The sequence below is a fragment of the Emys orbicularis genome, chromosome 16 (genome assembly GCF_028017835.1).
Source record: "Emys orbicularis isolate rEmyOrb1 chromosome 16, rEmyOrb1.hap1, whole genome shotgun sequence".
In the NCBI taxonomy this organism is placed as follows: Eukaryota; Metazoa; Chordata; order Testudines; family Emydidae; genus Emys; species Emys orbicularis.
In genome coordinates this window covers 6,153,781-6,224,663 of record NC_088698.1, presented here as the reverse complement: position 1 = coordinate 6,224,663, position 70,883 = coordinate 6,153,781, and the positions used below count along the sequence as shown (strand labels likewise).

Below are 70,883 nucleotides of genomic sequence, written 5' to 3'. Positions count from 1 at the left end.
AGTGGGGGTAGGAAGAGGCGGGATGGAGCTGGGGAAGGGGTGGGGTTGGGGCCGGAGTGGGGGTGGGAAGAGGCGGGCTGGGGCTGGGGAAGAGGTGGAGCTGAGGGCAGAGTGGGGGTGGGAAGAGGTGGGGCGGGGGTGGGAAGAGGCAAGGTGGAGCCTGGGGGAAGGAGTAGGGGTGGGAAGACGCGGGGCGGGGTGGAGACTTGGGGGAAGGGGTGGGGTGGGGGTGGGGCTGGGGCCGGAGTGGGGGTGGGAAGAGGTGGGATGGAGCTGGGGAAGGGGTGGGCGTGGGGCTAGGAAGATGTGGGATGGAGCTGGGGAAGGGGTGGAGGCTTGGGGAAGGGGTGGAGTGGGGGTTGGGCTGGGGCTGGGGCCGGAGTGGGGGTGGGAAGAGGCGGGATGGAGCTGGGGAAGGGGTGGGGGTGGGGCCAGTGTGGGGGTAGGAAGAGGCGGGATGGGGCTGGGGAAGGGGTGGGGCTGAGGGCAGAGTGGGGGTGGGGGGAAGGGGTGGAGTGGGGGTGGGGTTTGGGGTGGACGGGGTGTCAAGCACTCCCCGGGTAGAGAGGAAGTCGGTGCCTATGGCTCTGGGCCCCAGCGAGTCTAATGCTAGCCTTGCTTGGCAGACCCCCTGAAACCTGCTCGCGGCTGCCCCAGACCCCTGAGAGGTTGAGAACCACTGCTTTAGAGGGGTGTAAATTTTAATTTGCACTAGTGTGTTGCACACTTACTGGCCTGTACGAACTCTGCTGGTGTGTATGAAAAGCTCCCAGTGCAGATTAATGTAGGATTGTTTGAAATGGGACTACATTGATGTGCATGTTAGCAGGGGCCACATGGATTCAAATGTACAACCCTCGGGTGTGGACTAAAGCACCATGTTGACAAACCATTGGTCATGCTCTGTACGTACCTATAAGGGAACAAAGATTTGATAATGGGCTCTTCAATCAGACAAAGGTAGAACAAGATCCAATGGCTGGAAGTTGAAAGTAGACAAATTCAGGTTGAAAATATGGCACACATTTTTAACAGTGAGGTGATTAACCATTGGAACAGTTTACCCAGGGTTGTGGTGGATGACTGGCCATTTTAAAAGCAAGATTGGATGTTTTTCTAATGGATACATTGTAGTTCGAGGAGGAGTTATTTCCGGGTGGTTCTCTGGCCTGTTATGCAGGTCAGACTAGATGATCACAATGGTCCCTTCTGGCCTTTGAATCTCTGAATAGATTTGTTTGTGTGCTGTTCATCTTTGGGACCATGATATCCCAAGCCCTTGTTGCCAATTTCAACAAACCCCCTGATAAACCTCAGGCAGGATTCCGTCATTCTGAGCAGCATCACTCTCTAAGACATGACTGTCATCTGTGACCACTAAACAAGGCACCACAGCATTCAAGAGAAATGATTCCCAGATCGGATCAGACCCAACGTCCATCTAGCCCAGTCTCCTGTTCAGCACCATCTGCTTCAGAGGAAGGTGCAAGAGCCTGCAGTTATGGGCTAACCTGTCCACAGGGAAAGTTTCTCCCTAACTCCTGTCAGTGAGAAGCTGTTTCCTGCATGGAAGCTTGATGGCATCTATCCCTTCCCAAACTCTTGTTTATAAAAAATGTTTATCAGTAGCAATGCCCAATACTTTTTTGAATCCTGCTGAACTTTTTCACTCAGTGATATCATGTGGCAATGAGTTCCACAGGTTAATTGTGCACTGCATGAAACAGGGCCATTTTAAATGTGCTGACTTTCAATTTAATTTAGTGCCCCATTGTTCTTAGGTAGATGACAGGGTGAATAGAAACACCCAATCTACTTTCTCTGTACCCAGTCACAAACCTGCTGCTGCTTAATGCTGATGGCTCCATTAGCTTCAACACATTTGCAGAGATTTCCCCTTAATTTTTATACCTTATATCACAGCAGGCATTAAGGTGTCCAGACAGAGCTCTCAGGGTCAGTGCTGTGTTTGCTGCATTCCGGGCCTGTGCTACATCCCAAATGCTCCAGGATTTTACATGAGCAATGGACTGTGGGTAAGTAAATTTAGGCCTGATCATGCCAATTCTTGACTGGCTTCCTGGTGGTCCAACCTTGTCTGTATTCCAAAGCTAGATTTTAGAAGGCGGTTTAGTTTTGTAGCTGCTTTTATAACATCCATGTTGTGTCCTCCCTGAAGATCATGAAATCCCTTCTTATTCCCTGTTCTTTCGGGGGCTGTAATGCAGGAGTCACCAGGGGGTGCTGTTACATATAATGTTACACATTCTTTTTCCCAGCATGTGAGTGCTGGTCAGTTGTTGAAGAAATGCTGTGTTAACGTTAGTTGTGTGTTTGGGGAGCTGTGGCAGGCAGCAAGGGAGTGTGCTCTTTGCCTTAATCCTTCTAGCTAGAGTCACTTTTGGAGGCAGATTAGCTCCCTGTGGATTGGGCACTGATGTTGGGCTGAGATTCATGAAAGAAGGAAGTAGATGCGAGTCATTTGTGACCATCTCTGTTCCAGTACTGATGTCTATAGCATTAAATAAACAAGTTGTCCTAAGAATATACCCAGGCGCTGCGTCCCTGATTTCTGCTCCAATGGGAAGCTGCCCTGCAGGGCCCTGACCCTTGCTTCTGCTCAGCAAGAGGGAATGAACTTATATCCCTGACAGCCTGGCTCTATATCTGGCTGCCTTTCTGCCGTCCTGTTTCCAGGACAGAGTTTTCCTTATTGCCCGTTCTTTGAGCAGCCCCTTTTGAAGTCCCACTGGCTGCTTCCTCCCCACTGCATTCTTGTCATGCAGAGGGCTTACTTCTAGAGTCCTTTTCAGGGGACTTCTTGCATTCCCTGCCTTCCTTCTATTACTCCGGGCATGCAGGGCTGGAGGCTCCTGCTGCCATTAAAATCATTGGGGCTTTTCACTGACTTTTGGGGCAGCAGAATCACGCGCCTCTCTCATTCCTGGTTCCACACTTGCTTTTTGTCTCCTTGCCAGCCTGCGGCCCCATCCCTTCCAGTGCCAGTGGCTGGGAGCACCGGTGCTGTGATTCTCAGGCAGTGTCTTGCTGTCAGCAAAAGGCAGCTGCTCGGCTGTTTCCTCTCTGGCTGGGAAGTTTTATTTTTTGGATCATTTTATTTTCTGCTCTGGAAGGCAAACTCCCTTGGGCCATGGCTGGCCGTATTTGTGACCCAGCGTTTACTGGGTCCTTAGTCCCCTATGAATATGGGATCCAGGGAGTCTCAACTCCAGGAACGTTAGCCTAGAAATGGCCTGTCTCGCTGTCCTCTGTACCTGGGCTCTGTGGCAAGCAGCCACTGGAGTTTGCCTTTCTTTTCTCATTGTGATTCTCCCCGAAGGTGACCAGACAGCAAGTGTGAAAAATTGGGATGGGGGTGGGGGTGGGGGGTAATAGGAGCCTATATAAGAAAAAGCCCCAAATGTTGGGACTGTCCCTATAAAATCAGGACATCTGGTCACCCTATTCTCCCCTGATCCCTTCATTGTCATAGAACCATAGAATATCAGGGTTGGAAGGGACCTCAGGAGGTCATCTAGTCCAACCCCCTGCTCAAAGCAGGACCAATCCCCAACAAGCTGGATCTCCCTGGTTTTCAGTCTTTTCAGATTTAGCACCAGGCCTCCACTTCCCCATCAGGAGAACGGGACCCGGGCAAGATTTACATCCAGTTATAATCCGCCACCGGCTTTCACTGCACCCACAGAGTGCGCTTACCGCAGACAGCACCAAGAGGCAGCACCAGCACCTCCTGGGAGTATTTCTGTCTTAAAGAGTTTGAAAAGAAGCTGCGATTTGCTAGGTTCCTCACCACACCCTAGTCACCAATCACCCCAGCTCAGGGCCATGAATACAGCAACCCTGTGTTCATTGCTCAGTAGATATTTCCACGAAGAGGCAGGTTCATTTCTACGTTGGTTACTGAGGGCTCAGGCTAAGCTTGCCATGGTGCATCTCTCCCCCACAGGCTCCGGAGTACATTGGGGCTGCGTGGAGTCGGTACGTTACCCGATTCCTGCAGAGCGGAGGTTCCTACAGGGCTTCAGCCTCTCGCAGGACTGTGCAGCTGTGTGAACGGACCTTAGCCAGAGAGAGAGTGGCCCCTCTGGCTAGTCCTCAGTACGGCCCACTGGCTAGACCACCAGCTAGTCCCTGGCAGACACTGGCCAATTGCTGAGGGTTTGGAGAAGCCACTGGGGATGCTGTGTTGAGGAGGAGGAGGGGGATTTATGGTGCCTGGGATGAAGGCTTGGATTCATGCCTGAGTGAGTCCGGATGGGTTCACCCAGCTGAGACCCACCCTCATACCTAGTCTGTTCCCCTCAGGCGACATGCCAAACCCTGCTGCAGGTCTCCACTCCCAGGCCAGAAACACAGACACTTAACCACCCTCCCGACTCCCCCCGGCCAGGCCAGAGTCCAGGAGCTTGGGCGGGAGAACTGGCAGAGGGTGGGCAGGGGCGATGTGCCAGTGCTGCCAGCAGGCCTGTGTTGAGGGAGGAAGGCAGGGCTGAGGGCAGGTTCCCAGTACAGAAGGCCTGGGCCCGGCAGGCAGCTCTGGGGCTAGTGCAGCCCCCACAGGATACCTAGCCCCAGCTCGCCGCTAGCAGGCGTGAAGGATGCCCGAGGTCTGTAACAGGAATGTAGCACTGCCTCCCCCTGGTGGCCATGCTGCTGAGCTGCAGGATGAGGCAAAGCTGATGGTCCTGTGTCAGCCTGCACACAAACCTCCTGAGCCAGGAAGAGTCACTCAAAGGCTCCATGGTGTCTGTAGATAATCCACATTCACGTACTAGACCCGACATACAAATGGATCAGGGCTTTAAGCCCTCCTGCTTCCGGGCACGAGCCGGACATTAGCTGGAGCAGGGCCCAGGCACCTCTTAGTGCCACCTGGCAAGGGGCACCGAGGGGCTCTTAGGGGTTACAGGGATATCCTGGGGCTGGTAGGTACATTCTGGTTCACCAAAGAGTGTGATGGGAGGGCTCACATAAAAGCCGGGGGGGAGGGGTGTTTCACACTATCATAGTGAAAGGCATACAAGCCTGATTTGCGAGGAGTGATCTATATACACTGAAAATTGTGGTCATAAGGTCTGTTTTAGCTGAGGTGAAAAACAGGTTTTCAGTCAACCAACATAAGAACGGCCAGACTGGGTCAGACCAAAGGTCCATCTAGCCCAGTATCCTGTCTTCCGACACTGGCCAATGCCAGGTGCCTCAGAGGGAATGAACAGAACAGGGAATCATCAAGTGATCCATCCTGTTGCCCATTCCCAGCATCTGGCAAACAGACATATAGAACTTGCTTGTTATAGAAACTTCTCTTACCTTTTGAAACTTAAGACTGTAACTCATTTGTGTGTGTGTATGTTTGCCTGCTTTAATCTTGTACATAACTCTTGTTTCCTTTCCCTAGTTAATAAATCTTCAGATAATTTATTGTAGGATTAGCGACAAGCATTGTTTTTGGTGTGAGATCTAAGGTGTGATTGACCTGTGTTAAGTGACTGATCCTTTAGGACTGAGAATAACCTGAATATTTCTGTGATTCTTGGTGTAAGGGACCGTCTATCACAAAGGTAGGCTCACCTGGGTAGCCAGATAGACCGGAGTACCCAAGGAGGACTGTCTGTGACTCCATGTTTAGCTGTTATAGTGCCTGAGGAGTTTACACTTGATAACTGGTGGGTGAAATCCACATATAGAATTCACAACCAATTTGGTGTTTGTGCCCTGGTTCCTAACAGTCTGCCCTGAGGTTGGTTCCCACGTTCTTGAGTCACTGCAGGCAGTTTGACAGTGTATTGCCGCGATAGGTGACCACATATTGGTCCAAGAGGTCCCAGAACACGTCGTTAACAAAGTGCTAGAAGGTTGCAGGGGCGTTCATAAAATCAGACGGCATCACTAAGTTCTCTAAATGATCATAATGGATTTGGAAGGTGGTCTTCCATTCATCCCCTGCCCAGATGTGCACCAAGTTACAACCCCCCTCCCCCCCGCCAAAGGTCCATTTTCGTAGATAGCCAAGAAGACCTTACGTGGTCTAGCAGTTCAGAGGTCAGAGCTAAGGAGTACATATGTAGGGTGGTTGGCTCTGTTTCAGACATTGTGTAGATTCGACCCTAAAGGGCCTGTGCTCCAGACTGCAAATCTATGGGGCAGTTGTAGTCCCAGTGCGGGGGTAGGGTAGCTGCATTATTTTTCTCAAAAACATCCCCATAGTCTTGTTACTGACAGGTAGGTTGAGGGTCAGTCCTGAGTATGGCCCCATCTGACTCCTCACCAGTGCCCGGGATTCCCTTGAGATGAGCACTGCCTCATGCTAGAAGGGTTTACCCAGGTCCAAAGACCCACGGCCGGCTGTGGGCAGACAGACTTGCTGGCAACATTTGTAGGGGAAGCTGATGTTTTGTTACCACCAGAAGACCTGGGGTTGTAGAGAGCCAGAAATGAGACACTGCGTATCAGCGGGAAATGCAGGTAACGGATTGCACTGAATCCCAGTGCCACTTGGTGTCCGTGGAAGGTGACTTCCAGGGATGCAGTCTCTTTCTCCATTAGACCTGGGGACAGGAGTGACCAGACTATCATCTCTAGGAGGTCCAGGGTAGATTTCAGCCATTCGGGGATTTCCACAACTTGAGCTGTACTGGTGTCTATAAAGTTATCAGCAGCATCAGAATCAACAAGGGCCCAGTGTGGAGGTATCTGTCGGGACTCACCCAGAATGCATAACTGTATCCATACTTGAAAATGCGCTGGGGACCTATGTGGCCCAGGGCACGTTCCAGTCAGGTCTCTCTGGGCTAGTGTTTGCAAAGGGCAGGCAGCCAGAGCGGGGCTGGGCTCACTGCCATAAAAACATAGGTTATTACGCCAGCATCACTCCGCTCCTTGGTGGTCAGATGCCAGTGAGCCAGACTGACCCGCCTGGGCTCGGGGGTCTGGTCTGTAGATGATGGGGCCGGGGTATCGATAGGACAGCTGCAACACCCTTTTTTCTCCTCCCTTCACTCACACAACTGGTTGTCAATACAGAGAGCTAAGTTGATGAAGGCATCCAGAATTGTAGGTGTTTCTGCCTGGACCTGCTCGTCCTTGGTCTCTTTCTGGAGCCCGCCTTGAAACGGAGAAAGCCGAGCTGTCCCATTCCATTCTGCGTCAGCAGTGAGCCATTGGAGAGGTGAGGTGTACGAGGTAGCCCGGCCCGGTCAGATCCTCCGCAGGGTGGCTTTGGCTGAATAGCACGGAAGAGTTGAGAATGCTTGCAGGGAAGTGTTCCAGCCCTCCATCACTGGGGTGGTTTGTTCCAAGAGGGGAAGGCCAGTCTAACACTTCCACTTTTGCCTGCTCTGTGGAACAGGTCTGGGGTGGAGCAGGAAAAATAGGTGGCATTGATTGAGGAACCCTCTGAGTTTTTGGCTGCTTCTATCAAAATGCTCAAGCAGAGGTACCTGGGACCTTGTTTGGGAAGCAGGGCCATGACCCATGCCTGGCTGCGGTGTTTTCTTTGGGCCAGCGGGCCACTTGTTCCCGAAGGGGCTGATTCTCAGCCAAAAATTGCATCACCTGAGCTCACCGTGCATGATTTTCTGCCTGGAGATGGTCAACCTGCTCCTGTGGTCCTGGTGTCCGTTGGGGTGTGCTGGGGGGCGGTAAGCCTGCTGCTTCCAGTCCCTCACCGAGGCCATTTCCACAGAGGGAGTTAGGGGTGTAGCCCCTGCAAACTTTCACAACTGGGGCTTGGGTGGTCAGGCACAGTGGCTAGAGCAGTGACGGTCAGAGGCCAAGAACAGCATCAAAAAGCAGAGCCCAAGTCAGGAACCAGGGGTCAGAGCCAAGGCTCAGAGCTGGGGTCAGTTGTCCAAGAGCGAACTGGCAGGCAGATCTGTAGCTACAGCTGGCGGAGGAGTCTATCTTGTTGCACAGACACTTCTGGGAATCCCTCCTGGGCTTAAATAGGGAGCCTGGACCAATAAGGGGCCATGAGAGAAGCTGTCAGTTCGGCCATCTGGGATGGTACTTTCTGTGGTAGGTACGTCCATAGGGTCTATGTGCTAACGCTGCTGGGTAACGACATGGAGGAACTGGCCATCCCGCACCCTGTTCATCTGGGTTGGGGTCTCTGCAGCACCTCACACCCTGGCATCCTTCACCTAGGAGATAAACGGACAGCAAGAAAGAGGGCTGTTGGCCAGGCCTGGCTGAAACCATTGGAGAGAACTTTGGGTGAGAAAAGCTTCTTTAGACAGGAGGGTCAAACCTGGTAGTTACGTTTAGGCTCCAGAAAGCGTGTTATTGATTGTGTTTTATACGTAACCATCTGTTTCCAATGTTCTGACTCACTAGCTCTAGACTGTTCTTTGCTAATATTCTTGTTTTCGCTCGTGTGTGTTTAGCAGAGCTGGGTTCTGAGGCCTAGTTAAGAAGCTGGTCTGTTGGGAACAGCAGTCCTGGTAACTCAGTGTTCAGGGGAGCAGGGGCTGGATACTACAGGGAACATTTGGAGGACTTGGGAACTTTCTAGCGCTCACTGTGCAGAGAGAGCGAGGCCTGGGAGGCAGTTCTTGTGCTACCAGAGGCTGGTGGTTTCAGGGAGCTGATGCACAGCAGGGCCAGACAAGACGTCCTCACAGGAAGGGCAGGGGCCTCACAACCCTGGGTACTCCTGGGAGTGTCACCGATGGGTACAGTGAGTAACTTCCCTGGGGCAGGTTAGTCCACCATTATCCACTGCAGGGCTCTGGCCACTGTTGGAAACAGGCCCTGGGCAAGATGGACCATGGGTCTCTGGCAGTTCTTGGGCTCCTCCAAGGGGCAGTGCTGTATTTCCTACATGCCATGTTATATTTATTACGGACGATAGTCCAGTCTTTGCTTTAAGGCAGGAGCACTGGTGCCCCAGAGGCATGTCGTCTGGAGTATGTCTGCACTGCCACGCGTGGGGATGGCACAGGGCTATGCCAGTGTGGACAGAAAATAGGGGATCCTGGACTTACCCTAGTTTCATGTCACAAAGGAAGAAAAGGCCTCTTGCCTGCACTTCTAGAATTTACTATATTGGACAAGCTTCACATCGCCCAGGGATACATCACTCAGCACACCGGGTGGGCAGTGCTCAAGGCAGGGCTCCTGCCTGAGGATAAAAATAAACGTAATTCAGCTGCGTCATCCACTCAGTTTCCAGTCCATCCTGTGCACTGAACAGGCCGGGGTTCGGCAGGAACAACATCTGTGAGCATAGAATTAAGGACGGTATCACAATGCATACACACCAGAAGGCGGAATTACGGCTGCATGGACATAACTGACATTTCCTGCCTCTTCAGCACTTCATTGTTCAGCCTTAATGTGCTTTGAACAATTTTTACATGGAATTATTGGAGCATTAATTAACACTATCAAGCCTAATGACCGGTGGTTGAGATACAGAGTATCCTTTAGAAAGAGACGGCCAGTCCTGATGTAAAAAGACTCCAGGTGATGAAGAATCCACTACATCATTTGGTAAGTTGCTGCAATGGCTAATTATTCTCAGTTAAAAATTTGTGACTTAGTTCTAGGCTTGGCAGAATTTGATTGTTTAAACATGTCATTGGACAATGTTGATATTTATTTTTAAGCATTTTTATGAACAATTTAATTTTTTACAGTTGTGGGGAATTATTGGAGGGGTTGGACCATTGTTTCATGACAGAAGTGCTTTTGAATTTCAAAAAAGTAAAGCTTTATAAACCATTGAAACACCAATTGTCAGCATCATGTCAAAGTATACAAAGTAAATACCCTTAAGTCAAATCATAACTGTTGTCAATATTCATTCACTAGCCCATTTGCAACAAGCCTGACCCAGAAGTCTAAATTACTGGGTTTTGATTCTGATGAGTTCTCAAGCAGAGAACTCCCCCACCCCCCTTTTGCTTATCTGTGAATTCTTATTATTGATGGAAATATTTTTTTTCACCCATTTGTGTGTGTACAGTGAAATTGACATTTACCGATCTCAAATCCTTCCAAACCTATTTCCAGTTTGAATGTTTTATCTTTAAATTCCAGCCCTTGAACCTTGGCCTGCCTTGGTTTGTTAACTTAAATATCTCTGTTATCAGAGACCTTCTCCCCACATAGGTACTTACAGCCTGCGATCCAGTCATATCTTAAATTTCTCTTGAATAAACTAAATAGTTTGAGCTTTAGTTTCCCTGGGGAAGGTAGGTTTTCCCGACTTCAAGTCATTTGTGTGGCTCTTATCTGAACACTTTCCAATTTGTCAACCTCCTTTTTTGAAACGTGGACACCAGAACTGGATGTATGATCCTAAAACTGTCTCACTCGTGCCATATACAGAAGTTATCCCATCTCCTTACTCCTGCTTGATGGTCCTCTGCTTAACGTCCAAGAGCCACAGTAGGCCTCCTACACACTGCAATGCACTTGGGAGCATGTTTAGTTGGTTTCCACCAGAACATTGACGTCCTTCTCAATGTCCCTGCTTTCCAGGAGACAGCTCTGTATCCTGTCATTGTGACCTATATTCTTGGTTCCTAGACGTATGACTTTGCATTGGGCTGCATTAAACCACATTTGTTTGTGCCCAGGTTACTGAGTGATCCAGGGTTTAAACAGTGAAATCCTGGATTGGTCTGTTTCCTTCTGCAAACCCTGTGGACGTCAGTCACTCAGGGGAGGAAGGTGGGTCGAAGTGGTTTGTTTCCACTCGAGGGTTAATAAAGGCGACTCCCTGTCCGAGGTGGAGCTGTCCTGTTTTTCTGTGTTCTGAGCTGCATGTGAGTAGTAGCATAAAGAGTGTCTACCCCACAAAGAAGCCCCATGGCAGTGAGTCTGAGAACCTGGGTTCTATCAATGGTTCATTGTCAAACTGGGAGGGTGTACCTAGTGGGGTCCCCCCGGAGCCAGTCCTGGGTCCGGTACTATTCACTATTTTCATTAATGATTAGGATAAGGGAGTGAAGAGTATGTTTATAAAATGTGCAGATGACACAAAGCTGGGAGGGGTTGGAGACAGCTTGGAGGACACAATTAGAATTCAAAATGACCATGACCAGTTGGAGAATTGGTCTGAAATCAGCAAGGTGAAATTCAATAAAGACAAGTACAAAGATCTTGACTTAAGATGGAAAAATCAAATGCACAGCTACAAAATGGGGAATAACTGGCATGGTATAGTACTGCTGAAAATAATCCGGGGGTTATAGTGGATCATGAATTGAATATGAGTCAATAGTGTGACGCAGCTGCAAAGTAGACTAATACTGTGGGGTGTATTAACAGGAGCATTGTATGGGAATTGGGGGGGGGGTAATTGTCCCACTCTACTTGGCCTCAGCTGGAGTACTGTGTCTAATTCTGGACACCACACTTTAGAGAAGATGTGGGCAAATTGGAGAGTGTCCAGAGGAGGGCAACAAAAATGATAAAAGGTTTTGAAACCTCACCTATGAGGGAAGGTTAAAAAATCCCCAATAACAACTGGATATGTTTAGTCAAAAGAAATGAAGACGGGGTGGGGGGTGGGGGGTGGGGGAAGACCTGATAATAGTCTTCAATTATGTTAAGGGCTGTTATAAAGACGACTGTGATCAATTGTTCTCCATGTTCACTGAAGGTAGGACAAGAAGTAATGGGCTTAATCTGCAGCAAGGGAGATTTTAGATTAGATAGCAGAAAAAACTTTAACCACAAGGGTAGTTAAGCTCTGGTGTAGGCTTCCAAAAGAGGCTGTGGAATCCCAATCATTGGAGATTTTTAAAAACAGATTGGACAAACACCTGTTAGACCCTCCTTATGTTTACTTGAGCCTGCCTCAGTGTAGGGGGCTGGACCTGATGACCTCTTGAGGTCCCTTCCACCCCTACATTTCTATGATTCTATAAGGGGAGACATGATTACAATCTAGAAGTACCTACATAGAGAACAAATATTTAATAATGGGCTCTTCTGTCTAGCAGAAGATACAACCTGATCCAATGGCTGGAAGTTGAAGGTAGACAAATTCAGGCAGGAAATGAGGTGTGAATTGTTAAGGGTTGAGTATAATTAACAATTGGAACACAGTTTACCAAGGGTTGTGGTGGAGTCTCCATCACTGGCCATTTTAAAAATCAATATTGGATGTTTTTTTGAAAAGATCTGCTCCAGGAATTATTGTGGGGCAGGGCTCTGGCCTGTGTAAGGCAGGAGGTCAGACTAGATGATGACAAAGATCCCCGCTGATCTTAAAATCTATGAACAACACAGGCCAGACATGGCATTGCTCCTTCCACCAGTTCAGGGAGCTCTTCACGTGCAAGGGGACCATGACCCGTCTGTCCAAGGTGTCCCTAGTCAGAGAATAGGCAGTTCTCAACCAACCTTGGAAGAAGTAGAGGTGTAACCTTGCACGGCGTCGATTGGTCCCAAAGGTACATGCTAGCGTATTGCCAAGGAGTTGAAGACAGCGCCTTAGTGATGTCTGAGGGCTTCCCTGAATCATCCCTACCAGTCCCGACAGTCACAAATCTGTTTGAAAGAAGGTACACGCCGGCTGTCCCCGAGTCCATGTATGCCCCTATAAATGGTATTCCTTGCACTGGTACTAATGTGGGTTTCTTTACATTCAGCTATAGGCCCAACTCTCAGAACAGAGCCTTCTGCCTGGATGACAACATCACCTGGAAAGAGCAGCCTTTGAGAAGCCCGTCGCTGAGGTACAAGTAAGCCACCACTACCGCTCGAACCTTCAAGAACACTCTTGGGGCTGAAGACGGACCAACAGAAAAATCACTTGTTATTGGAAATGATCTTTGCCGACAGTGAATCGTAGCTATTTCCCGTGTGATGGGTATTTGGCTATATAGAGAGTTTTTTTCTAGGTAAAGGGATGAAAACCAATCACCTTCCTCTAGAGCAGGAATTATGATTAAGAGTCACCCATCCTGGTCTTTTTAGGTTTCACAAATTTGTTCTTAGATCTAAGAGTGGCCTCCAATCTCCATCCTTTTTCAATACTAGGAAATATTCTGAATAGAACCCCCTACCCCTGTGAGGGGAAGGGACTGGCTCTATCGCTCCCAGCTGGAGGAGTGTCCAGCTCTTGCCTTAGAAGACCATGAGAGGGTCCAGGAATGGGTGTGAAAGGGAGTGGCAAAAACTGGATGGCATAGCCCGATGTTATGACCACCAAGATCCATTGGTCTACGGTGATCCGCTCCCAGGCCTGGTGAAAATGGATAAGGCGGTCCCCACAGGGAGTGAGGTTGGAGATGTTGGAGGGCAGATGAGGAAGTCACCCCTGAAACTCCCATTGTGTTGTCGCTGCTGGATGAGGCACTCATGCTTCCCCCTCTTTCCATCGCTGACAATTTCAGGGCCTCATTGGAAGGGTAGCGAGTGCTCTACAGCTCCCTCTGGAGGATGTCAAAGACTAGCAGCACAGACTGCTTGGTGTTTTGCACTCAGCAACACCCTCCAGAGTGGCACCACCTGTTAATGAGGCTCTCCTGGATCCAGCTCAGACAGCATGGCAGAGGCTGTGCCACCACCATCCAAAGACGTTCCAGGTGAAACTATTGGCTGAATCTGACCCAGATTAGTGAGTAGGTGCAGTGCCCCCCCCTGAACTTTTTGGGGGCACATTTACTACTCACCAAATTTTTGTTTGCCTCTCTACTCCAGCAGGAACTTTGTGCAACACCTGCTGATTCATGATTGGAACCCTTAGGGTTTGCAATAGTGGAAATCACAAATCAGGCCTTTCAAAATCCTGAGATTTTAGAAGTGTCAGGCTCTGTACATTGACCTTCTGATGTTTCCATCCCAGCCTCTAGGAGCCACTCCAGCTTTTCTCCCCACACAGGAGGGCTAGAAACTGACCCTTGTTTTAAAGGCCAGCTGAGATTCTCCCATATTCATAGGAGTCCAGGAGCTGGGGTTTCATTGAATTCATCACAGATCATGAGACTCTCACTAACACCCTGAGACACAAGCTTTCACTCATCTCTCTCACCAACAAAAGTTGGTTCAATGAAAGGTATTAACCCCCCCAGCCCGCCTCTCTGATGTCCTGGGACTGACATGGCTACAACACGTATAACATCCTGAGTCAGCCACACAGCAATTATAGATGAGGCCTTGACAGTGGGGAACACCATGGTAGTAATGTAAGTGGGGCCCTCATCTTCAGGGTGAGAACTACTTGCAGGCAGGGGTGGTTTTGTGTGAGCACCAGGGGGAGCAAGCCCTCTTCCAGGGACTTTGCTTGAAGACTTGTGTGCCAAGGGGAGGAGGAGCAGGAGATGCAGTAGGAGCAAGGAGTCTGTCATGGGCAGGGAGAGAATCGCCGGCTGGAGGGAGGCTAGCCCCCAGCCCCACCCCTTCCACACCAGAGCCCACAGCCCCACACCATGGCCACGGGCCCCCGCCCCAGGCTACTGCCCACAGCCCCGGGAGGGTGGGTAGCATGGCTACAGCCTCCCCAGCCCCAGAAGGCATGGCCCAAGCCTGAGCTGGGGCCACCACACAGGAGCTGCAGAGCATGGGCAGGGGTCTGGGGCAGAGCATGGGCAGGGCCACGCCTGGCTGTTTGGGGAGGTACAGCCGCCCCATGTCTATGATACCCACCGCCCATAGAGCCTCGGGTAACCCCAGAGGGGGAAGGACTGAGGGTAGCATTCCTAGGGGCTGCAGCAGGGCTAATCCTCCGAACACCTTTTGCAGGAGACTCAAGAATGAGGACTAAGGGCCAGGGCCGCTTTCTCCCGTCCCTTATGCCCCGACAAAGGCAGCTGTGCACATTCCGGGGCTTTTAATGAAAGCAAGCTGCGTTCGCCTCCTCCCTCTCATGCAGGGGAAGCTTTATGAGCCAGGAAACCGTTTCCACGTTGCTTTGGTTCATACCCTGCTTGGCAGCACTTCAGCTAGTTGATTTACAAGGGGGAGAACTGCAAGCGGGAGGCAGATACCTCTACGGGTTCACAGGCCCGCCTTAGACCCCCGGCCTGCAGCAGGGACAGCGGGACGCCCCTTCTGCATTTGTGGGATCTGTTTGATGCCCCGCGAGCAGGTGCCAGCAGTGGCAAGGGGCCCAGCGGGTACCAAGTCATTGTCAAGGTTGCTCTGTGCTAGTTCTTCCAGAGGATGCAGGACAGCCCTTTGAATACTTAGTGCCCACCCCCCTTTCAGTTGCACAGGACCCTGGACCCCCAATTTTCCCCCCTCCAAAAGCAGCCTGCATTTTAGTGCCTGCCCTCTGTGCTACTCCCTTGGGGGCCAAGGGCGAAGGCTCAGAGCAGATTGCTAAGAGGTACTCAACACTCAGTTAATGGACCGTGCGAGCCCCAGCCAGGACTACTCTAAGCCAGCCCTGAGCGTGCTGAGAGGCAGGTCCTTCTCCCCTGCAGCCCAGGCTCACCGGCCTAACAAACAGCATCGATGCTAGTCTAGGTACGGTGGTAGGTTTAATACAATCTCAGTTCTTTTTTTCAAACCCAGGGGGCCCAAAACAACCCAGCAGTGCAGACAGCTGGGCCACATATAAAAACCACAGTTCTAACAGCAGCACATTTCCCCCTCCCCGAACCACCCTCCGCCAATGTACCTCATTCCCAGGCACAGGTGCTTCCCTTTGTGCTGCAGTCCGCACGCCACCCTTCCTCCTTCAGCTGCAGGACAAGGGAAGCGCTGGCCCAGGCTGGCTGGGTGCAGTCTGTGCACAGAGACCAGCCGCGCTGCCCCCCCGACTCTGTTCACAGCTAGGTTGAGCAGCAGCTTGGAGAGGCATTACCCCACTGGCATGCTCTGCTACTGGTTCTCACCAATCCCCTCCCACCCTACATACAATCCATCAGCTAGGCAGGCCCCGGCCTCTAGTGACCAGGTTACAGGCTTTGGCTGGTGAGGGCAGGGGGTGCTTTGGAAGTGTCATGTACTGGAGTTCCATCCCTTGAAGGCCCTGCACAGCCTGGGAACAGCCCAGCTAGCAGAGGGAAATCCAGCGCAAGCTCTTCAATAAAGAATCTACAACCCCTCTCATACCCCTCACAGAGCAAAGTCCACCCTCAGCTTAATCCCCAACCCACCTTAGACAGCTAGGCTGGCCCAGCCTGGGGAGGAAGGGGTGGTGGTGATGATAAAGGCACTAGCCTGAGAACCAGTCTTGGCTCTACCAGACTTCCTTCCTGTGTGACCTCAGACCAGTCACTTAACCATTGTGTGCCTCAGTTTCCCTATCTGTAAACCAGGGACACTCCCCCTGGTGAGGACACAATTCAAGACGTAAGTAACCCCTAGCAACGTGCAGGCCACAGAGCTGCCTGGATGGAACCTCCCCCTACATTGTGAACACCCAGCTCTCATCATCCTCACCCCACCCTGGGGAGGGAACCAAGCTACAACTGCTTTCTGATGACTTAACCTCTGACCCCTGGGGCATGCCATCCATCCTCCTAGGAGCCAGCAACAGGATCTTGCCAGCACCAGGAAGATGGATGGAGTCACAAGCCGGTGGCTATGGCTTGCAGTGACACGATTGAGAGTCCCACTGTTTTACCCTGTTGCTGCTCTTCCACAAAGCCCTGCCTTTAACTGGGGGCCATTCTGCAGTCGTATTAAATCCCAGAGAGGCAACGGTGTCCTAGGACAACATTTAATTTCACGGGCGTAAGGATGTCCTTAAGGAAACGGCTGCTCCTGAACCATCCCACAGCAGGGACAGTGACGTGGGCCCGCTGCGGAGATGTTTACTGGAGGGTCACTGGTGCAGGTCAGATATTAATGCACTAGAGAATGTCTTCGCCACAGGAGAAGGCCTCTGCGGGGAGGACTGAGATTGGTGGAAAAGGGTAGTTGGAGAAAAACAGCAGCAGTTCTATTAAAAAGCCGCTAGGTCTGCCTGTCTGGGACATTTGCTGCAGCATATCCCAGCCCAAGGCAGGGCAGGTTAGTGGCTTGGATTACAGAAGAGGCTGCCAGTGATCAGTCTTCTCTTGAACTCACTCCAGAGGAGGTCCCTCTCGCGTTTGGCTCTCTTCATGAAGCCCCTGTTTTCCAGGGCCCTTCTGGACAGGTACGGCAGCACTTCGTTCACAGGGCCGTAGGGAACGTATTTGTAGACTGGATAACCTGCTTGCCCTGAGGAGAGAAATCAAGGTAACTTACAGGATACAGTGGGCATGAATCTCTGCTAGTGCAAATCAACCCCACTCCATTGACGGCTGAGACACCAGTTCACACCAGCTCAGGATCTGGCCTCCCAGAGCAAGACTTCAGAATTGCACCTGGGAAATGCTCCTAGTGCAGCTAGACCAGAGGTGGGCAAACTATGGCCCGCTGGCCACATCCAGCCCACAGGACCGTTCTGCCCAGCCCCCGGCCCTCTCCCCCACTGTTCCCCCCCCGCAGCCACACAGGCCGCGCTCTGGGCAGCGGGGTTGCGTGCTCCTGCCGAGCAGAGCCGCAGCGTGTCTAGCTCCGGCCAGGCAGTGCGGCTGCCAGACATGCTGCTCTGAGTGGCATGGTAAGTAGGTTGGGGGGTTGGATAAGGGGCGGGGGGTCGTGGGGGCCAGTCAGGGGACAGGGGGCGGTGGTTCTGCGGGGGAGGGGGTAAGGGGACTGGGGGGTTGGATAGGCGTGGGGTCCTGGGGGGCCTGTCCAGGGCAGGGGTGTGGATAGGGGGTGGGATCCCAGGGGGGCAGTTAGGGGACAAGTAGCAGGGGGGGTTGGATGGGTCAGGGGTTCTGAGGGGAGCAGTCAGGGGGTGGGAAGTGGGAGGGGTCAGATATGAGGCAGGGGTCAGGCTGTTTGGGGAAGCACAGCCTTCCCTACCTGGCCCTCCATACAACCCCAATGTGGCCCTCGGGCCAAAAAGTTTGCCCACCCCTGAGCTAGACCACCTCCGCGGCCTCTGGAAAGTTACTCACTGCAGAGAGCACTCTTGTTTTAACGTCCCAAGCAAAGGAATTTGCACCCTGGCCTCGAGGCAGCCCAACAGGAAAGAGCCACCCTACATCATCTGCTAACACCATTTCTTCTCATTCCTTTGTTACACCTCACCACGTTCACTACAGTCTGACTGCAGCGCGTTGAACCCTTTCACGCTTCATGTAGAAATCTGCAGAGACCGCAAGACGGGATGCAGGGAGGAGCGAGAGCAGCCCCAAGGTGCTACAAGGCGGAGGGACAATTCTGGAAATGCTCTGAAGGTACCAAAGGGACTCGAGAGAAAGGTTCAGACTGGAGTGACTCCCATGAAGCAGAGCAGAGGAAGATGAGCCATAGAGAACATGTCTGAAAGTAGTCCTGAGAGGCAGATAACATCCAAGTTATGACAAACTTGGTCTTTGCCAGCCAGCGCCAGCAGGCCAGTGACTTGGCTGAAGGAGACTGGAGGGGCCAAGCCACCCTCAGCTCGCCAAGGAAACTGCTGCGGCTCCAGCGGGGTGAAGAGTAACAGCTCAGCACCGCCGCTGCGTTAGTGACAGGCACGTGAACTGTTACCGAGGGACTCGGCGCTCCTCACCCGCGCCAGCCCAGGCAGCTAGAGCAGCGCTGTCCTACGAGGGACTAAAGCAAGGGTGGAGCAGCGCTGGGCAGCTCTGCACAGTGCCACAGGCAGACCACACCACAACGCCACGCGCACGACATTCCCAGGTAGATTTAGTGCCACAGTAGCCACGGCATCGGGCACATTTCCTCCTCTTCCCTGTAGGCATAGCAGAGGAATGCTGGCGAGTGCGAACGAGCCTGTGTCAGCAGAGCATGCGGGGAGACTGCTGCAGAGGATGGGATTTGATGCCGTGGCTACTTACACAGGCCAAGGGGGGAAGAAACCACTTGATCAGCTCTTCCAATTGTCCCACAAACTTTAGTGATTAAGAGCAGCCAGGAGTTCCACCATGAAGGCGCATCAGAGCTCCTGAAGCCAGGCCGGTGTGGACACAGGTATTGCCAGACTGGGTCAGCGCTATGGCCCACTAGGCCAGTATCCTGCTTCAGGGCAAGGTGTAAGACACTTCACAATAGGTAGTGATGGGATAGTCACCTGCCCCAGGGGAGTCCCCTCCTGACCTCCAGTAGTTAGTGAGCTCCAGCCCAGGAGCAGGAGGGTTGATGTCTTTTCTTGAGCTTTTTAAATTTAATTCAACTCCTCTGGCTATTTGTTACCCATAGAAGTGTCCAATAGCCTTTGAATGTGGCTAAGTTCTCTGCCTTAATACACTGTGGCAGCGAGTTCCACAGTCTCGTTACACCTAGAATGAAAACACTTTTTTCCTATTCTTTGAATTTGTCACCTTCCAATGTCATTGGATGTTCCTTGCTCTAGTGCTAAGACAGAGGACAAGCACACAATCTCCCTTCTCTAGATCAGTCATTTTATACACTTCTATCCTATCCCTTATGTATGTATCTCCTTTCAAAGGAGACCAGTGCCCGTCTTTTCCATCTCTTCATCCAAAGCTTTTCCTGCCTCTGGTCATTGTCACTTGGCTCTGTGCCCCTCTAACGGTGCAATATCCTTTGAGATCGGGTGAGAAAGGTACAGTACACAGGATCCAGATGCGCGCCAACCACGGATTTGTATAATGAACGTACGACTATATTCTCCGTCCTGTTTCTTATGCACCTTAACAACTGGTTGGACTTGACCACAGCCATGCATTGAGCAGATCTTCAGTGAGCTGGCCACACACACTGGCCCGTCCTGAGTTCACACAGTTCGTTACAACGTGGCAAGGTGCACAAGCTATTGTGTCCTCTCCTGCATTGCTCAGCACTGGGCTGCCCTCTTTCCTGGCCTAGCCAGGCCCCTCGGAAGCTCTGCCATGCCCACATTGGACTTGACTAACCTAAGTTACAGCCTCTGCAAATTGCATCACTTCACTGCTCGGCCCCTTTCCCAGACCATTAAACCCTGCCCCGCACGCGCAGCCTTCTGGCACCTGCTCTTAACTTTTTGCCATGACAAAAGCGACGTATGCCTCCTGTTTTTTCCTCTCAGCCAGTTTCTGATCCATGGTAACACCTAGCCTCCTACCTCATGACTCGTCTCTTTAGTAATCACGCACGAGAGATCTTGTTCAAGGCCTTTTAAAAAAAATATCAGTCAGATGGCTCTCTACTCACTGACTGAAAACAGCACAGCAAACCCCAGCCCTTCCCCCTCTTGGGCGCCCAGAGGAACACACCACTTACCCAGAGGGAAGGTGATCTGGTCACACATGCCCAGCAGCTGCCCGAAGTACACCTTTTTCTCAGAGGGATGAATGCCAAGCTCTGCCATTCTGTAATGGAAGCACCACAGAGTCACATCAGGAGATGCCCAGCAGGAAGGGGGGAGGGATAGCTCAGTGGCCTGCTAAACCCAGGGTTGTGAGTTCAATCCTTGAGGGGGCCATTTAGGGATCTGGGACAAAAATCTGTCAGGGACGGTACTTGGTCCTGCTGTGAAGGCAGGAGACTGGCCTCAATGACCTTTCAAGGTCCCTTCCAGCTCTAGGAGCTAGACCTAGCTCCATAGAACAATAAAGAAAGGAAATGCTACACTAGAAGGACAGAGTGAGCTGGAGGGACAGTGAAGCAGCCTCTGGGTCAGGGAATCCTGCTCCTTTTCCAGAGGTCTATTACCCACAGGCCTGGATTAACAACTTCCCCAAGGGTAAAAAAGGAGCAGACTGCAAGAGAAGCACGGCAGAGTTGGGTACCTAGTGCCCATCCCCTCAGAGTGCCTGGCACAGCTCTTCCCTGGAACCGCTGCATGCCCTCACCCACGCATCTGCCCAGCACACAGTGCTGCATGGAACAGTTTACAGCCCCAGCACATCTTCGTCCAGCCGCTGTGCAACATCTGCAGTCACTGGCCTTCATACTCCCACTGATACAAAAACCCAGGAGTCTGGCATTCAGCACCGGTCTGAGCTACCAGATTTACATCCACAGGCCAGAAAGGTCACTGCAGAGCAAGCAAAGTCCTTTCCTGAAAGCTGCTTCTGCCAGGGTCTGATCTCCTGTTTGCCAGACATCCCAGGGCCCCAATTCAATTTCTCCTAACTGCACAAGGAGGTACATGAATTCAATTCCATTTCATGCACAGGCCCCCTCCCTTCCAGCCCCTTTAGAATCATAGAATCTCAGGTTGGAAGGGACCTCAGGAGGTCATCTAGTCCAACCCCCTGCTCAAAGCAGGACCAATCCCCAACTAAATCATCCCAGCCAGGGCTTTGTCAAGCCAGGCCTTAAAAACCTCTAAGGAAGGAGATCCCACCACCTCCCTAGGTAACCCATTCCAGTGCTTCACCACCCTCCTAGTGAAAGTTTTTCCTAATATCCAACCCAAATCTCCCCCACTGCAACTTGAGACCATTACTCACTGTTCTGTCATCTGCTACCACTGAGAACAGTCTAGATCCATCCTCTTTGAACCCCCCTTTCAGGTAGTTGAAAGCAGCTATCAAATCCCCCCTCATTCTTCTCTTCTGGAGACTAAACAATCCCAGCTCCCTCAGCCTCTTCTCATAAGTCATGTGCTCCAGCCCCCTAATCATTTTTGTTGCCCTCCGCTGGACTCTTCTCAATTTTTCCACATCCTTCTTGTAGTGTGGGGCCCAAAACTGGACACAGTACTCCAGATGAGGCCTCACCAATGCTGAATAGAGGGGAATGATCACGTCCCTCCATCTGCTGGCAATGCCCCTACTTATACAGCCCCAAATGCCGTTAGCCTTCTTGGCAACAAGGGCACACTGCTGACTCATATCCAGCTTCTCGTCCACTGTAACCCCTAGGTCCTTTTCTGCAGAACTGCTGCCTAGCCACTGGCATTTCCCTAGCTCTGGCCAGCCACTGTTCCTAGCGCTGTCAGATGCTGTGCAAACGTCACCCACACACTTCTGCTGCCACCCCTCAATGCCTTCTTGCAATAGCAGCCCCTGCTGCCCCCATCCTAGGCTCCCACACAGCTGCTCTGCTGCAGCCCCACTGATACCAGACACCTCTGTGTTCTTGGGGAACCAGGGTGCAGTCTCCAGCCTGACTCATAAAAGACACCTCCCCCCCCACCAGCCTCTGCTTAAACCAAAACCCAGGAGGAAAAAACTTGCAGAGAGCAGTGAAGGGCATTGGGACACACCTAGACCCCTCCCGACAAGGGTGACAAGATTAAAGCATCTCAATTTACATACAGAATGGAGAGCAGAAAACCAAACTAAATTCTGGGACCAGAAAAAGCAGGGAAGCACTGCATCATGGGAATCTCTGCTCCAGATGCTAATGAACCTATGTCTGCACACACCCAGCTCAGCAATTATCAGACCAATTCTAGTAATAAATCCTTAATTAATATCCAAATACTGAAGCAGCCTAGTTGCATTGTGAGCTCCCTGGAAGAAAACACCACCCATAGCCAAGAGTGATCAGCTCCTATTGTCTAGTCTAAAGAAAACCCTTGAGTCATCAGCTTACCTATAAACAAATCTATTGTTCTCCCTTGAACAATTGTATTTTCTCTACAAAAATCCCTACTCACCCTCTAGTCAGGGTTCTGATGCTTAGATCCAAACTAGGCATCAGTTCCACTGGAACTCCATCATCTCCTGACTGATCGTGCTGGGGACTCTGCCTGCCTCTTGCCCTCAGGACCCTCAGCTACCATCATCACCTGGGAACCCCGACCAGTTCAAGCTCCACGGAGCGGTAAGACCTCCTTCTATTTCTCTCTCTCTCTTCATTTTCCTGTCTACCTTAGGTATTAGCCTTTAATCATGTATGTTATGTTGGTTTAGCTCTCCTTGTATAGTTATCACTATTATTCAATAAATAACTTTTATGGTTAAGTTAGTTGCTTCTCTCTCTCTTGCTGAACTTTACTCGTTTGTGTTTCAGCTTCCCCCATTTACTCTACAGCAAAGCTTATTTTACCTAAGCTAAAGATCCCTGCAGCGCCCAAAATACTGTGGGGTTTGCTCATCAAGTAGGTTACTGCCAGTACAATTGTGTTGGGGGAGTGGAGATAGGGACGTGCTGAATCTGGGACGCATAAGGGTAACAGCTTGAAAGTGCTGCTTGACCCAGTCCATGGAGCCCAGGGGCATATAAGGAGAGACAGCTTGAAAGTGCTGCTTCCTCCAGCCCAGTGAGTCCAGAGACATATAAGGGGTCAGCTTGACAGTGCTGATTGACCCGGTCCGCTCACACTTGCTCTGTTAATGTATGTGTGTGTGTGGGTGTGTTCATCCGGTTCTGGGGCTGGAGTAACCCAGCCCTAGGGAACCTAGGTCCTGCAGGATAGCTCCATTGGGAGGGGACTTGCAGAAGGGAGAAGTAGAGCTCCATATGAAAACACAAGTGACACAAGCAGTACATTGATAGGATTACAAAATCCCCTTCCCCAGCAGAGTAACCCGAATAAATAAGCATACCCCAAAGTAATGGGCCAATCTGGTAACACCACCTCCCACCGCTATTTGAGGCCTGGCACCCACTGCTCTTGCCACGCTGCCACCTACCTGCGAATGGTGAACGTCACCGTGTCCTCATTGTGCGATGCCACCATCACTTTGATTTTCTGGCTGTACTTGATCTCCTCAAGAACGTAGTCCAGGCACCTGCAGGACAGATCACATGTGGGCACCGGGAAGTGCCCAGGGCACCACCTCCTCACCCCGGCGTCCCAGCTCTGGCACTCCTACCTCTGGTACATCTCGTTGGTCTCTTCGTACGTAGGGTTGAGGGGATCCTCGTAGCCGACTTGGGCAGCTCGGGCCTGCTCTTGCTCCATATACGCGCCTCTGACCAGCTTGGCCCCGAAGTGCCAGCCCTCGCGGCGAGAGAGCTCCACATCCATCGTCACGTTGTCGTACGCCTCCTGCAGCGGAAAGGCGGAGCGGTGCCATCCCCAGCCAGGAGCAGTCGCTCCTTGCACTGACATATGCTGTCCGGGGGGAGAAGGGGAGCAAGGCTCCAAGCCTGCTCCTGGAGTTCTGCCCTGAGACTGAGCTGCCACTGGAGCCCCGCCTCCTCCTACAGCATGAACCATCTCCACCCCACTACCTGCCACCACTGCTTGGCGCGCTGCCACCACTGCATCTGGGGCCCTTCAGGCAGGCAGGTTGCACCCCACACACCATTGGCCCTAGCTCCCCTGCCCGCAGCTGGCACCGGCCAGACCCTCACCTTCAGGTAGCACTGGAAGGTGTTAAATACGACAGCCTTCTCCATGTTGAACTTGCGCTGCATCTCCAGGGTGAGCCGGCTGATGGCTGGCTGGAAGTAGGTCTGCTCAGCGTCCACCATCAGCCTCACTCCCAGCTCCAGGGCTCTCTGCAAGGGGAAGGACACTCCTCAGGTCAGGCCACAAGCAGTGAACAGGTTCTGCCCAGGTGGAGTCTGCAGGGCCAACCCCGAACCCATTGCTGTGTGTAGTACTACACGGGTCCTGCAGATGGCAGCACTCTCTCACCTGCAGGCCAATGCCTCCAGGGAACACCTGCTAGAAGAGCCCTGCGACCCTAGGGCCACTGAGAGCAGCCCAAACACTTCTGGCACCGAGGCCATGCTGGGGTATGGGTGAGCAGGTCCATCTCCCTCACCGTGGGGTCAGGGCCCACTCTACCCCTCCCCGGCTGGGAGAACTTCCCACCAAGACCCCCATGATGGTACAGGCAGGGCAGCTCCTAACCGTGGCCAGGACGTCCATCCTCTGCAGCATTCGCTTCATCTGCAGGTCCTCCTCTTCGGTGAAGTGCGAGAGCAGAGGCTCCAACTGGCCGGTCTGAAAGGAGAAGCACCGGACAGCCTCAGTGCTATCCCCCCGTGGCCACAGCCTGGGCATTACAGACCATAAGCCTTCCCTCCCTCACCCAGGTGCAGAGCAGGACATGGCACAAGGCATCAGGACAAGCGCCAACCCCAAGAGCCCATGCAGCTATCCACTCCCTCCCCATTTACACACGTTGGGTGCAGGCACATGGGACAAGTATCGTGTGCTTAACTGTGTGCATCAAAGTGCAGTGGGAGGGGGCCCAGCTGGGATCAGGTTCCTAGGAGGACCAGCATGCTCCAGACTCTAAGGGGCAGCCACCCAGCCCCATTCACCAACCCTGTGCACCTGCCACCTTCGACTGGGAGCCGGAGCCAGAGCTGGTGGTCCCCAGATGTTACAGAAAGGGTGTAGAGGGTGAGGTGCCTGGGGTCATGGCAGCTGCTGGCTCAGCAGGGCTGGGGAAGCTGGTACAGGGCAGGGCCTGGGAAGCAGGATGGAGCCCCACAAGAAGCTGTTTGAGAGAGGAGAACCCTTGCGCCCCTAGCCCCGAACTTGCCCTGGTTCCATGCCAGGGGAACGGCTCCACTGGCAGGCCTGGCCGAGACAGCCTGGTGAGTGTCCAACCCATTTCTCTGCTCAGGCCAGGCCGGCAGCACTGGGCTGTGCAGAGGTGAAGCCTGAGCATCCGCCTCAGCCCTGTCTCCCCGCCCCACCTTCTCGTCTGGGAAGAGCAGATTAGAGCACAGCTCGGCTGCTGACACCCGCAGGGCCCAGCTCCCTTGCTCTAGCGGGGACATAAGTGCAGCGCTGCTACAGCTCTCAGCTGCTGGATCTGGAGCCCCAAGAGGCAGCAATCATCGAATCCTAGAATCTCAGGGTTGGAAGGGACCTCAGGAGGTCATCTAGTCCAACCCCCTGCTCAAAGGAGGACCAATCCCCAACTAAATCATCCCAGCCAGGGCTTTGTCAAGCCGGGCCTTAAAAACCTCTAAGGAAGGAGATTCCACCACCTCCCTAGGGAACCCATTCCAGTGCTTCACCACCCTCCTAGTGAAAAAGTTTTTCCTAATATCCAACCTAAACCTCCCCCACTGCAACTTGAGACCATTACTCCCTGTTCTGTCATCTGCCACCACTGAGAACAATCTAGATCCATCCTCTTTGGAACCCCCCTTCAGGTAGTTGAAAGCAGCTATCAAATTCCCCCTCATTCTTCTCTTCTGCAGACTAAACAATCCCAGTTCCCTCAGCCTCTCCTCATAAGTCATGTACTCCAGCCCCCTAATCATTTTTGTTGCCCTCCGCTGGACTCTTTCCAATTTTTCCACATCCTTCTTGTAGTGTGGGGCCCAAAACTGGACAGTACTCCAGATGAGGCCTCACCAATGTCGAATAGAGGGGAATGATCACGTCCCTCAATCTGCTGGCAATGCCCCTACTTATACAGCCCAAAATGCCGTTAGCCTTCTTGGCAACAAGGGCACACTGTCAACTCATATCCAGCTTCTCGTCCACTGTAACCCCAGGTCCTTTCCTGCGGAACTGCTGCCTAGTCACTCGGTCCCTAGTCTGTAGCGGTGCATGGGATTCTTCCGTCCTAAGTGCAGGACTCTGCACTTGTCCTTGTTGAACTTCATCAGATTTCCTTTGGCCCAATCCTCTAATTTGTCTAGGTCCCTCTATATCCTATCCCTACCCTCCAGCATATCTACCACTCCTCCCCATTTAGTGTCATCTGCAAACTTGCTGAGGGTGCAGTCCACGCCATCCTCCAGATCATTAATGAATATATTGAACAAAACCAGCCCCAGGGACTGACCTTTGGGGCCTCAGAGAGAACCCTAGAGCCCGTTCTCCATCCAGGGTAGATGGATTCTAGCCACCCCTCCCCCCCCAGACCTGCTCCCACGCAGGGCTCTGCTTAGCCTGGGAGGGCACCTGCACACACTGCCACGTACATCTGACCAACCATCTCCTCCATCCAGTTCAAGTTCTGTCCTCAGAGCCCAGCCTGGCATCAACCAAGGCCATTTCATTCTGTTAGTGCCCTCTGGAGCCAAGGACCCTGCCGCCGGCTTTACTCCTACCCATGTGGCAGCTAGCAACATTTTACCATCACCCACACTGGCACGGAGTATTGACAGGTGCCTCACCCAGTCACCCCTCCCTACCACTACCAGCTCCCGATCACCATCTGAGCATCGCTTCAATGCGAAAGACGCCTACATCCATGTCTGCTCCTGTAGGGCTCTTTCTTCACTTCTGCCTGGCCCCAAATTCAAGTCTTGGCTTAGCCATAGACACCTCAACTAGCACTCCCCCGAGTGCCCGTAACAGGCAAGCAGAGTGGCTCCCAGATGGCTCCTGGCTGTGGGCGCCCCACCTCCATGTCCTAGGTCTGTGGCCCTTTCATTTGCAGACAACCTTAATTCAGCTACTCCACCACAAAACAGGGTTGTGTTCATCTCCCCTCACCTCCAATGGCTCCGTTGTAGCCTATAGGTGAAGGTACTTGCTAGGTGAGGCATAGGTATAACTTAATAAGGCAATGAGCTTACAAGCCTCAACAACTGTAAGACAGTAGCTTAGCTAAACTTATCAAGGCCCAAGGCCTAAAAAGCCTTAACAGGAGTAGCTAACCGGGAGTAACCCTAGATCATAAGACAGCACAAGGCAGAGTGCGGTAGGGCCTAAACTGCTGCAACCATGACATGCTAGTTGATACCAGCTTGGGATATTTTTAGTCAGGGACATCAGCAGATGTCTGACCCCAAGACTGTCATGGGATCTATCTGACATCTATGCTAATAAGCTTGAGGTAAAAGCCCATGGGAGAAGGGCACCCCATTAGTAGGGGGAGGAACTGTAAAGAAGGAAAAGGGGCTGAAACCCCTCCTGAATATGCACTAGGCCTAGTGGTGTCGGTATAACACAAGTTGTATCCCAGCTTGCGTGGCTTGAGAGGTGTGGCTCTTGAGGATGGTGAGGGGGAAGATAACTAATACCCGAGGCTGTTTTTCAAAGGATGGCGAGAGTCTAGGGATGCTCAGCTCCATCTGTATTAGCTCTAGCTGCCTCACAGGGTTAGTGTTTGTGGCTCTGAACTGTATTAATAAAACTAGAAACAGTGTGATAGCTGAAGTGTGACTGTTGCAATCCTGCATCCTGGGGCTCCCAAATCAGGAGCTCTGATAATACCAGGCCTGATCCTGGGTCAAGAACCTACCAAATTCTAGCGTGGTAATGGGGGAAAACAAATGTTGCCTGATCAATTGATCAAGCAACAATTCCCTGAATGTCTCAGTTCTATCAAGTTCAGTTTGTCCCACCCAGTGGCTCCTCTTCCACATTCAGTCAGCACACCCCAAACTTGCAATGATGCATTAACAAGAGGTCTGACTTCTCTTACCTGCCAAGAGCTGAGCTCAGGCCCTCTGGATTCTGCATTTCCCCAGCTAGTGCTAGTGACACTGCCCACCAAGGGGAGGTCAGGAATGCAGGTCCTTGCAGCCCAGTGCATGGAGGGATGCAACAAGGACAAACTCTTAGCCCTCCCAACCCCTTTGTGATGGTGCAGAAAGAGAGGGTAACCTGGGGCTGAAGGGTGAGGACCCCAAGGGGAGAGAATTTTGTATGGTGCAAGTAGAAGCAATGGGATGCAATCAAGGGATCAGACGAGTATCAGGATGAAGTGCCCGACAGGAAGCGCCTCCCATGTGACTGGCTGATCCCGGATACTTGGGAGTTTTAGAATGGACTGGCTAAGACATCGGAAGGCCAGATGCATGGTGCCCCCTTCCCAGTCCAGCACAGTACCATGGGAGCTCTCCAGCTGCAGTGTCCCATGCCATTACCTGGGAGGAGCTCTACTGCTCAGGAGGGTTCCCTTGGGGCCTCTCCCTGGGCCAAAATAGTGCCGCTCACCCACCTTCATGTTTGGGATGAGCAGCAGTTTGGAGAGCTTCGTTCGGCTGTCAATCAGGCTGTTCCAGTCCAGCAAGTCCACAGTGCTGCAGCCAGAAAGACTCGCATTAGCGCCAGCTCCAAGCAAGCTGCAGACTGGCCCCAACCCCAGCCGGCCTCCCCAAGGGGTGCACCGGCAGCTCCCTCACTAGTCAGGCTGGATTAGTGACCCAGAGCCCAGTGCTGCCCGTCATGGCCCAGCTTGGGGGGATTTCAGCAGAGCTCCCTGGGCGTAGGTCCTTGGTCACCAGGAGCCTGGCAGAGCAGCAGGATCCGCAAGGCAACTCTGGCTATGTACCCAGGCAAACCCTTCCACCCGAGCCAGCTACCGCTCGGAGAAGTAACACGCCCCCTCAAAATGCCCACAACAAACATGGCCACCACCGCTTCTTACCCCTTCCCAGTGCAGCTCCCCGGCCTCCGAGAAAGGCAACCTCTCCCAGGACCCCTGCCCCGAGCCATTGCTCTAGGATTCGGGAAGCTCCCCTCTCTGGCAGCGCACACACTGGCTGAAATGGAAGCCTTTGGGACCCCTCCACGTGCTCCTTTCTGTGGCACCCCCACCCCTCCCCACTCGGCAGCACATTCCGGGAAGGCCAGAGGGTCAGGCTGGCTGTGGCTCAGGAGGGAGCTCACCCGGACACGCCCAGGTCCTCGCCCGTGAACCAGTGCTGGCTCTCCGCTTTGGTCGCAATCCCAAGGTTCGCCAGGGTCTCCTGCAAGGAGAAAGGAGCAGGTCAGAGTCCCTGCTGCTGCCTGCTGTCCCCAAACTGCTGCCTTTGCCCGGACTCTACCCTGAGCCGTGACCCTGCTCTGAGGCGATGGGTGGGGTGGGACTGCGCCAGCTCCTGCACACCACTCAGCCCCCATGGGGTCAAAAGCACCAAACAGCCACTCAGCGCTTCCCAGAGGGATCTCCCCTAGTGCTGAGCAGCTCTCAGGAGAGAAGGGAGCGCGAGCCTCATGGCTGCAAGAGGGCTAGTGCAGGAGCTATGCAGGTACACCCATCAGCAACTGGGACAGACCTCACTGGTACCATTGCTCTGCCTGGAAGGGGCAACAAGGGATCTCAGGAGACTTATGGGACCTATGAAGGGGGATGGGGATTCCAGTGCAACCCCAGCCCAAGGGAAAGACTGGGGGAACTGCACAGAAACGAGCCGACTTGGCTAGGGAGCGACAGGGCGCGGATTTTACTGGCTCTTTCGGTCACTGGGCATGGAACCAGAACAATGCTCCTTCCAGACTTGCACTTTAAGGCCAGAAGGGACCATCCTGAACATCTAGTCTGAGGTCCTGCACATCGCAGGCCACAGAACCTCCCCCACCACTCCTGTAATAGACCCCTCCCCGCTGGTTGAGAGACCGAAGTCCTCACATCATGGTCTAAAGACTTCAAGTTACAAAGAATCCAGCATTTACACAAGTTCAAGCCGGCAGGTGACCCGTGCCTCACGCTGCAGGGGAAGGCAAAAAAACCCCAGGGTCTCTGCCAATCTGACCTCGGGGAAAATTCCTTCGAGCCCAGATATGGTGATCAGTTAGACCCTGAGCATGGGGGCGAGACCCACCAGCCAGACACCTGAGAAAGAATTCTCTGGAGTAACTCAGAGCCCTCCCCAGTGCTTTGATCCAAGGCCCCAGAGCATTTCACAACCCCCTGAGAAATGTGGGGGCACAGTCCCGCAGGAGGGTGATGCATCCAGGGCACGAGCAGCACAGATGCCCATGGGGCAGAGTTGGGGAGGACAGCTCCTTTGGGAGCACTGCGCCTAGCTCACCTGCAGCTTTTTCACCTCCAGCTTGGTCTCCATCACAGCCAGCCCCGCCTTGCCCTGCTCTGCAGCCATCTGGTGAAAGAACTTCCTCCACTTCATCAGCACCTCCGAGAACTGCAGCTGGGGGAGCAGACCGCAGGGTGAGCTCCCTGCTTCTCTCCCCAGCAGGGATGGCTCAGAGCTCCCCCACCCCCCGTGATTGTATCCTAGGGGTGCTATCCTCCCAGCTGGGCACTCTGCCACGCCAAGTGAGCAGGCCTGGCCCTGCTGGGCTCCCAACCGGACAGTGCTGGCACCTCCCACTAAAGATCAAGGCCCCTAAACCTGACCCTAGGCAGGGGGTCCCCAGTGAGATAACCTGGCATTTAGCCAGCTCTCCATCCTCAAAGCAAGAGGCAAGCTCAAGCCCTTCTACATCAGGTGAGGCCTGGGCCAGACATCAGAGAGGAGCTCTGACTCTCCAGGGATGGACTAAGGCCCAAGCTGCTGCCCTGACCAGGACACTGGCCTCCCCAGGGAGTCTACTGAGCATGGCTGACAGACACAATCCATAAGCATGTGCCTGGCCTGGACCCGATGGGAGGGACCATCCTGCCTGGCACCAAGCTCGCTGCACTGAGCCCAAGCAGTGGGGTGCTGCCCTCATCTAGCGTTGGGGCCTCTGTCCTTTTACACGCCAGAGCCGCCGCCTCTGCAGCTCCTGCCACCTCAAAGAGTCTCCAAGTAACTCCCGGAGCCTGTCTCAGCCTGAGCACCCCTCCTCCCGGCCTCTCCCTCTGCTATCACGCGGGGGCCCTGGCACCAAGTGTCGCTCACTCACCAGGAACTGAGGCCGTCCTAAAGCTGTCAGCTTAATGGCCGAAAAGCTGTCCTCGGAGCTGCCACCTAAACAAAGGCAGAGAGCGCGGAGGTGGCTGCAGCATCCGTAACTCCAGGGCAGGTAAAGGAAAGCGGCCCAGGGCAATCCAGAGAGGGGGGAGGAATTCAGAAAGCCCATGTGAGCTGGCAGATCTGCCCTTCGTCCCGGCTGGGTACCCTCCAGAGACTGCAGCAGCACCTGGCCTCTGCATTGCAGCAGGAGGGCACCCGGAGAGCCACGGCCCATGGGGGGCAATGCAGCCTGTTGGGGGAGGGGCACAGGGCCAGATGCTCCCAGAGGGACAGTGGGGCACAGCCGACACAGGGCACTCTGGTGGTGGCATATGCAGGGCACCTACCCGAGGCCTCGATACAGCGCAGGAACGTGTCCATGTGCTGGTCACACTTGGTTTCGTCTGCGTAGAAGTAGGTGCGGGCACTGATGACCCTGTCCCGGCGGTCCCCGAACCCCCGATGCGCAAGGTACTGCTTCTCTCTCTGGGCAGCACCTGGGGACAGGTAGGGGGAGCGTGCTGCAGACACGGCAGAGGGGAGGAGATGCCCAAGAGCCCACATGTCCCTGGAACAAGCTCCCTTACTCTCACCATTCCCATCAGCTCAAGCCCTGCCCAAGCCTCTGGGGGGATTTCTCACGCCCTAGGAGAAAGTCCCAGGGCTCATTGGATCGAGGTCCTTCTAGAAGATCTGCTCTTCCTCGGCCACAAGCCAATGGGCTGGATGCAGGACTCACGGGGTGGGATACTCTGGCCTGTGCCATGCACAAGAGCAGATGAGATGTTCCAGCCTTAACACCTATGTGAGAACTCAGCAGCTGCCCGATCTCCGGGATCTCAGCTCTGTAGCAATGTGAGCCCCCCGTGAGCCGAGGCCCCCACAGAGCAGTTTAAACACAGCCTGGGCCTGGGTTTTCAGATTACGAACAGATCAAGGTACTTTCCACCCATTGGCCACACGAGCACCAGGCCTTTCTGCACAACCAGGGTGTGAGGGCCAGAGCCCTGGAGCATGCTGGGGAGGGGATGGTCTGATCCATTGAGACTCTAGCCCAGTGTCCAACTAGGACGTGTTAGGAGTGGTTGTGTCACTCACCCCCCGTCTCCTTCTCAGATGCAGAGGTACAGGAGCTAGAGGGAGGAAGCAGATGGTGAGACAGGCACCAGGGCAGTCCAGGAGCCCCCCTGGGACTACAGTCCACCCCCTCACAACCAGCTCTCTTGGCTTCACAGGGGTCAGCTCCCCGTACCCAAGGGGCCAGATCCCCACAAGCCCCTCATCCTTCCTGTTCTTCACTTCGGCAATAGCCATTCATAGAAGCGCTTCTCTCGAGTGCCTCTGGGCCCAGAGCACTTCGCTGACGGGGAAGGGGATATTTTCCAAAGCCTCCTTCGGGCCTAAGCCCATCAGAGTCAGTCATGTGCAACCACCTCCCCCCGCCACATGAAAATCAGTGGGACCTTCAGTGCCTTGGAAAATGTTAGCTAAGATTCCTACCCCACCCCATGAGGCAGCCAGCTCTGGGGTGGAGAAACTGCCATAGGTGAGGAGAGCAAATTCCCCTCATGAAACTGCAGGGGAACCAGAACATCCACACTCTAGTTCAGCTGGACCCTGGGGCAAATGCCCCGACTTTTGTGACCAGTGTCACACTGATAGGTGGCAGTCACTTCTGAGGGCTGCCATCGCATAGATGAGCCCCCATCTCCCTTCAACAGGGTCTTTATACCAAACAGCACCAGCCTGTACCGCCCTGGGCTGCTTACCCCAAAGCTTTGCACTGGGCCAGCACATACCCTCTACGGAGAGCTGAGGCCTCAGCCCCTTCACTGCATCCATCTCCCCTCTTTCTCCAGGCCTGCTTCAGAGCAGGTTGTTGTTCCTTTCCCAAGCACTGACCCTGCCCTAGTTCTTCCTCCTGCCTCTGCTTCTCTTCTGGATTATTTTCAATGCCAATCGCTCAGACAAACCAGTTTGTTTACATTGACAGGAGATACTGCTGCCTGCTTCTTGTTTACAATGTCACCTGAAAGTGAGAACAGGCATTTGCATGGCACTTTTGTAGCCGGCGATGCAAGGTATTTATGTGCCAGATATGCTAAACATTCATATGCCCCTTTGTGCTTCAGCCACCATTCCAGAGGACATGCTTCCATGCTGATGATGCTCGTTAAAAAAATAATGCGTTAATTAAATTTGCGACTGAACTCCTTGTGGGAGAACTGTATGTCTCATACTCTGTTTTACCCGCATTCTGCCATATATTTCATGTTATAGCAGTCTCGGATGATCATGACCCATCAAGTTTGATTTAAGAACACAAAGAAGGTACCAATGTGAGATTTCTAAGGATAGCTACAGCATTCAACCCAAGGTTTAAGAATCTGAAGTGCCGTCCAAAATCTGAGACGGATGAGGTGTGAAGCATGCTGCCAGGAGTCTTAAAGGAGCAACACTCCGATGTGGAAACTACAGAACCCGAACCACCAAAAAAAAAAAATCAGCCTTCTGCTGGTGGCATCTGACTCAGATGATGAAAATGAACATGCATCGGTCTGCTCTGCTTTGGATCGTTGTCGAGCAGAACCCATCATCAGCACGGACGCACGTCCTCCGGAATGGTGGTGGAAGCATGAAAGGATATGAATCTTTAGCACATCTGCCACGTAAATATCTTGCGACACCAGTTACAACAATGCCATGTGAACGCCTGTTCTCACTTTCAGGTGACATTGTACGCAAGAAGAGGGCAGCATTAACTCCCATAAATGTAAACAAACTTAACAGAGAGTCCTGTGGCACCTTTAAGATTAACAGATGTATTGGAGCATAAGCTTTCGTGGGTGAATACCCACTTCGTCAGACGCATGACTCATGCATCTGACGAAGTGGGTATTCACCCACGAAAGCTTATGCTCCAATACATCTGTTAGTCTTAAAGGTGCCACAGGACTCTCTGTTGCTTTTTACAGATCCAGACTAACACGGCTACCCCTCTGATAGTAAACAAACTTGTTTGTCTGAGCAATTGGCTGAACAAGAAGTAGGACTGAGTGGACTTGTAAGTTCTAAAGTTTTACATTGTTTTATTTTTGAATGCAGTTATTTTTTGTACATAATTCTACATTTGTAAGTTCAACTTTCATTATAAAGAGATTGCACTACCGTACTTGTATTAGGTGAATTAAATATACTATTTTCTTTTGTTTTTTACAGTGCAAATATTTGTAATAAAAATAAATAAGCAAGTAGTGTACACTTTGTATTCTGTGTTAATTGAAATCAATATATTTGAAAACGTAGAAAACATCCAAAAATATTTAAATAAATGGTATTCTATTATTGTTTAACAGTGCCATTTATCATGATTATTTTTTAATCTCTTGACAGCCCTAATTTTAATGTAGTTTTTTGTATTTAGTTTACTAGGTTTTTCTAAAAAAGTGCAAGTCCCAGCATATGCAGCAAATGATCTTTCACAAGCCGTCAGCAAGGCTGGAAGGAACCCTTTGGCGAGATTTTGATAGGGACAGCGAGAGGGACCACATGCAAAACTCCCTCTTGTCGATTTGAGTCTCTCCTCTTAGCCAGAGGCCCCGTAGATTAGCATGCGAACAAGTGGCTAGGCCTAGCATGAAGCTGAGGGAAGGACTGGTGGGGCCCTGGGGTCAGCAGTGGGTTCTGGTTGGTTTAGAAGCAGAATGAAATTCCATATGAACGAGCTACAAAGCTGTCCAATTGCAGCGAGGGCAGCAGCATGGGGCCCCCTTGCTGAACTCAGCGTTCTGCATTCTCTCTGCTACGGCCAATGGCACTACTAAGACCAAGAGCAGTACAGGCAATACCCCACCTGCCTCTGCATTAGGCACCCACGGACCAGTTCAAGGGGCGCATTAATCTGATTGTGGCAGTGAGTGGAGGAAGCACCAGCAATTCAAACAAGCCAGGAGAGCTGCAAAACCAGCCTCGCCTCCCCCCCCCCCCCCAAGGGAAAGCTGAAAGAGAAAAGTCAAGAGGCAGCATTTAACAGACAGAGGTACTGCCTGGAGAGAGCAGCCACAGAGCTGGGAGCAAGGGACATGTAATACAGCAAGGCAGAATCCTCCTACAAGTACGGCTGGGGAAGGGACATGCCAGGGCCGTCAATTTCTGCACCTTTTACACAGGCTTCACTGTGCCCACACTAAGGGGCTGCGCTGGCTTAACTGTATGTGCTTTCAAATCTGTACACTGTGTAGCCCGGCTCTTGGGATCTCCAAGAGCAACTGTGCAGCTAGAGACTGAGTAGCAGGCAGCGAAACGGGCCCGGCCAGGCTGAGTGAAACGCAAACCGGACCAGCAGCAAGAAGTTGACTGTTGGTTTGTTAACACGGGAGAGCATGCGCTCATGTATCGACATGCCCACCTGGTCAACATTCCTTTAGCATTATAATAGTGCGGCTTTTCGGTTCCTGGCCCGGGGTTTAAAGTATTAGTCAGAATGGTGCATTGATAGAATGGGGTTTGCCTTTTAATAGAGCCAAAAAGAAGAAAATCCTTTTCCCAGCTGAACAAACAGACAAGCTCCCGGGAACAGCCTGCTTTTTGGAATGTTAATCCCAGCCAGCAAAGACATCACAGCAGATAACCCAGACTTGCTTAAATATTTGCCCACAACAGCCTATGGGATGGAGCAACAAGGGAATAAACCTTGCCAGAAGAGAAAAGACATCCCCTTGAATAGAGTGCAAAGCAGCCTACTGCGACGCCAACACCCCCTGCGCCAGAACAGCCAGCTCCGTGCGCACTCAAGACAAGACTAGCCCGGAGGTCCAGCAGGGTTTGGAGGAATTACACACCTGACACCAGCACCTCTCATCTCCCAGGGCTCAGCTGCAGTGTTTCAATTCCTTCCCCATTTGTGAATTCCTACAGCCCAGCTCTGAAGGAGGCAGAGCTAAAGTGTATTTCGATCTCCTTGGGCACAGTGCCCCACAGCCTGGACCACCCTGGAAGATCCTCCGATCCAGGGCCAAGAGCAGCATGCTGGCTTTGGAGTTTGTGGCACGATGAGGGCGGTGGTCTCTGGAGTCACAGAGAGAACCAGGTGTTCTGGAGGCCTGGCCCCAGCCCAGCAGGGGCTTTAAAGATTAGGACCAAGCCAGTGACCTGAACCTGGAGTGGGAAGGGGTGGCATTCTGGTGCCACGTGCCTTGGGGCTGCCGTGAACCACGCAGGCTACAGTTAAAGTGGCCTGGACTGATGTTCCTAGTTACAATCATCCAGTCTTGGAGTGACACTCAGGGTTACTAGGTTCCCACCAAGAGGAGCAGCTGGAGCTTCCTAGCTAGCTGGATAATGGGCAGCCATTGGTATTGCTGTGTGGTTCTCAAGGAGGGGGTGGGGGGGTGAGTCTATGGTCCCTGCTTCCTTGTTTTTCTGGTTCTCTGTTGCATAACTAATTTTGCAAGATTTAAATCAATTAAGGTGGTGGGGTATGACTAGGCAAAGAATTGTTTTGCAATGTGTTAGGATTGGACAAAGAACTGCGTAACATTTTAGTAAAATGATTGGTTAAGGCAGGGGTGGCCAACCTGTGGCTCCGGAGCCACATGCGGCTCTTCAGAAGTTAATATGCGGCTCCTTGTGTAGGCACCGACTCCGGGGCTGGCGCTACAGGCGCCAACTTTCCAATGTGCTGGGGGGTGCTCACTGCTAAACCCCTGGCTCTGCCACAGGCCCTGCCCCCACTCCACCCCTTCCCACCCCCTCCCCTGAGCCTGCCATATCCTCGCTCCTCCCCCAGAGCCTCCTGCACACCACAAAACGGGAGGTGCGGGGAGGGAGGGGGAGATGCTGATTGGCGGGGCTGCCGGTGGGCAGGAGCTGCTGGGAATGTGTGTGTGTGTGTGTGTGTGTGGGGGGGAGCTGATGGGGGGCTGCTGACGTATTACTGTGGCTCTTTGGCAATGTACAAGGGTAAATTCTGGCTCCTTCTCAGGCCCCTGGGTTAAGGTATAGCTAAGCAGGACTCCAGTTTCACTATATAAACTGGGTTCCAAGAAGGAGACTGTCTGGGCAAAAAAAAAGGAAAAGGAAAGACCTGAAAGAAGAACTCACCTCCAAGACACAGCCCAGAGCAGAGCAGCTAGAATCCTATGCACGACCCTGACATGCAACAAGAACTCAGGTGAGACTGATCTTGCCTGGCCAACAGGTAAAGTCTGCCTGCACCATCAGGACTGGTGAGGACAGCATTGTGTTCTTAGCACGTGTATTCTGCTCTGTGATTGTTAACAGAGGGAGGTTAAGGATATTTCACTGATAGAAAGGTCCTGCAAACCCACAGAAGAGTACACCTTGATCCCTGGGAACTAGGTAAAGGCGGGTGCCCTAGAGCGTGCAGGTAACACCATTGGCATAATAAATCCACCTCTGCGAAACCTCACCCGATGACATAGCACAGTCCACGCTGGCACTCAGGTAGAGGTGTAACTTACGTTGCTCACGGTGGGGGAGGGGGGGCTCATTCATACCCAAGCGACACAAGTTATACGGACGTAACCTGTAGTGTAGACAAACCTTCAGGATGGGCTTGGTGTAACACCATTTGTCTGGAGTAGCTTCTACTGAGGTCAAGTTTGATCTCAGAGAGTTAGTTGGCAAGTCTCCAGGGAAACATTACATCGGATTAATGCTCCATTACTAACAACTTTCACCGAGAAGAAACAGATGCCAGGAAGTTAATGAACACTGCTGGGCAGTTACTCAGGCCAGGCCTACACTAGCAAGTTTACAGCAGTACAGCTCTATCGCGGTAATGTTGCTCGTGTAGCCGCTCTATGCTGACAGCAGAGAGCTTAGGTTGAACAGTACAACAGGTGTGAAAAATACTCCATGAACCCGCTACTGCATTGATCCCTGGATCAGAGACATGACAATTCATTACAAAGGAGCAGGCAACCATCCACGAGCAGAGTGCAGTATGGGGAGACTATTTGAATCCAGTGACAGCAACGCCTGCACCCTTGCGTAAGACTGACGACAAGCTGTTTGCAAAATAACCTGCTGGAAACAGCAAGAGAACTGCTACAAGGATGAGTCAAATCCAACCTCCTGTCAGTAACTCCGACACCACGTGCCAGGACACTGGCAGGTGGGCATGGCGACTTACAGGCCCGTGTTAGTGACACTGTGCAGTTACTTATTGCATCTCCTTAGCACAATCCGTTGCCAGGACACATCACAGCTCTGCAAAGCGCAGAGCCAAGACCGGACGCATGTCTAATTGGGGAAAAGCACAAACCGCTTGTTAGACGTTCCTCCACAGCCACTTTTGTACCAAGTCTGCGAATGCCGGGTAGGGCTACTTCTAACGCTGCCAGTGAGCTGAGCCATGTCCACCATCTCACAGCCAGTACATGCCAACCCCCCCACTCTCCATATGGGGCCAGAACAGACTGGGGGCAGCAGACATGCAGTGGATTGAAATCCTTCACCCCCGACCAAGGCTCAGCCTCCCCTCCTCTTCCCCCCTTCAGCCACATACACCGGACCCTGGAGGGAGAGGAACCAGTTTTCCTGAGTAACGTGGGGTGGAAGGGAGGGAGCTAATGCACGAGTTCCCAGCAGGCCAGATGTGTGAAGCTGCCCAGGACCAGGCTCTATGGCAGTTGTTTGGAGTCCACCAGGTGGTGGACAAGGTGTCCCCAAAGTGCCCTCCCCACCCATCCCATGGGGAGGTGTCAGAGCAGCACCTCTAGCAAACACCTACAAGAAGCTCAGCAGGAGACTGAACTGTGGCCCAGTTGCATCCATTTATCAGGGTAAATCCTGCTCCTGAAGATGAAGGGGGGTGAGTGAGTACAGTGCACTCGGAGCTGCTTTGGGGTCTTTGGGCAGCTTCCACAAGGATTTCTGTGGGTGCCTCAACAGCTTCCTGTCTGGCAAAGCAGGTCTGCAGCTCACCCCTGCAGAGAAAACAGGACTCTCAGGCCTTCCCGACCGTCCCAGCCCCGCATAAACACTGTTCTGAACAGTCTCAGACTGAGCACCTACCAGGGAGGAATCTAGGGACACAAGTCTTGCAAGAAATGGTCCTTTTGGGGCAGAACTCGAGTACACCTCTGAGAGGATGGGGAGGGATCCCAGCAGCAGCTCCAAGGCTCGATCTGCCTGCAGGGGGGGCTCAAGCTGAGCCTTCTGGGAAGCAGCACAGAACTTGGCAGCTCCAGTGCTTACCTAAAGGCTCTGCCTCAGTGACAGCCAATCAAATGGAAGGGGATGGGCCCTATTGGCCAACTGCATTACCAGGAAGAAGGGCAAGCCCTTGGCAAGTTTGAAAGGGTACATTCTGTCCAAGGCACTTGCAGGCAGAGGCAAAGAGGACAATTTCCCTTCAACTGCACCAGGTGCTCCACGGTAATCTAGTCCTCGCCCACTACCGAGGTCACAGCAAACTGCCCCAGGCCAGGCTTGAGGATTCAGCAGCCCTGAGCCCACCTGCACGAGGGGAGGACATAGACCCTGTGCACACTGGTTCAGAGCACATGCTGTATTAGTGCAGGTGCCATTCAGCACCACAGGCCAGAGACAACCTGGCTTGGCCAAACGCAGCTCTGATCCCACAGCAGATGTACAGATCAGCGCGCTGGGTCACACAGGTCCTGGACTGTGTAGAACTGATGAATGAAGTTGTTTTTAATTGTTCACTTTATTAATGTAACTTCATAAGTAAAGTTATATGAATGAAACAACATTCATTCATGAAACTGGTTACCCCAATAACTGGCTAATTGGCCAATAAGATGCTTGTTAAGAGCCATAGCTGTTCAGCCAGTTGCCCTTGTAAGTTTCACTGTCAATCCAATTCCTGCTTAAATCACAGACTTGCACTGTTTCAGTATTGTAACTTCTGTTCACCATTCATTACACTTGCCTACGTTGTAACGTAGGTTCACTGTTTGCCATATTGTAATCCAAACCCCATTTTAAAACGCTTACTCCATTTTGTAAAAGCTGGCTGCAACCTTCATTTTTGTAAACCCTGCTGTAATCTTATTAGTTTAGGTTAGATGTGTGAATGAGGTATGGACATGGAAGGGCATTGGTGCATGCCCAACAGAGACCCAGCCCTTCCTTGTGCCCAGCTTTCCTGGCCAGTTAGCCGCAACAAGCTACGAACCCAAGCTGCAAAATCAAGCCACGGACTCAAGCTATGTTCAGGACTGGTAACTATACAGCAGCTGCAGAACATCTGATGGATGTGTGTGTGTAGAGGTATTAGGTATTAGTTATTGGTCACAAGTCAAATTGTGTTATAATAAATGTGGCATCTTTGTCTTGCCCCCTGAATCGATCCTGTGTAGTTTTGTCTGCATAACAACTGGGCATAACATGCGCTGGGCCTGAATTTCCAAATGACCAGTGATTTTGGGGATCCAACCCGAGACAGCTTAGGGACCCAATTTTCAGAGGGTGGCTGTTCAGCACTTCTTAAAAATCAGACCCTTTGAAGGCATCTCAAATTGGGTCCTTGGAAAAGAGGCCCTTTCTCCAGACAGGGAAAGGAACAGGTAAATTCTTCGCTCCACCTCTCAGTCTCTGGGAAAGGGCATGCAGGTGGGATGACGTCCCAGAAGGAAAATGCTCAGTGGCATCCCAACTACACAATCCTTTGGAGGCAGGGGTGGGTGGGTGGCTTTTTGGTGCCAAAGAAGAGTGGTGTTCGCACCAGGGAAGCTAGAAATCTGAACTGTACGTTCTCTTTTCACATATGGGCTAGTCTGAGGAGAACATGACCAGAACAGCAAGACAAGGTCAGCACGTCCATACAGGGCAAACTACAGTGTGAATGAGCGAACGATTTGAAATGGCTGCGGTGAACGTGTAACAGCCTGAACCGGTTTCCCAGGTCACCAGCTCAAATCTAAAGGTTAAGATAAGTTTGAGGTAGAACAAAGGAACAGAGATCATCAAGCTGTCATGGACCTGAAGCAAGGCCAGAAAGGAAAGCCAAGGGACCAGAAGACAGAACAGAAGCAGCCAAATCAAGACTGGGACATCACATTTGTTATGGGGTGTGCTTCCCTGGGAAAGCTCAGCATGGACACCAAGCTCCAGCCATTCCCTTTTATAACGAGGCTGCCTGAGCAACAAGGCCTGAAAAAAAGAGCTTAACTCACACTATCAGATAGTTCCTTCTCCTGGGCCAGCAGCAGCCCTGGGATAACAGAGGCGGGTAAAAAAGGGAAAATCCTCACTGGATGGTCCCCCCCTTAGATAACACCCACTACTGGAGCACAACCTGCTGCCTAGTTCATCTCACCCCACACACTAGCTCTGCCCCCTCTCTCAGCACTCCCTGGAATACCTTTCTACATCAGGAGGTTTGAAGAGCCAAGCTCTATTTTCTTGCTCCCCTCATGAACCACAAAAGCTCCCCAAAGGTGGTCCCAGTTCTGATCTCAGGCTTTAGGAGATCTGCCATACTAGCCGTGTTGTGTATTTATATCCAGGGCCGGTGCTACCATTAAGGCAAACTAGCAAGACAAGGTCAGCACGTCCATACAGGGCAAACTACAGTGTGAATGAGCGAACGATTTGAAATGGCTGCGGTGAACGTGTAACAGCCTGAACCGGTTTCCCAGGCGCCTAGAGCGCCAAGATTCGGGGGCGCCAAAAAGCGGTGCCCCCAATTTTTTTTTTACAGCGTTCCTGGGCTGGGCTGCCGGCGGCGCGCTGACACATGCGGCTCAGACTCCCTCTCCCAGCGCAGCGGCCGCTCCACTTCTCCCGCCTCCCAGGCTTGCGGCGCCAATCAGCTGTTTGGGAGGGGCGGCGAATTAGTAGAGGGGCGGCATGCTCGGGGAGGAGGTGGAGCAGAGGTGAGCTGGGGTGGGGAGCTGCCGCACAGCTCCCGGGGGGGGGAAGCTGCCGCGGGGCAGAGGGGGGAGCTGCTGCGGGGGGGGGAGGGGGGCGCGCTGCAGGGCAAGGGGGGAGCTGCCGCAGGGCTGGGGGCGCAAGGTGGAAGTTTTGCCTAGGGCACAAAACTTCCTTGCACCGGCCCGGTTTATATCCATCAGCACAGGTTGCCCAAAGCTTTGCTTCTAATTGCCTGCAGTCTGCAAACTAGCAGTTAGAAGCACTCAAATGCTTACTCCATTTCCTTACGCTCCGCCTCCTCTGGTGTCAGATCCTCCTCCACGCTGTAGTCCAGCACCGAGCCCACCCCAAATGCACGGTTTCGTTGGATCAGGGGTTTGATGGCCTCTTGGTCCTCGCCAGCCACAAACTGCCCATAGAAGGTCATCTTCATCAGCTTCTCAAACCGCTGCTGCCCCAGCAGCTTCCTGCTGAGGTTCATCAGCTACAAGACACAAAGCCAGTGTAAGACACTGTTTTCTTCGGCGCAGGCACCTCCTTGCCCCGCCACACCTGGGGTAACAGCTCTGCATTAGCTTTCAGTGGAGGAAATAGTGCTGGGGAAACCTAAGACCCAGACGCACCAATAGCCGCAGGGCCATGGAGTAGTCTGCCCTCAGGCTCCAGCCAGGGCTGGTCACACCAGAGCTCTGGCCTTAGCTGTAAGGACACCACCCTGCTCTGCCGGTCACAGGGTCCAAAGCATGATCCCCATTTGTACAGAGGAGGGACAAGAGGGAGGGCACAGGGTCTTGCCCGAGGTCCCAGAACCGTTCCCTAGCAGCACCAGGACTGGAGCCCATATGCCAGGCACTGGACCACCCGCGGCAGTGAGACACGTAAAGACAAGATCCTATCAGCACCTGACCCCAGACCCTGTACCCCCAGAGAAAGCCCAGGGCCAGGGCGGGAGGCCAGAAGGCATCAGTTACGCGCAGGCTCGAGGGGTCCCCGGCTGACCCGGGGGGTCACTGAGGCTTTGTGCCTTACCCTGATGCCGAGCTCCTCACCCCAACTCCCACGCCGGGACACGCGCGCCCACAGGCGCAGCCCCGAGGGGCCCGGACCCCAGGCGGCTCCCAAAGCCCCCCCCCCCGCCCCCCAGGGCAGCAGCCGAGCCCCGGCGAGCCTGCTCCGAACCCCCCGCCCACGGGGCCCGGGCTCCGCTCACCTGCCGGCTCCGCGCCACCAACGGCTCCAGCGCGCAGAGCCGCAGCACCACCAGCGCCCGCACCAGCTCCGCGCTGCTCTTGCTGCGAAACGCCTCCCGCGGGTCCCCGAAGTCCACAGCGGGCGGCGGCGGCTGCACCCGGCGCGTCCCCCGCGGGCCGGTCCCGCCGCGCGCCGAGCCCCGCTCGGGGTGAGGAGGCGGCGGCGGCCGGGCCGGTTCCCCCGGCTGCTCCTGGCGGGCGGCGGCGGCCGTGGAGCGGAGGCAGCGGGGAGCGCGCAGGCTGCAGGCGGCGCGGAGCGCCAGGGGCCGGGCAGAGCTCGCCATGGCGTGGGAGAGTGCCCCGCGCGCCGGCTGGAGCCGGTTTAAATAGAGGGAGCCCCGCCCCCGCCGCTCCGTAGAACGCCCCGCCCCCTCCTTGGAACGCCCCGCCCCCCAGTGGAACACCCCGCCTCATTAGTGCGTAGCCCCGCCCCCTCCCTGGAACGCCCCGCCCCCTTAGTGCATTGTCCCTCCCGCCCTGCGGCACCCCCTGCCGCCTGGTGGTGCCCTGAGAAAGCAGAGCGGGTCCCACTGCTAGGGGGGGTAAAAATCGGGACGGGGGTGGGGGGGTAATAGGAGCCTATATAAGAAAAAGACCCAAAAATCGGGACTGTCCCTATAAAATCGGGACATCTGGTCACCCTACCCACTGCCAGAGTTATGAACGGCCCCACAGCGCAGATGGGGGCTGGACTCCATGACCCCTCCCCTCCAGTCCTCTGTCCCTAAGGGGCTTTGTCTGATACAGGGACCTATTGCCCCTCCATTACCCTCCCCCCATTTTCATACTTGCTATCTGGTCACCCTAATCCCTCTGTCAGTCCTAGCCTGCCCCAGGGAATGTGACCCAACCCCCCCATCCTGCCCCTCAGAACTGTGCCCCAAGCCCCCCAACCTGCCCCTTAAGGGTGGTGGCACAAACCCACCCTATCCTGCCCCTAGGGACTGTGCCCAACATCCCCTCTTAACCTGCCCCTAGGGACTGTGCTCCAAACCCTAACCTGCCCCCTCAGACCTGAACCTACTACAGGCCCCTGACGTCAGAGAAACCAGAGAGCAGCTCCCGGGTCACATTGCCATCTCCCCAGGCTGTGAAGGCCTCAGTGCATTATGGGACATGAAAGTCGGTGTGCCCAGGGGTTTGCAGTGAGTATGGGATCCAATGGCCACGCATCGTAAGAACAGCTCAGAGAGCTAGGATCTTGCCTGGTCCCCCTTCAGCTGTCGGGAAAGGTGCAGCCGTCGCAGCCCACCATGCTCTGCACGTGCCCAGTACGGCTTTGCCTTCCTTAATCAAACCCAGTCTTCTGTTCAGGAGAGCAAATGGCCCGGGGAGGCCTGGGCGTTGGGCACTGAAGTGAGGGTGTTTTGCTGTCGCTCCATCAAAATTAGAATTTTTTAAGGGCCTTTTCCCAACCTTGCCACAACTCAGAACCAATCAAAGAATAATACACAAGAACACACACAACAACGCACGATGCACCTTGGGCACAACCACAACTGATAGCTGCAGCCCCTAAAGTGTATGGAAACAGGGCTAGGATGGAGGTTGCTCCAGTTGCACCAGCAACCCCTGCTCCAATAACCCTGCATGGCCAGACGCAGTAACACGCCTCAGCGTTGTTACCCATGAGGAGGGAGGGGAGGAAATCCCCATCAATCCAGGAGGCAGGAGAGGTGACTGGTGACTGGGGCAGGGTAAACATGGGCCAAAGCAAGGTCCGGGTGGCCTTTCTAAGCTGGTGTCAGAGGTTAGGGCTGGCCGTGGCCTCTGAGTAGTGCTGGCTTGTCATTGGCTGGCATTAGAATTTTTGGACCTGTTTAATACATTTACAATGCTAGTGGTCCTGAGCGTCAGTGCTAGATGGGGCAGGGAGGAGTGGGGGCTGGGGAGGAGTGGGGGCATGGGGAAGTGCTGGGAGGAGAGGAGTGGAGATATGGGGACGAGTGGGGGGTGGGGAAGTGCTGGGGGAGGGAAGGTGCTAGAAGGAGTGATGAGTGGGGGTGGGAAGTGCTGGTGGGAGGAGTGGGGAGGTGCTGGGGTTAGGAGTGGGGAGGTGTGGAAGGGGTGGGAGGAACGCGGGGTGGGGAGGTGCTGGAAGGGGCGAGGAGGAACGGGGGTGGGGAGGTGCTGGGCGGGATGGGAGGAGAGGGGATGGGAGGTGCTGGGGGGAGAAGCAGGGGGAAGTGCTGGGTGGGGGTAGGAGGAGTGGTGGGTGGGAGGTGCTGGGGGGAAGGAGCGGGAGGAGTGAGAACATCCCCATGGGGTCAGGGTCTCTCGTTGCCGTGTGCTGATTTCGTGCTGTGAGCCGACTCCCTGAGTTCTCCGGAGTGCCGCCAGGGGGACGGGTTCTCAGTGGATGCTGCTAAGGGGGCTCCGAGGCTGGGCAGGTGTCGCAGTTGGCGTGGTGACACACTGGTTGGCCGACTGGAGAGATGGCGGGTGGTTCTCGGACTGGCCGGCACGTGCTATGACTGGGGAGTGTCAATGGCAGGAGGCTGCCACCCCCTCAGGCCAGTGTTTATCTGAGGGTCACTGAAAAGCCGGGCGGCAGAGGGTGGGAAGAAGGAAGCTTCACCAGCCTGGCTGCTGCCACCCCCAGCTTCCCAGGGGACCCACCATGGCAACAGCAGGTCTTGATTGCCTTGGCCCTGAGAGATCTTCTACCGCTGACCTCCCCACCTCCAGCTGAGCCCTCTGCAGCCCCTGGGCTGCGAGTCCAGGTCCCAGCTGTCCCCCCACTCTCATGGCTCATTTTTCTCTCCCACCTTATTTCTCCTCCGTTTGTCTCTCCTTTCGCCCCTAAGGGGAGTCTGGCTTCCTCCCCAGGACGGCTCCCCCTTGTCCCAGCGCTGGGAGCAGAGAGGCAGCCATGGCAACGCTGTAACCAGCCGGGCAGTGAGTGCAGCTTGCAGGGCTCGAGGTGGCTGATCAGAGCAGGTGCTGGTAGGGTGACCAGATGTCCCGATTTTATAGGGACAGTCCCGATATTTGGGGCTTTTTCTTATATAGGCTCCTATTACCCCCCACCCTCGTCCCGATTTTTCACACTTGCTGTCTGGTCACCCTAGGTGCTGGGCAGGTGGTTCAGCGCAGCTGCCAGCGAGAGCCAGCACCAGGGACCCAACAAGCCGCTTTCCCTCTGGTCTTCCTCCCTCTCGGCATGCTGGGCTTGTTTCGTCTTAGAGGAAATAGGATCGGGCACTGACAAGGCAACAGCTGCAGCTCCAGCCCATCTCTGGACAGGACAGTCAATCCCAACACAAAGGCCCAGCAAACAGAGGGTACCCCTAACTGCTTAATGCTGGGTCAGCAAACAGGAGCTTTATCACCATCTCCTCCTGTGCTGGGCTGGACACACGCCTTATCCAGATAGCACAGGCAAGAGGAAGGGAGGAGGAGGGGAGGGGGCTGCAGGCCCTGGGGAACGAGAGGGCAGCATTGCACGGTCTATTCCACAGACCCCCGTGCACAGCCCACTCCTGCTCCCAGCGACCAGGCTGCTGCTCAGCCCGGAGACCATTTTAGACAGAAAGGTACCAGTTAGGGTTGCCAGTTTTGGTTGAACGTATTCCTGGAGGTTTCATCACATGACATGAAATATTAATCTTTAATTCCTGGAGAGTCCAGGCCAATCCTGGCAACCCTAGTACCAGTGAGTGTCCTTTCAGGTATCTGAGCTCCCCTGCATTCACAAGGAGCATGGCCTACTGGTTAAAGCAGTGGACTGGGAGCCAGAGCTGTGATCAAGCCCTGGCTTTGCTGTGTCACTGGCCCACTCCGCTGTGGGTCACGTTCTCTGTGGGCCGGTGCTCACTGGCGGATGAGGTGGTGTTAGTTCTCCAGTGTTTGTAAGCCGCTCCGAGATCCTGGAATGGAAGTCGCTCTAGAGTTATGATTCGATATGATTATTTTCAAACCTGCTGGAGCCCTGAACTGGCTCTGAATCATGCTCCTGATTCCCCATAGAAATGGGTTGTGTATCCAATGGAGAACTGCAAACTCAAAGAGATTCTGGGAGCCCCAGTGACATCTAGTGGCTAGCAACAGAGGGTCCTGTGGCACCTTTAAGACTAAGAGAAGTATTGGGAGCATAAGCTTTCGTGGGTAAGAACCTCACTTCTTCAGATGCAAGTAATGGAAATCTCCAGAGGCAGGTATAAATCAGTATGGAGATAACGAGGTTAGTTCAGTCAGGGAGGGTGAGGTGCTCTGCTAGCAGTTGAGGTGTGAACACCAAGGGAGGAGAAACTGCTTCTGTAGTTGGATAGCCATTCACAGTCTTTGTTTAATCCTGATCTGATGGTGTCAAATTTGCAAATGAACTGGAGCTCAGCAGTTTCTCTTTGGAGTCTGGTCCTGAAGTTTTTTTGCTGTAAGATGGCTACCTTTATATCTGCTATTGTGTGTCCAGGGAGGTTGAAGTGTTCTCCTACAGGTTTTTGTATATTGCCATTCCTGATATCTGACTTGTGTCCATTTATCCTCTTGCGTAGTGACTGTCCAGTTTGGCCAATGTACATAGCAGAGGGGCATTGCTGGCACATGATGGCATATATAACATTGGTGGACGTGCAGGTGAATGAGCCGGTGATGTTGTAGCTGATCTGGTTAGGTCCTGTGATGGTGTTGCTGGTGTAGATATGTGGGCAGAGTTGGCATCGAGGTTTGTTGCATGGGTTGGTTCCTGAGTTAGAGTTGTTATGGTGCGGTGCGTGGTTGCTGGTGAGAATATGCTTAAGGTTGGCGGGTTGTCTGTGGGCGAGGACTGGCCTGTAGTGGCTAGTTATGCTAATCACATGTGTGTATGAGGCCATGTCTACACTGCAGCCTATGTTGGCAAAACTTCTGTTGCTCAGGGGTGTGAATATTCCACCCCTCTGAGCAACATAAGTTACACCGGCACATGTGCAAGGCGCTATGTGGGCAGGAGAGTTTCTCCCGCGGACATGGCTTATGCTGCTCACCGAGGTGGTTTTATTATGCCAATGGAAGAGCTCTCTCCCGTCACCAGACGCGCTACAGTGCCTCAGCTGTACTGGTACAGATGTGCCGCTGCAGCACTGTACGTATAGACATGGCCTTAGAAGGAACCCTCTCTTAGGCAGAACCGATGAAGCAGTAGCAGAAATTACCTGCAAGTATTTGTTTGCATTTGAAAGTACATTTTGATTAGACTGTGGTTGTGATAGAAATAGTTTGCATTATTTTTAAGTACTAGACCCCCCCACCCTGAATTTTTGTATGGAGTTGTGAAGTTTTTACACTTAGTTTTATTTAAAAAAAAAAAACAAAATCTGCCAGTTTTAAATATATTTTTTGCCTGGAATGTCCAAATTTGGTCACCAGAGGGAGCTTGCAAGAAATGAGCAATTTTTAAAATAAACAATTTTTCCTTCAAAACAAAGCAGAAATATATCCATTATTTTCACAAATAATTTAAGAATTAATAGTTATACCTAATTGTTGAAGTTTCATGGAAATATTTTGTTAAATTCATATTGTAGAAGACTGGAGCCTGGTCTACCCTTAAAAATTACATCCACTTAGCTACATTGCTCAGGGCTGTGAAAAATTTCACACCCCGAGCACTGTTGTCAGGTCAAGCTAACCCCAGCTGGAGACACAGCTAGGGTGATGGATGAATTCTTTCAGTGTAGACATAGCCCAGCGTTTCCCTTTGTAAACACCCTTTCCAGGCATTCCCACGATGTGTCCCCAGGAGCGAGCTACAAAGCAGGCTTTTAATTGCTTTATGGAAATAACTCCTTTGAACATCATTACTGCAAGGGGGTTAAACACTCCAAGTCCAGCATAGTGGGTTAAACTTGAGGGTAAAAAAAAATTTAAAACATCGTGGTTTGTGTTAAATCCAGAAAGCCGAGGTTAAAAATTAAACAAACCCAACATTTTATTTGATGTTTTAAAGTAAACTAGATTAAAAATAAAAGTCAGAATCAAACCCTAACATTGCTCCACTCCTAACACTAGCACTAGCACTAGCCCTAACCCTGCCCCCAGTCGTCACATTCCTGTGCATTCCAGGGAACACACGGTTATGTTTTGTACCTGGAAGAAACAAGCAAAACTCTATTTCCTTCTATATTGTGATTAGTGCCCTGTCAGACCCTAACATCCATGACTGCAATGAAGCTAATGTCATGGACTTAACATATGCAGTGTGTCAGTCCCAGTATCCCAGGATACACATCGTGGGGGAGGTAATAGCTTTTATCAGATCAACTTCTGTCAGTTAGAGAGACAAGCTTTCGAGACACACAGAGTTCTTCTTCTGGTCTGGGAAAGGTACTCCAAGCGTCACAGCTAAAGCCCAGGTGGAACAGATTGTTTAGCATGAGTAGTTAGTTCATTTTGTAAGGGACCATTCAAGGTAGGGTTCCACCTTGCATTTAATGAGTGCCCTGTTGGACCATAATGTCCCCATGCTATGGGTGCAATATCAACCTATGTAACCCTTCTGCCAGGTGGAGTTGGCAGCAACAAGAGCCAGGATCAATGTCCAGTAGTTCCACTTAACAATACAATACAGATCCGGCTCCAAACTCCACCCAGTAATCTGAGAAAATTAACCACCATCCTGGGGCACCTCTAAGAGGCAATACTTCCTCACTTGCAAGCACTAAGTCTCTGTATAGCAGAGAAAATTTTAATAAAAGGGGAAGGGAACCTGGTATTAATTTGGGAAAATACCACAACCATGATCTGAACACATCTGGCCATGAGCAAATATCCAGCAAATACCCAGCCTAGAGTACGTTTCTCACCTTACAGTGTGAAAGTCCAACCAAAAAAATGTCCCTTTAACACACCACTCCCCTCTCCCTTCACCGCACCCCGCTCACAGCTGCTGTCCTTGGTCAGTGGAGACCCAGAGTTCAGAGGTGTGTTCACATGAGTTCACCTCCCACATGGGGTGTGGGGGAGTTCGGGGGAGGAACGTCAAGCAGTGCCTCAGCTGCTGCTGCCACCGCGACTGGCTGACAGTTGCCGCTGTCCACTCTGTGTCACTGCCTGCTGCCATGCCATTGTTCACTCCAATGCTGTCATTCATCATGTCACTGTTGATCCACTGCAGCATCGTCTGCTCCACTGCCGATGGCCCGGCACCGTCCCCTTTTGCTGCCACCGGCCTCTCTACTGTGACCTCTATGAGTCAGTCTCCTGAGGTGCCACTCAGCTCTCAGTGATTTCAGCAGCTAGTGGGAGGGACCATCACTGCTAGTGCAGGCTGGGCAGACTTTTCGGATCGGCGGGTAGTGATTGATCTATCGGGGGTAAATTTATCGCGTCTAGTATAGACGCGATAAAATCGATCCCTGATCATGCTCCCCATTGACTCCAGAACTCCAGCTCGTGAGAGGCAGAAGCGGAGTTGACGAGGGAGTGGCAGCGGTCGACTCGCCGCCGTCCTCACGGCAAGGTAAGTCGACCTATTCGTGTAGCTGAAGTTGCATATCTTAGGTCGACACCCCCCCCCCCCCCCCACTAGTGTAGACCTGGGCTTAGGCAACATAGCTGGATACCTAGGCAGAGGGGGTGTGTTCATGTAAACACAGGCTGGTCCTGAAGCCTTTCCCCCCAGCTCATCATTAGCTGTCATGGTAGAGCTCATTCAGACCTGGCTTACACCTATAACCGGACAGATGAAAAACATCACCAGCATGACCAGACCCTTCTGCTTCCCTCCATATTGCAACGAGTGCCCTTCGAGCGCTCACATCCCCACATATCCCAGTGGGAGGAATCTTATGTCCTTAACATGTCCTGGGAAAACATGCCTCTTAGAGTGAGAGACTCAAGGAGATCAGTCTATTTAGCTTAACTAAGAGAAGGTTAAGGGGTGACTTGATTACAGTCTATAAATACCTACATAGGGAACAAATATTTAATAATGGGCTCTTCAGTCTAGCAGAGAAAGGTCTAACGTGATCCAGTGGCTGGAAGTTGAAGCTAGACAAACAGACAAGAAATAATGTGTACATTTTTGGCAGTGAGGGTGTTGGGAGGTGGCTGTGTGCTCTGGGCTGGCCGTACTGCCTAATGGTGATACTCGGGGGCGAAATGCCTAAGTGTGAGAGTCCAAGGGTCACTTTACATAAGAACGGTCATACTGGGTCAGACCAAAGGTGCATCTAGCCCAGTATCCTGTCTTCTGATAGTGCCAATGCCAGGTGCCCCCAGAGGGAATGAACAGAACAATTAATCATCAAGTGATCCATCCCGTCGACCATTCCCAGCTTCTGGCAATTTCAGTTCAGGGTAGTGTCGCCCACTGGCAAGAGTCCAAAGGCCGCTTTGCCTAGTAGCAATAGTTTGGGGTGTGTCCCCTGCTGACGAGAGTGGGGAGATAGAACAACCTGGGCCCAACCTATTCCACTGGGTTCCCATCCAGGGCCTTTTGAAACAGTGGCCCTTGCACAAGGCTCAGGGCCTGAGACCCCTAAGTCAGTGGTCCTCAAACTTTTGAGGGTCACCCTCCCATTGCCCCTGTCTGCACCCTCCCGGCCCTCTCTGTAAAGGGGACCGGGAGTGGGGCTGTGGATACAGGGGGGCATGGACAGGGGTAAGGACGCATAGGCTGGGGCCAGAGCTGGGGGTGGGTCAGGGGCCAAGGCTGGAGGTGGGGGCAGGAGTGGGGAGCCGCACTGAGGGGAGCCAGGGATGCAGCTGGTGATGGGACCAGAGCAGAGCTGGGGGTGGGGAGGGCCTGGGTGGCGCTCCCTCCCTGTCCCCCGAGAGATCTGGCCCAGGCCCCACTGCACACCCCCAGCCGTTACTCTTCGCCCCCATCTCTCCTTGTTGACAAGCGCTGACCCCTCTGTCAGCTGCTGTTCCCTCCTCCCCTGCTCAGGGAAGGACCATCCCCCTCGCCACCTCCAGAATGAGCAGGGCCTTGTGCTTGGCCAACCTCTAAGGGCCCAGCTACACGTCTAGCCAGGGGTGTGATTTCCATGAGCTATACCCTCAGTAGCTAGCACACTGAAACTAGCAGCGTAGCCACAGCAGTGTAGTTGCTAGCGGCACCGAGTACATACCCATCTGAAACCCGGGGTTCATACTCAGGCCGCTAGTCCCTCCTGCCACTTGCGCCACAGTGGCTACTCTCTATGGTAGCACGCTAGCTCAATCAGAGGCAGTGTGGCGATGTCTCCTTGGGCTTGAAATCACACGCCGGCCGCCCTTCATTTCCTGTCTCTTCGAACAAAGCCAGCCGTGGAGCTGTGACGTTATGGATATAATCTGGGACCATATAGATCATTGTTGCAACCAAGGTCCTGTAGTGGCACCCAGATCTTGTATAGAGGGGGTCAAATGGGGTGTCTAAGACAAGGTTATGGTTTACTGGTTATAATTATGCTGTCTATATGTGTGTATCAATTTTGTAGTTGAAGTTATGAATATTGGCTCTGCACTGTCTGTATTTCAAACTCATGCTATGCTGCTGGGTGACCTCCCAGACAAATTGGTGTCAGCTCTGCCTAGCCTGCTTGATGGCCCATTAAGGACCATCAGCTATACAATGGACCCATTGAGAGAAGGCAGATACGCCTTGTAACTCAGCAAAGTATGCAGGGACTGGCCCATGTGACTCCAGACTCCATTTTGCGGTAATTTTCCACAGTAAGGACAAAGAGGTGTTCTTACACCTGGAAAAGACTATATAAGGCTGATGCCTCATCTCCATCTGGTCTTCAATCCTGCTTCATACCTCTGGAGGAACTTTGCTACAAGCTGAAGCTTTGAACAAAGGACTGAGGACCCATCCCAGTGGGGGTGTATTCCAGAGACTTGATTTGAACCTGCAGTTTATTCCATCGCTGCTGCAAGCCTGAACCAAGAACTTTGCCATTACTGTATGTAATTGATTCCATTTAACCAATTCTAACTCTCATCTCTATCTTTTTCCCTTTTATGAATAAACCTTTAGATTTTAGATTCTAAAGGATTGGTAACAGCGTGATTTGTGGGAAAGATCTGATTTGTATATTGACCTGGATCTGGGGCTTGGTCCTTTGGGATCGAGAGAACCCTTTTTGTGTATATTGGGATATTGGTTTTCATAACCATTTATCCCCATAACGAGCGGCACTGGTGGTGATACTGGGAAACTGGAGTGTCTAAGGAAATTGCTTGTGAGGTTGCGGTTAGCCAGTGGGGTGAGACCGAAGTCCTCTTAGTCTGGCTGGTTTGGGTTGCCTTAGAGGTAGAGAAACCCCAGCCTTGGGCTGTAACTGCCCTGTTTTAGCAATTTGTCCTGAGTTGGCACTCTCAGTTGGGTCCCGCCAGAGCCGCATTGTCACAGGAGCTACAGAGAAGCGCCATCCCCGCTCTTTGATCTCCACTTACTCCGTGGATACAATGGCACCTTGCCTTTCCAGATGCTCCAGGTATCTGGCACGGGAGCGAATCCTGGAGGACAAGGGCTCTCGCTCCTCTGGAGAGACAATTGTGCATGAATCTCTCCCCATCTCCCTGGGCTGCTCAGCCACACCTTGCTGATCGTGCCACACCAGGGAAGAATCTATTATTGATGGCCTGAGAATCCATAAAATTTAAGGAAACAAAAATGAATGCAAGACAAAGAGGTGAGAAGCGGATTTAGTGCTGGAGGAGATGACAGTTTGGAAGGGAGGGAAGGTACTTCATGCATATTTCATAGGCTGGTGCTTAGCAGAGGGGCTTTTTGACACAGCAAAAACAACAGATGGCAACAAGTTATGGCAAAGACTCACGGCACCTGGGAGGGAAATTTATGAGGTGAAAATTTCGCCTTCTGCAGTTTAGTAAAAATGTCAAGCAGGCCTCACAGGTGATTTCCCTGCCAACGGCTCTGGTGCAGCGTATGCTAATGGACTTCCTGTCTGAGCCAGCCACGGGTGCCTTAGCAATGGGCTGCGGGTGGTGAGGGCTTCACACTGGGGCATGGCCTGAGGGCGAGCGCTCTGCTGCCTGAGGCCTTTCCACTGAACCCCCAGTGGGATTTTCAGCCTGCATATTTCTGCCGGACCACATAGAGCAAGGTCTCGGTGCAGGCTGTGCATATTGGCTTGTCCATGCCCCTCAGAGCCAGAAAGCACACAGCCAGCCGGGCATCTGCCCTGATCCAGGCAGAGAAAGCTGGAGGAGGACGATGGGTGGGGGGTTGAAGGAGAGGGCATGTGCGCAACTGGACAGGCGGGGGTGGGGAGAGCCAGAAGCTGCTGTGCTGGGACTTGGGGCAGCTTTTCCCACTTGCCCCCGAGGCCTGGGCCAGAGGGCTGCTCTGCAGACCAATAACAAACCATAACAGCAAACAATAGCCCCCACCTTTCCCCGTCCTCTGCAGAGTTATGAAGCCTCCCAGACAGTCCCAGTGGGCATCATGCCCACCAGCAATCCGGCACCAAGGGACCCTCAGAGAGCGCATCCCCACATGGCTGCAGGGGCAGCTGGAAGGCAAGCGGGGGTCTGCTGTCTCCATGACAGCTGGGGGCCAGCCAGCGCCTGGGGGCACGCCGTGTTTCTGCATTCGGTGGCCATCATGGTGCCCTGTGTCCCATGTGAGGAGGCCGAGTAGCCAGCTCCTGGAATGCTCTCCCAGTCCGTGCATTCTGCACCATGCACCGGAGAGCGGCAGGCCAAGGCAGGTGAGCGAGTTGCTGAAGCCAGGCTTTAGCCGGAGGCGGAGGTCTCAGTGCATTGCCAACAGGCCCTGGGGTGGAGGAGCGCTCTCCCCAGCTGGAGGTCGTACTGCCAGGGGGCCTGTCTCATTCACTCCTAGAAGCATTGGGGTGTCTCACGTGTCTCTTCCCTCGCTGTTGTGCAGATGTTAAAGCAGCTGGAGGCAGGGCATAAGCTGCCAGTATTCCGGGCCTTTCTCCAGGACAGTCAAACAAACTCCCTGCTTCCATTTGATTTAGACACTCCGAGGCCAGCTGCCCAGCCCCAGTCCTGCACGGTAAGGCCATTGCCCCTCTTCCAAGAGCCTTTCAGCATCCCATGTTCGCCACATTAACCTCCTCTCCAGCAGCGTTGGGCGGCTAGGCCGGGCCAGAGAGCAGGAATGACCATTGTAGCAGGGGTGGGAGGGTCTCACTCTGTGGATACGCTCCGCAATCCCTCACCCCACTGCTCCTCTCCTCTACCCCCTGGAGTAGTCTCGTGCCCCCCAGGGAGGGCCTTCCCCCCTGGTTGGGAAGCACTGTACTAGCCCTTGAATATGCTGGCCCATGATCTGTTGCACTGGGACTCTGTGTAAGTCCAGCTGGCTGCATGCTTTCCCTGAGAATCAATCGCCTGCACTCTGTCTGGCCTGCATACCCAGAGCTTTGCCAGGCATTCCCCAGGGAAGAGCGCTGGATCAGAACGCTAGCAGCAATCTGCTACCCCCCGCACCCTCCCCCCAGTCAGTGCACTCATTCAGTACATGACACGAGAAACGCAGTCTTGCCAGATTTCCTGTCCAAAAACTTGTGGTATCAGGAGAGACATAGTCATTGATACAGTTACAGCCAGTGCTGCTCATGTGACTAACTGGATAGAAACCCTTAACCCCTCCAAATTCCTAGCAGACAGCTTTCCCTGGACACTAGGGGTGGCTCAGCACACTTCTCTTGCCCCTGGCATCTCTTCTGTGGGGCTACTACCCAGGTCCTGATTCCAGGCTGCCCTGACAAAAAGACACTTATGCAGCCTGTGAAAACTGGCAATCCAGTGCTAACGCCGTGGTGAAAATGGAGATGCTAGAGATGGAGACAAAATACACCGGAGGGAGAAATGTGCTAGGTATAAACAAATGGAAAACAGCCCAAGGACATGGGAAGCTGAGGAAACCCTGGTTCACATACAATTATGGCATTTAAAATCAACTCACACTCTGCCTGCTGAATCTGCTAGTGACAAACCCTGAACATACTCCGCTTGCTGCTAGAGAAAATCGGGGTGCAGGGTCTCCCTCAGGCCCTATGAGTACAGAGAGGGCTGCCGCCGTGGGCTAGCCAGAGTCCAGCAACCTCCTGGGTTTCCACTGAATGACACTTGGAGGGGACACAGGAAAGTTTGTTGCCCAAATGCTGCTGCTAGAGCCGATGTCATGGTTGCCAGTCATCTACAGTTGCAATGTGGTTGGGGTTTCAAGTCCACAGCTTGCCCAATTGCAGAGGAGTGGGTTAGAACCTGCGGAGCTGAGCAGGAGATGGGCAAAGGTGCTGCCCCTGAGCTCATCTGTAAGGCATGGAGTGTTGTATGTGTTCTTCCTATCCAGGCACAAGGAGCTGGTGTTAGCAGGCACATTATTTTGATTTAAACGTGCCATAACCCCACAACATGAGCCAGCTACGAGCTGCAACCAGCCGCAGTGCTGCCCTTCCCCCCAGCATGCAGGGTGCCCTTTGGTGTGCCACTAGGAATGGGGAGTGTGGCCAACTAGCCATCAATGCCAGGAGCCTGAGGCCCCAGGGCTTGCATAGATGCTAATGGGTCGGAATGGCTGTTCAAGGACTATTAATAAAAATAATCACCTGACCGTCCATCAGAAAAGTAGCTTCTCTTTGTGGAACATTCCAGTTTCCTGCCCTGATGATCTCCAGAAATACCCAGAGGAGACCCCAGTGTCATCTGCTCTGGCAGACCCATGCAGATCAACGCTGCTGGAACACCACCCAGCAGATCCCGCCCTGGAAGAAGGAGCTGATGATAGTACTGAGTACAGAACAATAACCAGACCTGCAGGAGAATCCATTCCAGGTAAGCTCCTTTGCTGTAAGCTGGGGGAGGAGTGGCCAAGCCAGAGACCTGAAGGAACCTGCAAGAAGAGCTGACATATCAGAGCTGCTGGCAAGGGTTTGGTTTTGAGAAATGCATTTCTTCAGTGTCATATTTGTATCGCGGGAGTGCTGAGAGCTGTTCCCCGACTTCAGGGCACCAGAGCGCTGCTCACAGTGAGACAGACGAGACATACAAAGGGTGCGTCACGGGGCGGGACTCACCCCTGCGGCGCCGCCTGCTGGTCGTCTCAGGGAATTAGCGTTTCCAGCCTCCGGAACGCCCTCTGCAGGCCAGTGTCCCACTGCCCCCCCATGTCCTTCCCAGGACCCAGTGCCCCTTGTCTTTGGGATGCTGCCCCCTGGCAATACCCCCGCACTCTCAGGGTCTCCCCACCCAGGGGAACCCCCCCAACCTTCTATCCCCACCTTGCCTCAGTCGTGGGCTACTGCCAGTCACCATCTAGTCCCCGCTCACTGGGGCAGACTGCAGTTTAAAAGCCATTCATCATAGGCAAGGGGGGTTTGGACCTGCTGCCTCTGCCTACCCGTGGGCTGCCCCCTGCAACCCCAGTACCTAACTGGCCTTCCACTAGGCTGCAGCCTGGGGGGGTTTCCAGGCCGGAGCTCCCCGGCTCCCTTGGCCTTCCCCCAGCCCTGCTCCACTCCAGGTACCTTCTCTCAGCTCCCTGCAGCCTGGTCCCTCCCTCTACAGCTAGAGAGAGTCAGTCTCTGGCTTCACAGCCCTCTTATAAGGGCCAGCTGGGCCCTCATTAAGCCTGCCTTGGCCTGATTGGGGCATGGCCTCTGGCTGAGGCTGCTTTCCCCAATCAGCCCCGCTTTTCCTTTCGTGCCACAGCCCTCTCCCCAGGCTGTTTTAAGCCTTTTAAGGCAGGAGCGGGTGACCACCCCGCTACAGGGTGGAAGAAAGGAAGGATTATTTTCCCATCATACTGGTGGGCAACTGAGCCACACAGAAATGAAATGACTTGCCTGAGGTCACACAAACAGCCGTGGGCCAGTGTCTTAACCGCTAACCCATCCTTCCGCTCACTGGACATTGCTGTTGATTTTTTTCATTTGCAGATATCAGAGAAGCTGAAGTCTGTCCATAATCTGCCAATCACAGACTCCCACTGATAATGCAAACAACTACCAGCTAGCTATTGAAGTTCTCGGGTGGAAATCTCCCTGGAGACTGTGACTGTCTTGCTAATCTTCCACTGCTTTACACTGTTCTAATTCCATGGACTTCAGAGGACTAACTCCTGATTTACTCTAGTGTAGACAAGACCAGTATCTGGCTGTGGGACTGCTCCAAATTCCCCTGCATTTTCTAATGGATTAAAACAGACATTCAGTGATTTACTTTCAGTGCAAGAAATAAAACTGAGTCAGACTCTTCCTGAGATTTGCTGCAGGTCTAATATTGCTGAGCAGCCAACAGGAAATACCTTGGTGAATTCCCATCTCCAGAAAGGTCAAACCTCTGCAAAAAGGAGGTTGCATCTTAAAGGGCATCTGGGAAATATTTCAGAGCAAGGAAGTGAACATCAGATTTTCCCAGGTTGTTTTTATTGCAAGGGGCCCCTGTGGTATTCCATCAATTCTGAGAATCTGTCAGGCGGAGCTCTGAGCTGGGGTAAAAAGCAGGACGCCTGTGCTGGCTGTGCATGGCTGTGGGAAGAGGGAAGGTCAGAGAGTGCCTGCAAGAATTCCGAAGCAGTGAAAGACTAGAAAAGAACAAGTGTAAAGGTTTCTACAGGAGCAAGGCTGGGATGATATCTGAGGAATAGATGTAAAAAGTCTTTTTCCAGGCTGGTTCCCTGGGCTGGTAGGTTGTTTACAGAGTCTGGATTTCAAAATGCCTGGAAGAGAATCAGTTCTATTTCAGACCCACGCAAATGATTTCAATGCCTCATGCTAAAGACAATTCCCAGGAAAGCAGAGGGAAAAAATCAAAGGAGGAAAAGTCTCAAGTATGGTGCTTAGCGTCCCCAGCACAGGGAATCTCGCGGAGCACCTGAGGGACTGAGACAAAAGAAGCAAACTGCAGGAAGCCACCTGAACGCCCCCAGCAGCTGGGCAGGGCTGTCTGAGCCATGGGGGGGCAGGGGCAGAGGCTGTTGAAGGCAAGGGGACAAGTGGAATGAAGGAGGGAGGAAGTGATTTGAGCCACAGGGGGAAGTGTGGGGTGTGTGTGAGTTGGGGACAATTCCTAGATGTGGGGAGAAGTTGGCCCAGACACAGTAGATGGAGTGTGCAACTTAAGACAGGCTGGTTTTCTGCAGCCGGTGATCGCTCTGAGTCAGGGAGTCTGACAGAGCTCTGCTTCACTGAGGGTACATCTCCATTTGAGCTGGGAGGTGGGATTGCCAGCTCATGCAAACATACCCGTGTGAGATCTGCATGAGCTAGCCCCTAAAATGGCAGCGTGGCCTTGGTGGCATGGGCTCAGGCTACCTGCCCTGACTACAATCCCTTCCGACCCCTGGATATGTACTCAGGTGCCTCGCCTGAGCAGCCTCCCACGCCGCCCAGAATACACAGCTATTCGTAGGTGCTTCTGGGTCTGTCTGCGCGAGCTGGGAATCCCACCCCCCTGCACAAACGTAGACTGATCAGCTGGGTTCGGCTCTGATTCATCAGCATTGCCTAACGTGAGTCTCTGCAACTGCTTCCAAGTAGCTCTTGCCAGAGTCTCTGAAGGGGACAGTTTCCCACACTGATAGAGACTAATAAACGGACAGCTCCTCACCCCTTGCCACCACCCAGGCTCCCTGCCACTCCCATTCCTTGTCTCCTGCCCCCACCTCCCTTCCTGTTTCCCCATCATCCAGTTCTGCCTCTCCCTCCTTTGCCCAGCTCCGCTTCCCTTCCTGTTCCCTCTTGCCCAGCTCCTCCTCTCCTCCCATCCCCTCTTCCCATGTTGGTGCTTACAGATCATCACCCCTGAATCTTCTCTTGGGCTCCTTTACCACTCCCTCCAAGGCCAGTTCTCCAGACTCATTTCTGAACCATTCCCAATTTGTCAATGTCCTTTCTGAAGTGTGGACACAAGGCCTGGACACAGTATCCAGTAATGCCCTCCCCAGGGCCTTCTACCGAGGTAATCTCACCTCCCTACTGGTCCCGGATAGTCCCCTGCTAGTAGATACATGGATTGTGTTAGCCCTCTTAGCCAAAACCTGGCACTGGGAACTCATGTTCAGCTGGTTTGCACCATCACCCCTAATCCTTTTCTGAATCCCTGCTTTCCAGAATACAGTCAGCCCCCATCCTGTCCCACACATCCCCAGTGTGACCTGCATCCTTCATTCCTAGATATGTGACCTTGTGTCTGGCTGTACTAATACACTCGTTGTTCAAGTGAGAACAACTTACCAAGTGTTCCAAACTGCTCTGTATATTTGACCTGCCTGTATCATTATCATGCTACCAATTTTTGTGTCATTAGTAAATTTTGCTAGCAGTAGTTTTTAGGGCTGTCAATTAATCACAGTTAACTTACGTGATTAACTCAAAAAATTAATCACGATTAAAAGAATTAATCGTGATTAATCGCAGTTTTAATCGCACTGTTAAACAATTGAATATCAATTGATATTTATTAAATATTTTGGATGTTTTTCTACACTTTCAAATATATTGAAAGTGTACACTGCTCACTTATATTATTATTTTCATTACAAATATTTGCACTGTAAAAATGCCAAACAAAAGAAATAGGATTTTTCAGTTCACCTCATACAAGTACTGAAGTGCAATCTCTTTATCATGAAAATGTAACTTACAAATGTAGATTTTTTATTACATAACTCCACTCAAAAAGAAAACAATGTAAAACTTTAGAGCCTAGACGTCCACTCAGTCCAAACAAGTTTGTTTACATTTATGGGAGCAAATGCTGCCCACTTCTTATTTACAATGTCACCAGAAAGTGAGAACAGGCATTCGAATGGCACTTTTGTAGCCAGCATTGCACAGTATTTACGTGCCAGATATGCTAAACATTCGTATGCCCCTTCATGTTTCAGCCGCCATTCCAGAGGACATGCTTCCATGTTGATGACGCTCGTTAAAAAATTAATGCATTAATTAAATTTGTGACTGAACTCCTTGGGGGAGAATTGTATGTCTCCTGGTCTGTTTTACTTGCATTCTGCCATATATGTCATCTTATAGCAGTCTCGGATGATGTCTCTCAGCACATGTTGTTCCTTTCAAGAACACGTTCGCTGCAGATTAGACAAAACGCAAAGAAGGTACCAATGTGAGATTTCTAAAGATAGCTACAGCACTCAACCCAAGGTTTAAGAATCTGAAGTGCCTTCCAAAATCTGAGAGGGATGAGGTGTGGAGCATGCTTTCAGATGTCTTTAAAGATCAACACTCCGATGCAGAAACTACAGAACCCAAACCAGCAACAAAGAAAATCAACCTTCTGCTGGTGGCATCTGACTCAGATTATAAAAATGAATATGCATCGGTCCGCACCACTTTGGATTGTTATCGAGCAGAACCTGTCATCAGCCTGGACGCATGTCCTCTGGAATGGTGGATTAAGTATGAAGAACCATATGAATCTTTGGTGCATTTGGCATGTAAATATCTTGTGATGCCAGCTGCAACAGTGCCATGTGAACACCTGTTCTCACTTTCAGGTGACATTGTAAACAAGAAGCAGGCAGCATTATCTCCTTCAAATGAAAACAAACTTGTTTGTCTGAGCGATTGGTTTAACAAGAAATAGGACTGAGTGGACTTGTAGGCGCTAAAGTTTTACATTGTTTTATTTTTGAGTGCAGTTATTTTTTGTACCTAATTCTACATTTTTAAGTTCATCTTTCATGACAAAGAGATTGCATTACAGTACTTGTATTAGGTGAATTGAAAAATACTATTTCTTTTGTTTTTTACAGTGCAAATATTTGTAAAAAAAATAAATATAAAGTGAGCATTATGCACTTTGTATTCTGTGCTGTAATTGAAATAAATATATTTGAAAATCAATATATATCAATATATTAGAAAACATCCAAAATATTTTAAATAAATGGCATTCTATTATTGTTTAACAGTGCGATTAATCGCGCAATTAATCACAATTCATTTTTTTAATCGCGTGATTAATCACGATTAATTTTTTTAATAGTTTGACAGCCCTACTACTGTTAGATTTTCTTCCAGATGAGTGATAAAAATATTGAATAGTGTAAAGCCAAAACCAGATCCCTTTGAAACCCCACTAGAAACACCCCCCATTGGCAGACGATTCCCCATGAACAATTACTTTTTGAGATTTGTCAGGTAGCCGGGTCCTAATCCAGTTTTTAATATGAATGACATTGATTTTGTACTGTGATATTTTTATTAGAATATCATGTGGGACTTAGTCAAATGCCTTTCAGAAGTCCAAATCTGTTATCTCAACACCTCTTTATCAGGCAAACTTGCGATTTTATCAAAAAACAATATCAAGTTTTTGGACAAAAACCAAAAAACCCCAAAACAAAACCAAAAAACCCATTAACAAAACAACAACAACCCAATCATGTCGATTACTTAATCTGCCATCCTTCTTTTTTACTGCTTGCGTCCAGCATCAGCCTTTCCTTGATTGTCCTTGCGATCAATGTCAAACAATGCAGCTTATAGGCACCTGGATCATCCCATGTACCCTTTTAAAATATTAGCACAACTCTAGCTTTTCTTACACTCCTCTGGGCCTTCCCCAGTATTCCAAGAGTTGTTCAATATTAACATAAATGGTTCAGAAAGCTTCTCATCCAATTCTCTTAAAACTCTTGGCTGCAAGTTATCAGTCCTGCAGATAAATATTTAACTTTCAGCAGTTGCAGAGATTTATTCTTTGTGGTTAGGCCATCCCTAGTATTCAAACACAGAACCCTTGGTACATAAGAAAAGGCTATACCCCAAAGCCACTGTTAATCAGTCTTCTTATTTTGTAATCCCGCAGGTTTGAAGAATTCAGTGGGTTCTTTTGTCAGGACAGATGTCTCCAGATAGCTCAGTGCTCCTTTTTTAAATGGCCATATACACACCCAGAATCCTTTGCCAGTTACTGAGGGAACCTCTTTGATATACTGATATACTGACAAGCACTCCAGGATGTGTTTTGGTCTGAATCTGGTAGAGGAACTGCAAACAGTAAATCCAAAGAAGAAGGAATATAGAGTAAAAAAGCTAGTCTGGTTGTGACCGGCCTGCTGCCTGGCTCCATTTAACAGAGCAGGAGCATGCACTAAAATCCAATGAACTCTGCTGGAGAGGAGAGCTAGAAAGCAAAAGGCAGCTACAAACAGGTCCCAGCAGGGCAGGAAGACAGAAAACCAAATGCTGGATGCCTGGCTACAGAAAAATAGCAAATTCGATGGCCCCAGAATGGCAGCATCCACAAGGTTCTGCTGGAGATGAATGGGCCAATTCATCCCCTTTAGAGCTATTGTTTCAGGCTCTTTGCAGATTCAGGCAGGCATCAGTTAAACAAATTTCCTGTTCACGAGGTTATCTCAATGACCATAAGGACTGGGAACAATTCTTTTTACATAACTGGGTAAGAAAGGGAGAAAAGGGAGGGTGCTGGCAACCCTCTCAAAAACTGTTTGTGAGGATATGGCCAGGGGCAGCAGGACTCAAGACAGCAAAACCCAAGCTGCCTGGTGGAGGGAGAGCTACCTCCCTTTCCCTATGATCCTTTTCTTCTGTTGGATTGGAGGGCACTGCTCCCCCATGGACAGCTCCCACCTCAGGCTCTGTGGTGAGACCTGAGGGGAGAGGAAAGCCCCCAGGCACTCCTGCTGGTCTCCGTAACAATGCTCCTTTCTCCAAATGAAAAGCCTTTATAGCAACCCCGGCATGGCTGTTTCCATCCCTTCCCTCACTTCCAACCATCCAGCATCCAGGGACTCTTGTAAAAAACTAAACAGGGTACAAGTGAGCATAACAGCCAGCATGCTCAAATCCCAGTCTCTGAGAAGCTGGGCCAGCTCCTACCTTTCTTCCACCGTTACTGTCGCCCGGCGGCCAAGCCGTTTGTTTTCAAAGGGAGAAGCTGGCTTCCAGGGGCCCTCTATAGTTCAGTACCAATGAGCTGGGTCAGGGGCAGTGGTTCTCCGGACACTGCTTGGGTGTTTAAAGGCCTCTCAGTGCATTGAGGAGGAACGTACGCCCTGCTAGAGCTTCCTGCTGGAATAACGGGGAAGGGACCCGTGCGGTCGGCGTGTAACGCTCTGACATGGTGAGTCAGATGGGCGCTGCCAGAGCGGACACGCAGCATTGTATGACTCAGTGCGTTGTTATAAATACTGGGCCAGGCCTGGGGCAGCCAGGAGTCGGTGCAGCGTTAGTCAGTTAGCGATTGCAAGGCAGAGGTCGATTCACTGAAAGCCGGCTTTACCCTTGAGAACTCGGCTGTTACGTATTGATCACGGTAGTGTCTGATGCATCTAAAAATATACTCTTAATTACCGAGCCTCAGGAAGACGAGACGGCTCCCCGTGCAACCCCATCGATTCCTCAGCCTGCTGCAGACGCAGTAAAGCCCCTTTTGTTACAGAGCAGCTTTGAGGTCCGGTTCAGAGCCAGCTCCTTTCACAGCAGCTGGACCCCTGCCTTACAGGTTGAAGGGAGTCGATGTAGGGTTTGGCAGGCCATGACTGGCAGCCGAGCTGCAACACTTTCTCATGTCGAAGTCTCACTTTCACTTTCTTTCTATTTACTGGAGAGAAAGTAACACCGAGGAACCCCGCAACATTTTCCCAATGGCAAACAAATGAAAAAGTCAGAGGAAGTACTTTCCTCTCCTTCTCTTTTTAAAATTATCACCCCTTTTTCCACTGGAAGGAAGGGGGGAGTGAAAACCCGTTGTTTTCTCCCCACTTTGTCTCACTTTTTTACTCCTCTCCCCTCAGTGGGAAAAAAGGGCAGGAAAAATGAAAAGGCCCAAGAAAGTGGGCTTGTCCCTACGAAAACGAAAGGAGTTTGAAATCTGGCCTGTTGTACAGAAGGGCCCTGCTGGCTTTACAATCTAAGGCTCTCTGAATCGTTTCCAAATGAAAAACAATCAGCTCAATATTTTCGTGACCAACAGAACTTTTTGCAAATCCTTGTAAATGACGCCACGCTCTTTTCATGTGTCCCCATGGTCATGCAAAAGATGAGCCGTTTTGCCCAGCTGATGGAGCAGGAGCTGGGGTTAGCCGGGTCACGCCGAGCTGGCCAAACCAAAGGGATGTGATGGGCCATTCTTCTTCCATCCCCAGAGCCCTTTTCTGTGAAATGCCGCAGGAACTCGTCCTCCTTGATCTCCGCATATGTGCAGCCAGCAGTGAGGCCAACCCTCGCGGTTCTGTTGCAACTTTATGATGTGTGTGTGTGTGTGTGTGTGGGGGGGTATTTCTGGTCTCCTGAAAACATGATGGAAGGTGCCAACTCACAAATTCTCCCTTATAAAATGGTTTCCGGCTCCCGTTCCTGTCAATGGGGCTGAGTTAACAAGACACTGCCTTTCCCCTATAGTCCGCTGGCAGGGGGAAGGGAGGCTGCCCTTAATAAAGTTGACTGCCACCTCCCACTGTTTTCAGTGAGATTGAAGCCAGGCTTAGAGACAATGTGGCTGCCAGTTTATGGGTCAGGGGCTGGGCAGGACACAGGGACTGGGAGGGGCAGCAGAGATAGAAGATGAGGGGGAGCAGGCACTGGTAGGAGCAGGAGGAAGGTTTAGGGGCTGCTGCGGAATGGGTGCAGGGGGATGTGGGAACAGGGGGGAAGCTGAGGGGGGCAGGAGCATGTGGGGGCAGAGGGAGACTGAGGGGGTGCAGGAGGATGTGGGGGCAGGAAGGTGGCTGTGGGGTGCAGGAGGGAGGCTGTGGGGTGCAGAGGACACTGATGGGGCAGGAGATGGCAGGACGGTTGGCAGCTCCCCCAGCCGGGTGGCAATGGTGGGGAAGGGGAGCCCCCTCCGAGCAGCCAGGGGAAGGCCATGTGGCCATGTTGCCAGCTCTCATGAGCTGATAGTGAGTCATGGGACATTGGCGCCTGCAGGAGGCGCTGTCACGATGCTGCAGGTAGGTCCTCCAATCCCGTGATTGTCAGGGCTGGGCGCATGGGCAAAGCTGTGTGCAATGGACGCAGGGCTGAGGGCACAGACCTGCCCTGCCACTGAGCCCTGCCTTCAAATCTGGCCCTGCAGCAGACAGAGGGTCCGCAGGCAGCGGGAGGCCGGGGAGGGGCGAGCTGGGAAAGGGGTGTTGTTGGGACCAGGGAAGAAGAGAAGCCCTGTGTAGGGGGTGGTGCTGTCGGGTGCCAGGGGGAGAATCCCAGGGCAGAAGGGGGCAGGGACATGGTTGCCTTGGGGTCAGGACAGATCCAGGAAGCGGAAGGCAGTTCCCTCGCCTTGGGTGACGGGGTACATGGAGTCTCCATCTGAGCAGCCAAGAAGAGCGCGGGCATGTCCGTGCATATTAAAGGTTGACTTTTCAACCTGACATTCTCACTCACACACTGGCGGAGGCTAGAGGGGAGTTAACAAGTCAAAAGACCGACAAAAGCCTGATTTGATTTCTTTAAAAATCTCATGATATTTTGCGCCAATCTCATGATTGGGGAGGGTCTGACACATGATTTTTGATCTTTTAAGGTTGACAAAACTGAGTCTCCATCTCATCACAGGCATGAAGTGTTATCTCCCAGGTGGCTGCCCGAGACGCAGCAGCACCTGCCTGGGAAGCTGCTAGTTGAAAGAAACCCCAGGTAAGTCCGAGGGGATGTTGGTAGGGAGGGGGAGCCCTTAGAATGACTTTCCATCACAGCCATATCACCCTCTGGCGAGGGCTTCTGCCCACAGAGCCTCCTGTCTGCCCACTGGCTTGGGGGCCCTCCCATACTCCTCACCGATGCAGGACACCCAAAAGTTTGCAGCTAGAGAAAGGCTTTACCTGGGTAGCAGACTTAGCCCCACCCTGTTGGACTCAGACCTGGCCACAGTAGTCCAGAGACCATGTAGGCGATGTAATATCTTTTATTGGACCAACTTTTGTTGGCGAAAGAGACAAGCTTTCTAGCTTCCACAGAGCTCTTCTTTAGGTGTAATCTCCTGGGACAAACATGGCTACAGCCACACAGCAAACAACACCGTAATCGATGCATTCATGACTTCCTGACCTGACTGGTGAGACATGATGCAGCTGGGGATAAAATTGCCAACCTTAAAATGGCTCCAGTCGTTCACAACGCTGCGGCCTGCCTACTTCGCAACAATCGCTGCTGAGCACACAACACATTGGTGCTCTGCTTCCTGCACTGGCTTCCAAGTGACTACGGAGCCAAGTTCAAGGCTCATCTGGTTGTCAAAGCCCTCTGTGAAAACAGCCCAAGCTACCTATGGGATCACTGCACCCTCCGTGACCTTGGCCATGGACAGTGGAGTACCACTGGAGCAATGGGATTGTGAGACACAAGGGTGAGGCCTGAGACGGGGGGTGGCAGAGGTCTCCCAGAAGCCGTGCCATGGCTTGGAACTCACAACAGAGCGCGCATGAACCTCATGTCACATCACCCTGCTTCAGCTTCCCCTTCCCACAATAACCTCACATTCAGACAAGGAAAGTATGACGGAGGGTAGGACAAATGTTGCCTCGGGTGGGTAAATGCCATAAAGAAACAGCGGCTTGAATGAAAAGTGACTGTGGCTGCTGGAAACCTATGGCAGCCTGAGAGGCTGCTGTGCCTGGCTTTGTTCCTAGCAAGCATTTCCAATAGCAGTGTGCAAGCCATCAATCATCTGACAGATGAGCCTGGCACGGTTTTCTATCTCCATCTGCCTCTGCCCATGCTCCATGTACTCTGTCTCCAGATCTCTTCTATCTGCAGCCCCGAGCTCTCATTTTTCTTCTGCAGTCCGTCGTATTATTATTGCATCCCAAAAACCCCACATTAAAGAAACATGAAGGTTGAAAAGACAAACAGTCAAAAGTTAGGAAATGTCAGAGCTAAGGTTGCCTGCGCAACCTTAATTCAGCTCATTTGTGCATATGCATTACGGTACAATCTTTGATTACCTGAGCACGTGCTGTTTTTTCCACAGGACCCTGCCTCATTCAATGCACAGGATGGACATTGCTCACTACATGGGCAGCTATTCAATATTTCATTTTATCCTCCACATGCAATGTGTGGCCCTAGACCTTATTTACTGCACATCATCCAGACTCAGCACTGAATATAGAATTGCTAATTGCTCATGGGCATTTCATGGCATCTGAGCGCTTCACAGACATTAGAACATAGAACATAAGAACGGCCATACTGGGTCCATCTAACCCAGTGTCCTGTCTTCCGACAGTGACCAAGGCCAGATGCTTCAGAGGGAATGAACAGAACAGGGAACCATCAAGTGATCCATCCCCTGTCACCCATTCCCAGCTCCTGGCAAACAGAGGCTAGGGACACCATCCCTGCCCATCCTGGCTAATAGCCATTAACATTCATTAACTTATTTTCTCAACACCCCAGTGAGGGGAGGGGATGCCATTATCCCTATTTTACAGACGGGGAACTGAGACACACGAAAGATTAAGGCCAAAATAGTCAAATGTTTTCTAACTTTGGTTACCCAAATTGCGATGCCTAAGGCCTGATTTTGCATAGTACTTAGCATGTGTATAGCACTTTATATGAAAGCACAGCTCCCATTGACTTCAGTTGTGTGCTCAGTGTCAAGCTGTCCTGCAGTGACTCAAGAGCGTGAGTACCAACCTCAGGGCAGATCATTGAGAACCAGGTCACAAACCCCAAATTTGTTGTGAATTCTATACTTAAATTTCACTGACCAATTATCAAGTGTAAACTCCTCAGGTGATATAACAGCCTTAACGTGGAGTCACAGACAGTCCTCCTTGGTTACTCTGATCTGACTTGCCACTCAGGTAAGCCTGCCTGTGTGACGGCTGGTCTATATACCATAAATCATAGCAAAATTCAGGTCACTTCCCCCTCATTAATTGCACTTTAGCTCTCACACCAAAAACAACACTTGTAGCCAATCCTATAATAAACTATAGATTTATTAATAGGAAAAGGATATAAGGGAGTTATTTACAAGGTTAAAGCAGGTAAACATACATACAGAAATGAGTTACAATCTTAAGTTTGAAATGGTACTAGAAGCTTCCATAATAATCAAGCTCTATATATCTTTTAGGGCTAACCCAAGCTAAACACTGGGGATCTTTTGCTTATGCTTAGTAATCTCCCCCCCCCCCCCCAGAATCCAAGCAGCATAAAGATACAGTTCCTGCTTGTTAGGGCTTTTTATTCCATTCTCCCCTTGTGCTTTGGGCTGCAAAGTCAGCTGATGGGAGGAATTCACTTGCAAGACTCATCTTCATGGTAGGGGGAAGAGCAAACAATGAAGTCTTTTGTCCTCTTTAATGTTCCTCTCTAGTCCATCTGGTGTTGATGGGCCTTCCTTGTTGGGCAGGACATAACAGCTAATTTTGGAGATCAGCACTTCACACTAATTAATGTCTCTTTCCTGTCTGGTGAGTTACACAGTTACGGAGGCTTACAATGCAAATGCTCAAATATTACCTTACAATATGGGATACAACTGTTATAAGTGAGATTAATGTGGCAGGATCTCACAAGAATTCAATAAAATCTAAACACTAAACACATTCTTATGATTCTACTACCTATTTGAACAGTACTAACACACAGGTGAGCCAGACTGATCCCAGCCATGCATTTGTCAGTGTTCAGCTGAGACACGGGGACCTTGGTCTGAGCTGGCTCCTGGTCTGCCAGGGTCACACTCGGTTCTTCTGCAAATCAGACCCCAGATGTCTCAAGTTGGGACCCACAAAACAAGGAACACATAATTAGTGACTACCTGTGAAGCAATACATTGGAACTCTGTGGCAGAGGCAAGGATAGAATCCAGTTTTCCAGGGCAACATTCAACTGCTTTAATCAAGAGACCATCCTTTCTCCCCATGCAATTCCCTGCCTCATTCACCACACACATTCCACCTTCTGCAACAAATGAGGCAGGGGTCCTACAGACAACAATGTCCTTCACTATAAAACCCGATTCTTTCCTTGAGCACCATCCATCTTGTGCAGTGAATGACTCAGGGGTCCTATGGAAAAAATAGGACATGATCATGTATTTATAAACTGTATCATAATATATAAGTAGAAGGAGCTGGACTGTGGTTTCCCAGACACCCTTAATCCCATTTATTAACTTCTGAGTGCTTGACTTTTTAATTTTAACTTTATTTTAATAAAGTTTCTTTAAAAATAATTTTCTATATTTTTAAAATGGCAATTGTGATGGGGTGGACTAGGCCCAGAAGTCCCCTGTTGGAGGCATCAGGATCCTGCTAGGCTCATCCCAGGAAAGGAGCAGTAGAATAGTCCTCCAAACAGCCTAGAGAGGCTGCATGGGATGCAGTCAATCAGGGGGAGGCTGCAAGGGGCTAGCCAATCAGGCTAATATAAAAGGAGCTGCAGTGCAGCACTGAGTTAGTTGCTGCTTGGAGCCTAAGGAGGGAACGTGGTGCTCCTGGCTGGCCAAGGGAACTGCAGCACCATGGACAGCTCAGTGCTG

The 70,883-nt window shown here is 51.9% G+C and overlaps 1 protein-coding gene across 1 annotated transcript; it reads right to left on the bottom strand.

Annotated features, from left to right (window-relative positions):
- Positions 1-16,634: 16,634 nt before the first annotated feature.
- PRODH (proline dehydrogenase 1) lies at positions 16,635-42,682 on the bottom strand. Its single transcript, XM_065417798.1, has 13 exons — positions 42,510-42,682; positions 32,467-32,501; positions 31,716-31,865; positions 31,319-31,383; positions 30,502-30,618; positions 29,357-29,436; positions 28,686-28,767; positions 24,674-24,766; positions 24,169-24,315; positions 23,685-23,860; positions 23,502-23,600; positions 20,194-20,282; positions 16,635-17,133 (listed from the first exon to the last, which is right to left on the bottom strand). The coding sequence occupies exons 1-13, from the start codon at positions 42,665-42,667 to the stop codon at positions 16,943-16,945; spliced, it is 1,482 nt and encodes a 493-aa protein (XP_065273870.1). The 5' UTR covers positions 42,668-42,682; the 3' UTR covers positions 16,635-16,942.
- Between the last annotated feature and the right edge of the window lie 28,201 nt (positions 42,683-70,883).

Excerpts from the sequence above, each read along its gene's own strand:
- PRODH (XM_065417798.1), bottom strand. The coding sequence starts at position 42,667 with ATGAAGATGACCTTCTATGGGCAGTTTGTGGCTGGCGAGGACCAAGAG. Across the intron at positions 32,502-42,509 it reads GCGGAGCGTAAGGAAATGGA|CTCCTGTACCTCTGCATCTG; the intron begins GTAAGCATTTGA and ends TCCTCCCTCTAG. Across the intron at positions 24,316-24,673 it reads GGATGGACGTCCTGGCCACG|AGAGCCCTGGAGCTGGGAGT; the intron begins GTTAGGAGCTGC and ends TTCCCCTTGCAG.